The sequence below is a fragment of the Amblyraja radiata genome, chromosome 18 (genome assembly GCF_010909765.2).
Source record: "Amblyraja radiata isolate CabotCenter1 chromosome 18, sAmbRad1.1.pri, whole genome shotgun sequence".
NCBI lineage: Eukaryota > Metazoa > Chordata > Chondrichthyes > Rajiformes > Rajidae > Amblyraja > Amblyraja radiata.
In genome coordinates, this window is record NC_045973.1 from 36,587,921 (window position 1) to 36,641,142 (window position 53,222).

Here is a 53,222-nt window from a genome sequence, read left to right on the forward strand (position 1 = left end):
CCCACCTGCCTTCCTCTGGCCCCAACTCCCACCCCTGCCGGGTGTTCACCATCCCCCCCGACCTCCCCCTCTCCCCCACCCAACGGTCTGTCCTCAGCAGAGGTCTCACCTTTGTCCCCCTCCGTCCCCATCTCAATGAGTTCCGCGCCGACCATGACTTGGAGCGCTTCTACCGTCGTCTCCGCCTCACAGCGCACTTCCATGGGAAGGAGTCCTCGCCCCCTAATGATGACCCCTTTTCCCGTCTCCAACGCACCCCCTCCTCGTGGAACCCCCCTCAGAAAGTCCCGGCTCTGGAACTCTTCATTCAGAACTGCCGCCGCGACGTCAACCGCCTCAACTTCTCCACTCCCCTGTCTCACTCCAATCTTTCCCCCTCTGAACGCACTGCCATCGAATCACTCCGCAAAAACCCAGACTGGGTCATCAAACCAGCCGACAAGGGAGGTGCCGTGGTAGTCTGGCGCGCCGATCTCTACAAAGCTGAGGCCACGCGCCAACTCTCGGACACCTCCTCCTACTTACCCTTGGACCATGACCCCACTGACGAGCACCAGGCCACCATTTCTAGCACCATCACCGACTTCATCAATTCCCACGACCTACCTGACCAAGCCTCCAAACTCATCGTTCCCCAGCCCCGCACGGCCCGTTTTTACCTTCTCCCCAAAATCCACAAACCCGGCTCTCCCGGCAGACCCATTGTCTCTGCGTGTTCGTGCCCCACCGAACTCATCTCCACATACCTTGACTCCATCCTATCCCCCTTGGTCAAATCCCTCCCCACCTATGTTCTAGACACCTCAGACACTCTCCGCCGCCTCCACATTCCACTCTCTGGGCCCTCACCCCCTCATCTTCACCATGGATGTCCGGTCACTCTACACCTCCATCCCCCACCAGGATGGCCTCAGAGCCCTCCGGTTCTTCCTCGACCAGAGGAGCAACCTATACCCAGCCACTGACACTCTCCTCCGCTTAGCGGAGTTGGTCCTCACCCTCAATAACTTTACATTTGACTCCTCCCATTTCCTCCAAACACAAGGCGTAGCTATGGGCACACGCATGGGCCCCAGCTACGCCTGCCTCTTTGTCGGGTACGTTGAACAATCCTTGTTCAAGACGTACCAGGGCCCTATCCCCGACCTCTACCTCCGCTACATTGACGACTGCTTTGGTGCCACCTCCTGCACCCACACACAACTGACTGACTTCATCCACTTCACCACCAACTTCCATCCGGCACTCCAATACACCTGGACGATTTCCGACACTTCCCTACCATTCCTTGACCTCACCATCTCCATCGCAGGGGACAGACTCCTGACCGACATACATTACAAACCCACTGACTCACATGGCTATCTGGACTACACGTCTTCCCACCCTGCCCCCTGTAAAGACTCCATCCCCTACTCCCAATTCCTCCGCCTACGCCGCATCTGCTCCCAGGATGAGACATTTCATACCAGGGCATCGGAAATGTCCTCGTTCTTCAGGGTACGGGGATTCCCTTCCGCCACCATAGATGAGGCTCACACCAGGGTCTCATCCATACCCCGTAACACTGCTCTCTCTCCCCATCCCCGCACATGCAACAAGGGCAGAGTCCCTCTGGTCCTCACCTTTCACCCCACCAGCCGGCAAATACAACACATAATCCTCCGCCATTTCCGCCACCTCCAACGTGACCCCACCACTCGCCACATCTTCCCATCTCCCCCCATGTCTGCCTTCCGCAAAGACCGCTCCCTCCACAACTCCCTCGTCAATTCTTCCCTTCCCTCCCGCACCATCCCCTCCCCGGGCACTTTCCGTTGCAACCGCAAGAAATGCAACACCTGTCCCTTCACCTCCCCCCTCGACTCCATTCAAGGTCCCAAGCAGTCGTTCCAGGTGCGACAAAGGTTCACCTGTATCTCCTCCAACCTCATCTACTGCATCCGCTGCTCTAGATGTCAGCTGATTTACATCGGTAAGACCAAGCGTAGGTTGGGCGATCGTTTCGCCGAACACCTCCGCTCAGTCCGCAATAACCTACCTGACCTCCCGGTGGCTCAGCACTTCAACTCCCCCTCCCATTCCCAATCCGACCTCTCTGTCCTGGGTCTCCTCCATTGCCAGAGTGAGCAACAGCGGAAATTGGAGGAACAGCACCTCATATTCCGTCTGGGGTCCTTGCGTCCTTATGGCATTAACATTGAATTCTCCCAATTTGGCTAGCCCGTGCTGTCTCCTCCCCTTCCTTAACCCTCTAGCTGTCTCCTCCCACCCTCCCATCCGCCCGCCCTCGGGCTCCTCCTCCTCCTCCCTTTTTCCTTCTTTCTTTCCCCACCCCCCATCAGTCTGAAGAAGGGTTTCGGCCCGAAACGTCGCCTATTTCCTTCGCTCCATAGATGCTGCTGCACCCGCTGAGTTTCCCCAGCAATTTTGTGTACCTTCGATATTCCAGCATCTGCAGTTCCCTTTTGAACACCTCTTCTGTCTCGACAGCTTCTAAGTGGGTGAACCTGTTCACAAGAGGTACAACACCCGGGGACGTTGGCATTCCATGCTTCCCTCCCGTTCTCACTGTCTCCCACCTTCTCTCTTCCAGTACCTTAGGTGTAACAATCGTACTGTAGGACTTGTCGAGGAACGACTCCGTTTCTCGGACGAACCGGAGGTCATCCACTTGCTTCTCCAGTTCCCCAACACGGCCCTTCAGGAGCTCTACCTGGATGCACTTCTCGCATTTGTAGCAGCCAGAGGCACTAGCGGTGTCCTTGACCTCCCACATACTGCAAGCATCGCACTGAATCAGCTTGCCTGACATCTCCTTCTTTCATCTCCTCACTTCCCTCACAAGGCCGCTCACTCACTGCCGCTCGCTAAGAGCAGTCTTGCTTAAATTGACTGATAAATTGCCTGATTTACCAATTTACAAACCAAATTCCTCAGTTTTCAACTGTTTTCCCAGCACTGACTCACTTCTCTCCTCCCACTTGGGCTAGAGCCAATCAGTCGTATCTCTTGCTAAGCTCCTGCTGCTGTTGCTCCCAAAGCTACAGCAGTTCTGAGTCAAGTCTGCCTGTCCTTGGCCTCTACTTTAACTGTTTTCACTTCTCTCCTCCCACTTGGGCTAGAGCCAATCAGTCGTATCTCTTGCTAAACTCCTGCTGCTGTTACTCCCAAAACTACAGCAGTTCTGAGTCAACCTGAAGACTGTACTCCCCAAATTCCACCAACATGTCTCCTTCCCCATTAGAGTAGACAAGACACTGGACAAAGTCTACACCAACATGGCTGAAGCTTACAAAGCCATCCCCCTCCCCCACCTTGGTCAGTCTGATCACGTCTCATTGTTCCTGCTCCCTAAGTACTCCCCACTCATCAGACGGGTTAAACCAACTGTGAGGACAGTTAAAGTCTGGTCAGAGGAAGCGGACTTCACACTTCAGCAGTGTTTTGGAAACACTGACTGGAAGGCGTTTGCAGCCCAGGCCACCCTTGACTCCCACACGGACATTGATTCCTACACATCCTCTGTTCTGGACTTTATAAACTCCACCATCAATAGTGTCACCTCCCTCAAACAGGTGACCATATTCCCGAATCAGAAGCCATGGATGAACAGCGAGGTCAGGCTACTGCTGAAAGCACGGGACACCGCTTTCAGGTCAGGCGATGCTCGAGCCTACTGTTCAGCCAGGGCTAACCTGAAGAGGGGCATCAAGAAGGCCAAGCACTGCCATAAGCTCAGGATTGAGGAGCACTTCAACAACAACTCCGACCCCCGACGCATGTGGCAAGGCATCCAGGCCATCACGAACTACAGACCCTCCAACACCACCCCCATATCCAGCGACGCCTCCTTCCTTGAGGAGCTTAATCACTTCTATGGCCGCTTCGACAGGGACAATTTAGAGACAGCCATCAAGGCTGTGCTCCCTGCTGATCACCAACCCCTCACACTCACCCCCTACGACGTATACGTGGCACTGAGTAGGACTAATTCACGTAAGGCTGCTGGCCCTGACGGCATCCCCGGGCGCGTCCTCAGGGCCTGTGCTGCGCAGCTGACAGACGTCTGGACTGACATCTTCAACCTGTCACTTGCCCAAGCATTTGTCCCCACGTGCCTTAAAACCACCTCCATCGTGCCAGTGCCAAAACACTCCACTGCGGCAAGCCTCAACGACTTCCGCCCAGTTGCACTTACCCCCATCATCACCAAGTGCTTCGAGAGGCTGGTCCTGGCACACCTCAAAAGCTGCCTACCCCCCACACTGAATCCCTATCAGTTTGCCTACCGCAAGAACAGGAGTACGGAGGATGCCATCTCAACGGCACTTCACTCCGCCCTCTCCCACCTCGACAACAGAGACACTTACGTAAGAATGGTGTTCATCGATTACAGCTCAGCATTCAACACCATTATACCATCAAAACTGATCACCAAACTCGGTAACCTGGGCATCGACCCCTCCCTCTGCAACTGGATACTGGACTTTCTAACCAACAGACCCCAGTCTGTTAGGTTAGACAAGCACACCTCTTCAACCCTCACCCTGAACACCGGCGTTCCACAGGGCTGTGTGCTGAGCCCCCTCCTCTACTCCCTCTTCACCTATGACTGCACATCTGTACATGGTACTAACACCATCATCAAGTATGCAGATGATACAACGGTGATTGGCCTCATCAGCAACAACGATGAGTCGGCCTACAGGGAGGAGGTCCAGCACTTAGCAGCATGGTGCGCTGACAACAACCTGGCCCTTAACTCCAAGAAGACCAAGAGCTCATTGTAGACTTCAGGAAGTCCAGGGGCGGCACGCACACCCCCATCCACATTAACGGGACGGAGGTGGAACGTGTTTCTAGCTTCAGGTTCCTGGGAGTCAACATCTCCGATGACCTCTCTTGAACCCACAATACCTCAACTCTGATCAAGAAGGCTCACCAGCGTCTCTTCTTCCTGAGGAGACTGAAGAAGGTCCATCTGCCTCCTCAGATTCTGGTGAACTTCTACCGCTGCACCATCGAGAGCATCCTTACCAACTGCATCACAGTATGGTATGGCAACTGCTGTGTCTCCGACCGGAAGGCATTGCAGAGGGTGGTGAAAATTGCCCAACGCATCACCGGTTCCTCGCTCCCCTCCATTGAGTCTGTCCAAAGCAAGCGTTGTCTGCGGAGGGCGCTTAGCATCGCCAAGGACTGCTCTCACCCCAACCATGGACTGTTTACCCTCCTACCATCCGGGAGGCGCTACAGGTCTCTCCGTTGCCGAACCAGCAGGTCCAGGAACAGCTTCTTCCCGGCGGCGACTCTACTCAACAACGTACCTCGGTGACTGTCAATCCCCCCCCCCACCCCCCCCCCCCCCCCCCCCCCCGGACACTTATTATTATTTATTCAAATCATTTGCTATGTCGCTCTTCCAGGGAGATGCTAAATGCATTTCGTTGTCTCTGTACTGTACACTGACAATGACAATTAAAATTGAATCTGAATCTGAATCTGAATCTGCTCCAGAAATCCATTTAATTTGGATTGAAACAAAAATGGGTACCAGAATACATCTGACTAGGAGATGAGAAATAAACATTTACTCCTCAGAAATTAATTTCATAGGAAATGCCCCTGTATAACCAACCAAGCCTGTGCACAAATCGGTTATAGTGCAGAACCCAGTTAATCCATTTTTGTTTCTCTCTCATCTTCCTAATCCTCAGCACTCTCTCAATGTGCTAAAGGTTTGTCTTTCATAAACTATCAACTCTTGATGCTCTCATTCCACTTTACACTTGTTTAGGCATGGTCAGTGAAGAGTTGTTGATTCTATTTTATTTTTTTAACCCATACATCAATAAAAAGCATTTGATGTTTATAAGGTAGACCAAAATGCTGGAGAAAATCAGCGGGTGAGGCAGCAACTATGGAGCCAAGGAACAGGTGACGTTTCGGGTCGAGACTCTTCTTTATAATGTCTCTTTTATATCTACGACTGTTTTTTGTTAACCATTGCGCTCGGATTGCCAATGCATTGTGGTTACCAACCATTTTAACTCGCCTTCCCCTTCCCACACCAACCTTTCTGTCCTTGACCTCCTTGTGCCAGAGTACCACAGGAAAATTGGATGAACAGCACCTTGTGTTCTGCTTGGGTCCCTTGCAACCCACTAGTGTAAACATTGAGTTCTCCAATTTCAAGTAATAACCCCCTCCTCCCCTCCCCCCCCCCCCCCTCCTCTCTCACTCTCCCTCTCTCTCTCTCTCCCTTTTTTGTGCCCCCATCCCAATGAACACCCATTTCCTCCGCTATCCTACCCCTTCTACATATCCCTCCCTTTGGTTTTATCTTCCACTCCTCCTTATCTGAAACGCTTTTGTCCCCTCGATCACAGCCTTTGTCACCTACACCACCCATCTGCCAATTGAGCCCCTTCACCTGTATCCACCTGTCACTCGCCAGCCTTTGTCCTGCCCCTCACTTCTCTTGTTCAGCTTTATTTTCCCACTACAATCTTTCTGAGAAAGGGTCCTGACTTGAAACTGCGTCTGTCCATTCCCTCCACAGATGTTGCCTGACCCACTGAGTTACTCCAGCACTTTGTGCTTTGCTCAATATCTCTCAATGAGTTTTTGTTCTCCATGGTGGAACAGTTGAGCCAAGCTTGTGTGGCAGGAATTAAATGTGCTTTAAAAGGGACTGAAATAGATCCTGTTCCATCAGTCACTCAGTCAAAAAACAAAAATATCTTATCTTGTGACGTGTGATGTGACGTTGTAATGAGACATTTTTGATTTGGGTCAAGTGTCTTGAGTTCCCATTCTGGGAAGAGTTTTGCATAGAGTTCCTGTTGCTGACTAGGGTGATTCACCGTAATGTTCGCTCTGATTAATTGTCTCGTGTATGTGTGTGTGCAGAAGTGACGACTGCTGTCTTTCCTGCCCCCTCCCCCTCTCTCAAAACCACTGAATTAATCTAATGTTAAATAAACCATAAAAGATGCTGCAATCCTCTGTGTTGGAGTTGCTGAGCTGCAATGGCGTGTCTTTGATTTGGAGATGAAGCAGGAACACTGGCCCCGGCCCACAAAGTTCACTGTAGTTCTGTTATCCCACTTTCTCATCCACTCCCTGTACATTGGGGGGGAATTTAGCGGCCAATTAAACTACAAACCTGCACGTCTGTGGGGTATGGGAGGAAACTGGAGCACCTGGAAGGAACCCATGCGGTCATGGGGAGAACGTGCAAACTCTACACAGACAGTACCCGAGGTCAGGATTCAACCCGAGTCTCTGGTGCTGTGAGGCAGCAGCTCTACCTCTGTGCCGCCCTAGTTCACATTCCTCTACCACCAGACTCTACAATCAGCTCTGCAAGTGATCAGCATTCATGGCTTCAATTTGACCATGCAGGATTCAAAGATTTTGTAGATTAATTGTGAATTAAAAAATGAATAAGAAAAAAAAATTGGTTATATACATAAATCCATGCATGTAAGGGAGGGCTGAAAGTAAACCACTTTTTTTTTTATTTACGTGTTATTGCCAAATTCACTCGTTGCCACTCCCTCATTGTGCTTACGTGGGAGTATGGAATAAGAATTCAATAACAGAACTTTGACCCACTTGAGTCATTGATTTTACTGACAGTGAACTTTGGAAAACCGGTCAGAATCTATAACGTAAGCATATGAGAGAGATTTAAAAAACTTGAGGCAGCTTTTAAATATATTGGGATCAACTAAAGTGAGTATTGTATTTTTTTTAATTAGATTTGTCCCTGTAATGGCATGTTGATGCATTCTACTTGAGTCTGGGATATCTCTGTGTTGTAGATCTGTGCAAATTAATTTGTTTTCTCTGGTTCTGTTTAATCATTCTCCATAAATCACTGAAACCCTCCGGTAGTCTCCTGTGTAAGTAATCTGTCTGAATTGACATTTCCCTTTTGTGTGTAGTGTACATCCTTCTTGTAGCCACTGTTTAGTAACCATTTAGGTGTAATCTTGACGTATTATGGCAAAGGATGGTCTTTAAAGTGTAGAAAGGAACTGCAGATCCTGGTTTAAACTGAAAATAGACACAAAAAGCTTGAGTAACTCAGCGGGTCAGGCAGCATCTCTGGAGAGAAGGAATGGGTGACGTTTTGGGTTGAGACCCTTCATGCTTGTGTGGGAGTCTTAAATGTTGTTTGGCAAATCATGTTTCTCATTCTGTCTCAAATGAGACTGACATCCCACAGTGCTGCTACGTGTAAGGAATTGACAATGGGTGCAGTAGGCCATTCGGCCCTTCGAGCCAGCACCCTCATTTAATGTGATCATGGCTGATCATCCACAATCAATACCCCGTTCCTGCCTTCTCCCATATCCCCTGACTCCGCTATCTTTAAGAGCCCTATCTAGCTCTCTCTTGAAAATATCCAGTGAACCAGCCTCCACCGCACTCTGAGGCAGAGAATTCCACAGACTCACAACTCTGTGAAAAAGGGTTTTCTCATTCCCGTTCTAATTGACTTACCCCTTATTCTTAAACTGTGGCCCCTGGTTCTGGACTCCCCCAACATCGGGAACAAGTTTCCTGCCTCTAGCATTTCCAAACCCTTAATAATCTTATATGTTTCAATAAGATCCCCTCTCATCTTTCTAAATTCCAGGGGGGGGGGGTGATCGGTAGTGTGAAGTAAATGCAAGTATGGAAAATCTCATTGCTGTAGCAACATGTCTGTGTTAAACACAGTTTAGTTTAGAGATACAGGCCCTTCGGCACAACGAGTCCGCACCTCCCAGCGATCCCCGCACTTTAACACTATGCTATAGGGACAATTTTACACATACACCAAGCCAATTGACCTAAATACCTGTACAAGGTATCACAGAGTGGAAGCAGTGAGAGAGGGTGTTATGGGGAGAATTTCAGTTGCCACACCTGATGAGATTTAGGAGTAAAATGGACACAAGAAACTGCAGATGCCTGTCCATTCATTCTACAGAACTGCCTGACCTGGTGTTACTCCAACACTTTGTTCTGCTCAGGATTCCAGCATCCACAGTTAATTTTTGCTATACTGTTGTTGACTTTATTATGGGCCTGTCCCACTTACGCGACTTTTTCGGCGACTGCCGGCACCCATCATAGGTCGTTGCAGGTCGCCGAAAATTTTCAACATGTTGAAAATTCAGCGGCGACCAGAAAGGCGCTACGACTATTTGGTGACTGAGGAGACGACTCACGACCATACAGGTGACGCCCTGTCGCGGGGCGAAGCCTGTATGGTCATGAGTAGCCGCCCAAATAGTCATACCTTGTTCTGGTCGGGAAGTAATAAGTGAACACGGGCCAGGGGGTTTATTGACAGGCAGATTGTCGGCCAAAGGCCAGTGATGAAACCTGCATGAGTCCAAAAGATAATAGTTGTGAATTATGAAGCTTGAGGATAGGAAGGTTGTGATTTGTGCAGCTGGAGGAAGGAATGTCGGGGGAGCAGAGAAACTGGTGCAGTATCAGCCACGTTCAGGAAGGGGAATGCGGAGGGAAAATGTTTGGGGGAGCAATGGGAAGGGGGTGTTTGTGGAAGGTATGTAAAATTGGAGAATTCAATGTTCATACAAAGATAGACACAATGCCAGAGTAACTCAGCGGGCCAGGCAGCATTCCTGGAGAGAGGGATGGGTGATGTTTCGGGTCAAGACACTTTTTCCATCAGTCTGAAGAAGGGTCTTGACCCGAAACGTCACCATTCCTTCTTCCTGGAGATGCTGCCTGTCCCGCTGAGTTACTCTGGCATTTTGTGTCTATCTTCGATTTAAACCAGCATCTGCAGTTCCTTCCTACACACTCGCTGTTTGTACTGTTGGGTCGTAAGCTACCCAAGCAGACTGTTCTTCCAGTCTGCATGTGGCCTCAGTCTGGCAATGTAGGAGGCCCAGGATGGAAAGGTCAGTGTGAGAATGGGAAGGGAAGTGAAACTGGTTAGCAACCGCTAGATTGAATTCTCCACTTTTTTAGGCAACTTCTACCAATGGCATGACACCCCATTTCTTTCCCCTTCCCCGAACCCTTGCACCAGTTTCTCCCCTCCACCTACATTCCTTCCTCCACCTTTTGCAACTTTCTAAATCCTCTCTTACTTTATCAACTCTGTTCCTTTTGAGTTTGTGCCTTTTGTTCTCCAGCCTTTGTCCAACAATCTGCCTCTCAAAACCCCTCTTGCCTGTGTCCACCTATTCCTGACCATGCTTTGTCCTGCCCCTCTCTTCCATCTTTCTTTCCTGCCCCCCCCCCCCCCACCACCCCTTTCCCAACCTTGCAATCAACCTGAATCCTGACTCAAAACATCTGCCATTAATGTTCTCCAGAGTTGCTGCCTGATTTCCTGAGTTACTCCAGTACTTTAACAATCTTTAGTAAACCGGCATCTGCAGTTCCTCGTTATTACATGGAGATTTTGAGAAATATCTACCTCTGCAAATTATTATTTTAACAGGTCTACTGGGCACTTGTTAGAGTGAGGAAAATGGAATATGCAAAGAAGTCCATCGGTTTCTTATCTTCCAGTTCCATCTCCAGGTAAAATCTCTATTGATATGATCGTCCTTCAGTGAGCACAGTTCCCTACCTGTGATCACTGGTTACCTGTGACCTAATGCTAAGTGTCCAGAATCTTGTACCATTGGTTCTGTATCGTTTCCTGCTTGCCCCATCTACCTGGTGACCGATGATTATTCTTCCATTGCCACTGCTGGACAAGAGTCACTTGCTCTTCAACATTTCTGTGAATCTGCTGGAAGCTAGCAAGGCTTTAACAAACATGCTTGTTTCTTTTTGTTTGAGAATGGCTGAGGGGAAATTGCAAATAAGCTTGCAATATTTGGCTCAAATCCAAGGAGGACTCAATGTGCTGTACTTGTACACGTACCCACTTCCTCCAAGCCATTGAAGTAAGCTCCAAGGATAGACACAAAATGCTGGAGTAACTCGGCGGGACAGGCAGCATCTCCGGAGAGAAGGAATGGGTGATGTTTAGGGTTGAGACCCTTCGTCAGACATTTCCAGACAAGTCCATGACATTTCTGAAGACAAAAAGAGACAGCAAGTGCTAGAATCTGAAAGGGTGGGGGAGATAACACTGGAAATTGGCATCTAAGGAAGCACAGAGGTGCGTCAATGTTTCTTTTTCATACGCTGCATCAAGACTGGGGGGGGGGGGGAGGGGAGATTGCCAGTATGAAGCAGTCTGAGGGAGTGGAGTGGGATACAGGGGGGTAGGTGGAACCAGTAGGGGGAAGGGAATGGGAAAGGTGAACAAAGGGAGAAGGAAACTTCAGTCTGAAGAAGGGTTTCGGCCCGAAACGTCGCCTATTTCCTTTGCTCCATAGATGCTGCTGCACCTGCTGAGTTTCTCCAGCACTTTTGTCTACCTTCGATTTTCCAGCATCTGCCGTTCCTTCTTAAACAAGGAAACTAGATGGTTGGGTGGTCGTGCTTGAGAGGAGAACGCGGCAGGCGTGAGGGATCTCACGTGTTAATGTTCATTGTCATCCATCTTCTTTGTTTTGAGGCCAAACACAAATTGGAAGAACAATGTCTCGTTTTTAACTGGGAGTAGATAACCCAATGGTATGAGCATTTGAATGATCCAGTTTTGAGTCATCTGCTCTACCCACACACTTGCCTGTCCACTTGACTTTCTCCCTTGGTTCACCCTTCCCTTCCTTTCCCCTCACCAGGTCCCATTTTGCCTTCATCTCCTCCCACTGGTTTCACCTATCACTAATCAGCTTCTACCCAATGCTGCCACTCCAGCCCTGTACTGATATACACTGGCAATCTTTCTTCCCCCTCAGTCTGTTGCAGGGTATTGACCAGAAACATTGACTTGCATCCTTGGCTCCAGAGCTGATCAGCTAAGTTCTTGCAACATTTTTTCTTCCCTCTTGGTCCAGGTGCAGGGCCTTGAAGTGTTGACTTGGATTTTTCTTTGTCTCCATATTGAGTGGCCCAAGTTCTTCCAGCATTCTTTTCTACTAATTTCTCTGTGGCAGTTTCATCAACGCCAACAATATTAGTTCAAGAGTGTTTTATTGTTATATAGAAACATAGAAACATAGAAATTAGGTGCAGGAGTAGGCCATTCGGCCCTTCGAGCCTGCACCGCCATTCAATATGATCATGGCTGATCATCCAACTCAGTATCCCGTACCTGCCTTCTCTCCATACCCTCTGATCCCCTTAGCCACAAGGGCCACATCTAACTCCCTCTTAAATATAGCCAATGAACTGGCCTCGACTACCATCTGTGGCAGGGAGTTCCAGAGATTCACCACTCTCTGTGTGAAAAAAGTCCTTCTCATCTCGGTTTTAAAGGATTTCCCCCTTATCCTTAAGCTGTGACCCCTTGTCCTGGACTTCCCCAACATCGGGAGCAATCTTCCTGCATCTAGCCTGTCCAACCCCTTAAGAATTTTATAAGTTTCTATAAGATCCCCTCTCAATCTCCTAAATTCTAGAGAGTATAAACCAAGTCTATCCAGTCTTTCTTCATAAGACAGTCCTGACATCCCAGGAATCAGTCTGGTGAACTTTCTCTGCACTCCCTCTATGGCAATAATGTCCTTCCTCAGATTTGGAGACCAAAACTGTACGCAATACTCCAGGTGTGGTCTCACCAAGACCCTGTACAACTGCAGTAGAACCTCCCTGCTCCTATACTCAAATCCTTTTGCTATGAAAGCTAACATACCATTCGCTTTCTTCACTGCCTGCTGCACCTGCATGCCCACTTTCAATGACTGGTGTACCATGACACCCAGGTCTCGCTGCATCTCCCCTTTTCCTAGTCAGCCACCATTTAGATAATAGTCTGCTTTCCTGTTTTTGCCACCAAAATGGATAACCTCACATTTATCCACATTATACTGCATCTGCCAAACATTTGCCCACTCACCCAGCCTATCCAAGTCACCTTGCAGTCTCCTAGCATCCTCCTCACAGCTAACACTGCCCCCCAGCTTAGTGTCATCTGCAAACTTGGAGATATTGCCTTCAATTCCCTCATCCAGATCATTAATATATATTGTAAATAGCTGGGGTCCCAGCACTGAGCCTTGCGGTACCCCACTAGTCACTGCCTGCCATTGTGAAAAGGACCCGTTTACTCCTACTCTTTGCTTCCTGTTTGCCAGCCAGTTCTCTATCCACATCAATACTGAACCCCTAATGCCGTGTGCTTTAAGTTTGTAAACTAATCTCTTATGTGGGACCTTGTCGAAAGCCTTCTGGAAGTCCAGATACACCACATCCACTGGTTCTCCCCTATCCACGCTACTAGTTACATCCTCGAAAAATTCTATAAGATTCGTCAGACATGATTTACCTTTTGTAAATCCATGCTGACTTTGTCCAATGATTTCACCACTTTCCAAATGTGCTGCTATCCCATCTTTAATAACGGACTCTAGCAGTTTCCCCACTACCGATGTTAGACTAACTGGTCTGTAATTCCCCGTTTTCTCTCTCCCTCCCTTCTTAAAAAGTGGGGTTACGTTTGCTACCCGCCAATCCTCAGGAACTACTCCAGAATCTAAAGAGTTTTGAAAGATTATTACTAATGCATCCACTATTTCTGGAGCTACTTCCTTAAGTACTCTGGGATGCAGCCTATCTGGCCCTGGGGATTTATCGGCCTTTAATCCATTTAATTTACCCAACACCACTTCCCGGCTAACCTGGATTTCACTCAATTCCTCCAACTCCTTGCGCGTCCCCTGCTATTTCCGGCAGATTATTTATGTCTTCCTTAGTGAAGACGGAACCAAAGTAGTTATTCAATTGGTCCGCCATATCCTTGTTCCCCATGATCAACTCACCCGTTTCTGACTGCAAGGGACCTACATTTGTTTTAACTAATCTCTTTCTTTTCACATATCTTCTTTCTTTTCACATATCTTTTCACATATGTCCCAGATAGAACGATGAAATTCTTATTTGCTGCACTACAATATATAAACATAGTACACTGTAAACAATATGATAAATGAGAGAAAAAAGTTCAGTGAGTGCATGTACAAATATTCACAAGTACACAAGTACACACATACTCAAAAAACAACTCACTAAATTACTGAGATTTGAAACATAGAAAATAGGTGCAGGAGGAGGCCATTCGGCCCTTCGAGCCAGCACCGCCATTCATTGTGATCATGGCTGATTGTCCCCAATCAATAACCCGTGCCTGCCTTCTCCCCATATCCCTTGACTCCACTAGCCCCTAGAGCTCTCTCTTAAATCCATCCAGTGATTTGGCCTCCACAGCCCTCTGTGGCAGGGAATTCCATAAATTCACAATTCTCTGGGCGAAAAAGTTTTTTCTCACCTCAGTCTTAAATGACCTCCCCTTTATTCTAAGACTGTGGCCCCTGGTTCTTGAAGTTGCAAACATTTGATTTAATTGCCAGTAAATTGGAGAGATGAAGAGGGAATGTCAGCTAGAGGGGAGACAGTTGTTCAGTTTGTGGTGTCAACAGTAGAAGATAAAAGGAACATTGGAGCCAAGATGCAGAACACAAGTTGGTGTCGATCTGAAGCAACAGAATGCAAAAGTTACCCACCAGATTATTGAACATCTGTAGAGAGGAGAAACAGAGTCAATGAACAAAGACTGACCCAGCTGGCTGCCCACAACCACACGGGTCAACAGGCCTGGCTCGTCACCATGATGGAGGATCTGGCAGGCTGCTGGCTGCAGGGGGGGAAGGTCGGAAGCCTCCGAGCTCGGCCCTGAAGATCAGAGTGACGAGGAGGAGGGAGCCGGATGTGAGGAGCGGGCCGGTAGGAGCAGGACTGGGATATTACATCCAGCACCTTCAAGGTCGGCTGCAGGAGGTGCCCTGGAGAAACAAAGATAGCCGGGCAAGAAGTGGGATATCTGTTCGTGGGCTGAGCCGGTTGAGGGTGATGGAGACCCTGCAGCAACCTGAGGCTTGCCAGGATCAAGGGCATCCAGCACATGGACAGGTCTTTGGATGTTTTTAATGCAAATGGTGTCAATTCAAATGGTGTCAAAAAAATGCATGTGCGAGCTATGCAAAGAGCATTTCACTGTGCAGTGCATACGTGTCAATAAAGAACACCATTGATTGGTACAGTACAACAATCTTGTCTGGTTCTCACACAAACAAGAGACTTGTTGCTCCTCTGTGGTTTTGTAACAAAGGAACTCTTATTTAGATGTGCTATTGTTTTGATTTGAGTTGCTTCTCTCAACATGTCCAGCCTTGACAGTAATTATCATCCAATCATGCATCTATCAATTCAAGTAAAAGACCTTGCAGGCTCCGATGTCAACATAAGCCTGTTGCAATAACTAGAAAGATGCAAGAAATGTAACCTTTCAGAAATCCCTACGTGCTCTCTTTGAGAGAAGATTAAATAATTGAGGCTGAAGAAGGGTCATGACCAGAAATATCACCTGTCCAATCCCTCCACAAATGCTGCCTGATCTTCTGATTGAATCGCTTTGTGTTTTACTTGAGATTCCTGCATCTGCAGTTTCTTGTCTAGACTTAATGTAAAATTCAGTACATTCTTGATCCATGCTGTGGTGCTTGTTCACTCTATACCAATGAATCCAATAATACTTGCAAGGTGTTGTTTTCTCAGGTGTGTCTCTGCCCGTGCGTCCCACCTGTTGCACAATGCTCCATCCCAAAGACCATTTCGAGTGTGCAATTGGGACCGGAGTTTGAAGAAGGGCATCATGGCTCTGAGTCTTCAGGATCTACTAGACAAGGTGAAAATCATTTTCTGAATGGTTTTTATTGAAGCTCTGATGTGGACTGTATGCATCCAAATGCTTCTGCCTCCAGTATTCAAGAATCTGGATGGGCACTGTTCACTTCACAAACACATGGCTGGTTGTTCCTATAATCTGGAAATTAGATTTTGTGCTTTAGTATTGGGCCAGCACAATTGCGCAGCGGTAGAGATGCTACCTTAAAGCACAAGAGACCTGGGTTTGATCCTGACTGAGTGCTGTCTGCATGGAGTTTGTATGTTCTCCCCGTGACCATGTGGGTTTTCTCTGGGTGCTCTAGTTTCCTCCAACACTCCAATACACAAACGGGTTTGTAGGTTAATTCGGCTTCGGTGTAAATTTTCACCAGTGTGTAGGACAGTGTTGGTGTACGGGGATCACTAGTTGGTGTGGGCTGAAGGGCCTGTTTCTGCGCTGTAATTCAAAAATAAACTATTAAAGTACACTTGTAACATTTGAAATTCGTGATTGTAAAATGTGGATTACTATCTGGTTATGTCGATTAACAAATTGACTGAAAGGGATGCTCTGTTTGTAGTTTTTTTGGAGATGGAGCATGGAAACAAGCCCTTTGGCACATCGACCATTGATCGCCTGTTCACTAGTTCTGTTACGTCACTTTTACATCCACTCCCTACACATGGGGACAATTAATCTTCAAACACGCATGTCTCCGGGATGTGGGAGGAAATCGGACCACCTCATGGTCACAGGGAGTACATGAAAACTCCACACAGACAGCACCCGAGGTCAGGATTGAACCTGGATCTCTGGTGCTGTGAGGCAGCAGTTCTACCAGCTGTGCTGCCACAAGCCTTGTTTGAGTTTAAGTCTTGTTGATGTGGATGAGGCCGGTGAGGTTGCTTTTACTGCAAATTGAGCTTTTGTAAAATACCTTGTACTAATATGTAGTACTGTAACCCACACCATATGAGGATTTTTGGACTGTGACTAAAGTGTGATGAAGCATGACTCGACAAGAGTTTCCATTATATTCTTGGTAGTGAAGTTAGTGCTGAGTTGTCAATATCATGGCACTGAAATAACTTGGTCGGGGGGATGAGGGTGAATCACTGTCTACTGATCTTTGAAATGCAATATATCAATGTTCACACCTCTCTTTTGATGGAAACCTCAAGGGCAAGTAGAATTTTACAATGTTGAAAAAAAAAGCTGCACTGTGGTCTGCTGAAAACATAACTGGTGACCTGTATCAATGTATTAACTTTAATCTCCATGGAAAGGTTTTTGAAAGTGAGCAACATTTAAGTTTGGTTTCTTATTCAACGAGTACCTTACAACCCATCAGTATGAACATTGAATTCACCAATTTAAAGTAATTCCCTTCTTGCCCCCCCCCCCCCCCCCCCCCCCTTCTTCCTCGCCTATTTCCACTGGCCAGGATTTGTCCTACTCCCCCTTTCATTGCCTGCCGCCCCCATTCTCCCCCCCCCCCCCCCCCCCCCCCCCCCATTACAATCGGTCTGTAGGAGGTTCCTGATCTGAAAAGTCACCTGTCCATATTCTCCAGGGATGCTATCTGCCTGACTTGTTACTCCAGTACTTTGTGTTTTGCTCTTGTAAACAATCTTCTGCTTTCAGGTCCAAGAATCATTGCACACAACGTCCAGTGTCTCGTTGCTTTTGGAGGAGGATGGTACTTTCATTGAGAGTGAAGAATTCTTTCAGACTGTAATAGATCACACCCTCTTCATGGTCATTGAGAAGGGGCAAAAATGGACACTACCAGAGGTGTGGACACTGACATTACTTATGAATTCTGTTACTGCAAATACATTTGCTTCTAAATGAGCAGGTCTTTAGATGTTAAAATGGCTCTCTGGCCAGTTTGAAAGACACTAGCAGTGACTAGTGGGATGCCGCAGGCTGCAGGGTGACTTGGATAGGTTGGGTGAGTGGGCAGATGCATGGCAGATGTAATATAATGTGGATAAATGTGAGGTTATCCACTTTGGTGGCAAGAACAGGATTGGTGTCAGATTAGGAAAGGGGGATGTGCAACGAGGCCTGGGTGTGCTTGTACATCAGTCACTGAAAGTAAGCATGCAGGTACAGCAGGCAGTGAAAAAAGCTAATTGCATGTTGGCCTTCATTGCAAGAGGATTTGAGTTTAGGAGCAAGGAAGCCCTACTGCAGTTGTACTGGGCCCTGGTGAGACCACACCTGGACTATTGTGTGCAGCTTTGGTCTCCTAATTTGAGAAGGGACATTTGTGCTATTGAGGGAGTGCAGCGTAGGTTCACAAGGTTAATTCCTGGGATGACGGGACTGATATATATGAGGAAAGAATGGGATGACTGGGCTTGTATTCACTGGAATTTAGAAGGATGAGAGGGTATCTTATAGAAACATTAAAAATTCTTAAGGGATTGGACAGGCGAGATGCAGGAAAAATGTTCCTGATGTTGGGGGAGTCCAAAACCAGGGATCAGTTTAAGAATAAGGGGTAGGCCATTTCGGACTGAGATGAGGAAAAACCTCTTCACCCAGACAGTTATGAATCTGTGGAATTCCCTGCCATAGAAGGCAGTGGAGGCCAACTAAAGATAGACACAAAAAGCTGGAGTTGCTCAGCGGGCCAGGCAGCATCTCTGGAGAGAAGGAATGGGTGATGTTTCAGGTCGAGACCCTGGATGTTTTCGAGAGAGAGTTGGATTTAGCTCTTGAGACTAAAGGAATTGAGGGATATGGTGGTGGTGGGGGGGAAGCAGGAACAGGGTACTAATTTTGAATGAGCAGCCATGATCATATTGAATGGTGGTGCTGGCTCGAAGGGCCAAATGGCCTACTCTTGCTCCTATGTTTCTATGTTAACCTTCCATAATCTGTCTCTTGTTTCAAAGTCCTGAGTTCCAAACAGATATTTCCTAAATTTTTTAATTTTTTTTACAAAAGTGTAACCAACAAAATGGTTCTAGAGAAAAATATACATGGAGGAGTTAACATTTTGTGGAGTAAAATTAAAGTTTCTTTTTAAAACAGAATGGTGGCCGTCACCGGGGCTTCCCTGACAAATTGTGCAGAAGAAGAGATGTTGCCAGAATAACCTTTGACCTCTACAAAGAAAGTCCTCAGGATTTCATTGGCTGCCTGAATGTGAAGGTGACCCTCTACGGCTCCTATTCGCTATCGTGTGATGTGCAATGCACAGGAGCAAAGAAAATAATGAGGTAAGAACAGATTTCTGAGCTGGAAAGCATTGGATCACGGAAATTTGTTACTGTTCAAGAACTGGTTTATTTCTTGAATTATTATTGACAATTATGTCACTATCTTTGGGATGATAAATTTAATTGTCCACTGTCAAACCATTCATTCCAACAAAAAAAACTTTGAGCACCCTTTATGGGCGACTATTTGCATACCTTGGGTAAGCAAGCAAAGAATGCCACTGTGACTTGTCACTTGTGACAATAAAGTATTCATTCAAATTGTGTTCAATCAATGGGCCACGCAAACATTCGAGAAGTACTGACTGTTTATTAACTCTCTGCTGGTGTGATTCATGTTCATGAATGGACATCTTCACGAGAGGTTGCTCAACAGTCTTGGCTTATGCTTTTGGGATGGGACAACTTAGTCCCGATTTGGCTGTAAATACAAACCTCCCCTGATCAATAAAACTATAGTAATCTTAGATACCATTAAGCTTTCTGTTGGCAGTATATTTTCCCCTTTGTTTCACATCCCCTGGCAGTGTGACAGGCCCCAGTACACCACTTCTATCATGCACCCCTAGTACCCAAAAGTATCATTTGCCACTTTTTTAAATTTAACCACCTACTACTTCAATTACCAAGACCTTCTTGCCTGCAACATGCTACCTCTCAAATCAGAGCAAAAATTTCTTGCCTGGCATATCCTAATTTTAGTCGAAGCCGGTTGTGATGCTAGTTGAAGGTGGGTGCCGGAGGTTGCAGGTAGTGGAAAGTCTTACCTTCAACTACCTGCAACCTCCGGCAACCACCTGAAACCTTCGGCAACCACCTTCAACTAGCATCGCAACCGGCTTAGACTAAAAAATTACCGATTTTTAAAACGGCAACCTATTTTTAGTTGCGGCCGGTTTTGAATCTTTTGAAATAATCGCCGGAACATAGAAGAAGCGGAAACCACTTTCGACCATTAGGGAGACTGACAAAAACCTCCGGGAACTGCATGGAAACCTTGGGTGGGGCGCAAAGTCTCTAGAGGTTTCTGTTCAGGTTACCTAAGTGGGACAGGGGCATTACACTCTAATTCAGCAGTCATCCATTTCAATTTCACTTCAACTTTTTGCTTTGTTTTTGTGTGGTTTCCACATCAATCTTGTCCCTGCATCAACATTCAAGCTGACTTTGTACTTTGTCTTTTCTTGTTGTTAAATGCAAGCTTGACCATCCCATTATTTAGGTTCTAGCCATATCTTCCCCGCCCCTCCCATTACTCCGTATCTCTCTACCTCTTATACTTGCAATTTCTCTGTGTACGATCAATAAACATTCTTCATTTCTGTCCCTTTCCAAAGTCAGAAATATAGCATAAAGGCAGACTCTGTGGCTCGCTGTCCAAATCAAACCCTCATTAACAACACCCCGCTCTAATCCCATGTTCCCCACATTCCCATAAAGATTTCCCCTCTATCCCCAGATTCTACCATCCCCTTGCACACCTGGGGCAATATGCAGTGGCTAATTAACCTTAGAAACCACGAGGCTTTTTGAGATGTGGGCAAAGCCCAGAGCATCCACAAGCAACTTGTGCTGTCACAGATCCTGCAAACTCCTTACAAACAGCAACAGTCAGAGTTAAAGTGAGTTGTTGAGCTGAGGGAAATAATTACACCATCGGACAGCCCACGTGGTGGTGATCTCCTTCAATGGACCCTCATCAGCTCTCGTACTTGTATGATTGGGGTATCTCAATCAAACTTCTATTGCAGCCGCAAACATGCTTTTACAGAACTAATCATATCCAACCACCATCTCTTTGCTCCAATGCAAAAAAGCGGCAGAAAAATGGAAATGCAGTGGTGAGAAGTTGTGGTTTCTTCAGCTCAACATTGCAGAAAATTGGTTTAGACAGTGTGATTGTTCTAGTAGAAATTCTCTGTAAAACATTGTTTACTCAATGCTAGATACAAACTGTTGGAGTAACTCGGTAGGCCAGGCAGCATCTCTGGAGAACATGGATCGGTGATGTTTAGGTTGGGACCGTTCTTCAGACTGCCAGCATCTGCTGTTCCTAGTTTCTCTTTATTAACACTGTTTTGTTTCCTGCTAGGGAAGCCTTGCGATTGACAATATGCACAATGCAAGCTACAGGACACATTCTACTTGGAACCTCAAGCTACGTCCAACAGCTGTTGGATGAGGAAGAGCGACAGGGGTCGTCTCGAATGAAGGCAACTAGCCTGAATACTCGTAGATTACTTCAATGACATTTTTCATAAACTTGGTTTTGGCATATTTATGAAACTATTGATGCAGACTCTAATCGACATGTGAAATGGCTTTATGGCTCGACTTTGACATTGATTGTAGAAACATGGTCAACCCTGATCACAACTGTACTGGAACAAATTTGTGCTTGCTTTATGTGGCCAAGTGTTTATAGCGGACTAACCGTGCATGGAATGATCAGACTCTCACATCACTGCACTTAATCGATTTGAAACTTAAGTACTAATCACATTTTTAGACTTTTATTTATCTGCTCTGGCAGTGCACAAATGTAGTATTAGTTTCCTTTAGCATCCACTTGCAGTAGAATTAAATATATCCTTAACCACATGTCTGCAGTTTTGCCTAAAACCCGTCACCCTCCTTTTAGATTATACATTCACAGATTTTCCACCGGAGTCTACAATTGCAATTATTGGTCTAGATCTGTCTATTTATAACAGTAATTTATTTTCAAATGCAAAGGAGATTTCTATTAAAGTCAGGGAATATGTGTTTTGCTGAATTGTAATCCATTGTACTTGCTATGGTTTTAGTTAATTTCTAAGCTATTAAACAATCTTTTACCAGCACAAAATCGGTCGGTGATAATAAAGTAATCTATTCGTGTCCAACTGTGGTCATAGCAAAATTCTTCCACCCACAAAAAAATGAATTGCAATATAATTGAAAGTTTAATACTTTCTAATTTTTCTAACTTTGTAAATACAAAATATTTTTCTGAAATCTAACCTTGGTCTACTTCTCCTTTTTCCAATCTGGCTTCAGCCATATCTGTATTAACTGGTTCAGTACAATAGCAAAATCTATTGTCTAAATGTGGATTACAACACATCCACTTCCATTATCAGTTTAAAAACAACAAGTATGTGATATATTTGGTTTTCCATATTTTGCAAAACTACAATGTAAGACAAAATACAAAATGCTGGATGCATAAGATGGGTGGGGGAGTTTGTAAGTTATAGGAGCAAAATTAAGCCATTCGGACCATCAATCGTGGCTGCTCTATCTTACCCTCTCCCCATAGCCCCTGGCATCTGTACTAATCAAGAATCTGTCAATATCTGCCTTTAAAATATACATTGACAGAGCCTCCACAGCCTTCTGTCAATGAATTCCACAAATTCACCACTGACAAAGTTCTCGTTGTCTCTCTTCTATAGGTATGTCCTTTTATTCTGAGGCTATGGCCTCTGGTCTTAAATGCCATTCGTGGAAACATTCTCTCCACATCCAGGCCTTTCACAATTCAGTAAGTTTCAATGAGTTCATAAGTTCCCCCTCCCGTCCTCATCCTTCTAAACTCCAGTGAATCCAGGCCCAGTGCTGTCAAACATTCATCATAGGTTAACCCACTCATTCCTGGAATCATTCTCGTAAACCTCCTCTAGACCCCCTAAAACATCCTTCCTCAGATATGGTGCCCAAAACTACTGTGAACTACTGTAGTAACTCAGCGGGACAGACAGCATCTCTGGAGAGAAGGAATGGGTGACGTTTCAGGTCGAGACCCTTCAGACCAATTCACTGGATGTTTGCTGTGGAAAGCAGAAAGGGGTGGAAATGGGAAGATGTGGCCTGTAGTGGGATCCTGTTAGAGGTGGTGAAAATGTTGGAGAATTATATGCTGTATGCGATGGCTGATGGGGTGGAAGGTGAGGACAAGGGGGACTCTCCTTGTTGTGAATGGGGGGAAGGGGAGCAAGAGCGGAACCGCGGGATATCGAGGAGACCCTAGTGAGAGCCTTGTCTATAATGAAAGAGGGGAACCCCTGTTTCCTAGAGAATTAGGGCATCTCTGATGATCTAAACCTCATCCTGGGGCAGATGTGGCGCAGACGGAGGAATTGGGAGTAGGTGATAGTCTTTACAGGAAGCATGGTGGGAAGCAGTGTAGTCTAGATTCCTACACAATACTCTAAATGCAGTCTGACCGCTGCCTTTTAAAGCCTCAGCGTTACATCCCTATTTTTGTATTCTATTCCTTGAAATAAATGCTAATTTGCCCCATACTACTGGAGAGCTGACATTTCATGTTTTGTGCCCTTTGGCAAAGCTGAAAGATCCAGGACCTGAAATGTTTACTATTTCTCACTGTAGCTGCTGTTTAATTGGAGTATTTGAACAATTGTTAGATGTCTTTGGCTTACAGTATTTAGGAATTCAATCCATATAAATTGTTCACTCATTTAAAATGAGTTGTCCTTTAACCAATAAACCCATAACTACCAAATGAAGAATTTCAAGATGAAATTGTCATTGATATGTGTATTAGTAGCATGCATTGACTCTAAACAATTGGTCTAAGTCATACAGCACAAAGCAGGCCTTTGACCCAACTTGCCCACACTGACCAAGATGTCCCCTCTATGCTAGTCCCACCTTCCAGTGTTTGGCCCATGTCCCTCTAAACCTTTCATAACAGTTCATTGAACCTCCTGTATATTTTCATATAATTGTATTGTATTGTATTCAAATTTATTGTCATTGTCTCAGTTAGAGACAACAAAATGAATTTCCCTTACAGGCAGTATCATAAAAATAAAAATAAATAAATAATAATAAATAATAAAACATATTAAAAATAAAATAGAATTTAAAAAAAAGCACAAACACTGAAAGTCCACGACACAACATAACACAATGGCACCAAGGTGAGGAAGGCACCATAGTCCAGCCTGCCTCCCCTCCGTTCTTCCCAGATGTTCACTCGTGGTCGAGGCCTTCCTAGCACCCGCAGTCGCCGCCCCGGGTGGCCCGATGTTCAGGCCCTCACGCCGGGCTGGTGGAACGCCGACGCCGAACCCCGACGATGAACATCCTCCTCAGCGGCCCGGACCTCCTGATCAGCCGCCTCCCACAGCCGGAGTCCGCAGCTCCCGAGTCCGCAGCTCCCGAGTCCGCAGCTCCCGAGCCGGGCAGAGTCGCAGGACCCCGCGCTGTCCATCAGCGCCGCCCGCGTTGGGAGCCCGCAAACCGCAGCTCCATGATGTCGGTGCAGCAGGTCCAGCACTCCGGGCTCCAGACGGCGATCCCCGGTAAGGCATCGCCAGCCCCGCGATGTTACAGCGCTGTCCCGCCACTGCTGGAGCTCTGGTCGATCCCGGCAGGAAAGGCCGCGCCAATCCAGTAGGTAGGCCGCTGGGGGGGGCGAGGACGCCACTCGAATAATAGTCGCGTCTTCACCAGGAAGCGGCTGAAGGACGGTATCCCCCGCACCGTACCCTCTTCCCCCACATCAAAATACAAAAAAAACACACAAAAAAACACTTTTACATAACTAAATAAACAAAAAGATACCGGGCTGTAGGTGGAGGCTGCTGGCACCAGCGCCACCGGAAGTACAATGCCTGTAATCTTAACTTGGTATACATCCAGTATTTCATGAAAAATATCTCTCCTGCCTTTTTAAAAACTAGAAGTTCAGCCACACCAAGTAAATAACACTAACCCTTGGTGGTTACAAAACCACTTGGGTGTGCCTGGTGTTGTGGCTTATCTTCTCTAATGCAACATGTTTGACCTCAGTTTGTTCTTTCTGTAGGGTTTGGCTTTTGTGATCTTTTAAATTCCTTTTGGTGATTTTAAGTAGTTTATAAATAATGTCCCCAAATAGAGTGCATGTTTGGGGACATCTACGTGACAGAAATAAATATTGCAGTCGGGTTGCAAACTGCTAGTTGTGTAAAAAGCCAAGCAGATATGAGACTTTAGTGATGAGCTTGATAACTTTTCACCCTTAAATAAATTTGAATTGCAACTTGGCTCCAGTCTGGGTTTAAATCTGATTAAGGATCATTTCCATTTCACAAAGTACTATTGATTTAATAAGGTTAGTGTTACTAAAAGGAACCCTCAGTGGAATTTATATAAATTTGATTGTCCTGGGGAATCTAAAGATACATTTTTTTTAAAGACACCTAATGGGGATAGTAATAATGGCCCTTAGTGAAATTGTACTCAACTACTTTAAACTATTGTAGAAACTATTGTAGAATTCATTAAATTCCAAATCATTTCCCTTTCAATGCCTTTCTCCTGAATGTAACTCTTATTAGAATAGGAATCATAGTAAATAGGTGCAGGAGGAGGCCATTCGGCCCTTCAAGCCAGCACCGCCATCCACTGTGATCAAGGCTGATCATCCACAATCAATCACCTGTGCCTGCCTTCTCCCCATATCCCCCGACTCCACTAGCCCCCAGAGCTCCATCTCTCTTAAATCCATCCAGTGACTTGGCCTCCACTGCCCTCTGTGGCAGGGAATTCCACAAACTCACAACTCTCTGGGTGAAAAAGTTTTTTCTCACCTCAGTCCCAAATGGCTTCCCCTTTATTCTAAGACTGTGGCCCCTGGTTTTGGACTCGCCCAACATTGGGACCATTTTGTTTAAGAAGGAACTGCAGATGCTGGAAAATCGAAGGTAGACAAAAGTGCTGGAGATCAACAGATATTACTATCTTATTCAAATATACAGGTATAAGCTTGGACAAAGGGTATGGATATCACATTAAACTTGATCAAGTCCACATCTCCAACTGCATTATTAGTTGTGGTCAAGGATTAATTAGAAGTGAGAAACTGAAATATAAACGCTGGCAAAACTCCATCCATGGAGAGAGAAACCAGATCTTTATTGTCAATGACTCTTCATCAGAACACAAACCACCTGTGAATGTGGAGAAGAGGACCATACAATGCAGCACTGCCTTGTCTGCTCCCCTACTACCCAACCAGTGCAGCCCAAAGGATCTTGCAGTGTTCAATAAAAACGCAAAGGACTGTGTAAAGGAATGGGAAACTGTCATATAACCAACCAGCTTCAAAGACACGAAAAGAAGAAGAAGTGAACACAAACTTGATTTTTATTTACTTAAATTAACTGGAATGAGGCAGACCCAGATAGTTTTGGATTAAAAAAAATATATCCAATTTCTTATACTTAATTAAATGACAATTGTGATTGTCCTCCAAATTTAAAGATGGCAATGCAGCTGCGTCTGGCTACACTGTCATCAATGTAGAGAATGTCGAGTAGGGGACTAAGCACACAGCCCTAAAGTGCCCCTATGATTAGAATTGTTGGTTGTTTTTTGGGTATGTGTGTATATATACACCACACTGAACTTTTTTTCTCTCAATCATGTACTATGTTTACATATTCTGTTGTGCTGCAGCAAGTAAGAATTTCATTGTCCTATCTGGAACGTATGACAATAAAACACTCTTGAATCTGTCCAATCTCTGCAAGCTGTGATCATCCACTTCCTCATGCTGTGTGTGAGGAATGTTACAAACATATCCACATCTTCTGAATGTTTGGATTTCACTGTGTGACTGCTCAGAAATCTGTCCTTTATCTCAGCTTAGAGATAATGCATGAATAGTTCTTCATTTCTTTGTACCTTTGTCAACAAACTCATTCTTTGTTAAACCCAAGAGTTCAAGATTCCTGCTGAAGTAAGGCAGGGGAGCAGCTGTAATGACCGTCTCTGATTTCTTGGTTCCAAATGGTGGAATTGTAAGTCTTTGCAAGTGAAGGTGAATTGGCATTTTCCACATGTGGTTTTGGTCCATATGTAGCTTCTGCAGCAAGGTCTCATCCAGTACCTAACAAGATAAATACAGATACAGTAAATACAGTGTGGAGATGCTGCCTACCCACTGAGGTACTCTAGCACAGTGTGTCTAGCTTCAGTAATAACCAGAGTCTGCACTTTCTTCCTATGAAGCTTTGTGCAATATCCAATTTGATGTGTACAGTTCAAACAAGGATTAAGTGATGCCTGCCGATATGGGGACAGACAAAAGATAATTCAATACCATGGACTTTCATAAACACTTATTGTCTTGACAATGCAAGTAAAGAGAATTCAATGAGTAGCACAGATGTTAGAGCTGCTGCCTCACGGGACCAGAGACCTGGGTTTGATGCTGACCTCTGGTGCAGTCTGTGTGGAGTTTGCACGTTCTCCCTGTGACAACGTGCGTTTTCCTTTGGGTGCTCCGGTTTCCTCGCAAAGACGTATGGATTTGTAGGTTAATTGATCTCTGCAAATTGCTGCTAGTCTGTAGGGAGTGGATGCAAAAGTGGGATAACATAGAACTAGTGTGAATGGCTGGTGTGGATTCAGTGGGCTGGAGGAACAGTTGCCAGTGCTATATTTTGAGTTAGGTTCTTGATTAAGAGAGACAGCGCGGTTACAGGTCCAGCGATCACCCTGTACATTAGCACTATCCTACACACTAGGGCAATTTACAATTTTTACCAAAGCCAATTAACCTACAAACCTGTGCATCTTTGGAATGTACGAGGAAACAGGAGCACCCAGAGAAAACCGACAGTCACGGGGAGAATGTACACCCTCCGTACAGACAGCCATCGTGGTCATGATCAAACCTGGGTGTCTGGCATTAAGACAGCAACTCTATCGTTGCGCCAACATGCCATAAGGTCATAAGTAATAGGAGCAGAATTAGGCCATTTGACTCATCAAATCCACTCTGCCATTCAATCATGGCTGATCTATCTCTCCCTCCTAACCCCATTCTCTTGCCTTCTCCCCATAACCCTGACACCCGTACTAATCAAGAATCTATCTATCTCGGCCTTAAATATATAATTTGACGGCCTCCAAGGCGTCCGTCCTGTGAACGCTTCTGAACTGAATTTACTAAAATCATTGATTATTTTTGATGTGAGCACTATCGGTGCAGGTCATTTAAAATCAGTAAGAATAAAGGGGTGAATGGGGAGAGATAAGAAAAGCTGTTACAGAAACCGACAAGTACACACATGCAGCACTACCTCAGTCTGCTTTGACTCGGGATCCCGCAGCCATTTCCCTTGTTCGACCAAGAGTCTCCAACCTGAATTCTGACTTCTCTTCCCACTGATGCGGCCTGACCTGCTGAATACTTCCAGCAGTTTGTGTTCTGGATTTCCAGCTACTGCAGTTTTGTTTTGATTTTCATTGTCATTTCCCTGCATCACCTGCCTGGTGTCCCCACGACCACCTACGTTACAAGCAGAACCATACTCTCTTCCCGTCCCATCCTTCCCAACAACATTCTGTCTCTCTTCTGCATCTTTTCCCTTTTGCACTTACCTGAGTTTGAGGAATTACCGATTCCACAGGAAGGCGGAAGGGAACGTCAAGAACCTTGCCCAGGCAGCCAGAATATACATGATCCCCAAGAACTGTGCAGAGTTTGAGAGTGAGATGAACTTCCAACATGCTCTCAAAGGCTGAAAGGAAAAGTATATTTAAAAAAAAAAGAAAAATTGGTAGATGTAACCAGGATATAATAACCACCTGACCTTGACTCATTTCAAAATGAGACACAGTATCATGCTGTCTGATCTGCTGGAGTAACTCAGCATGTCAGACAGCATCTCTGGAGAACACGGATCGTTAATGATTTGGGTGAGAACCCAAAACGTAACCTATGCATGTTCTCCAGAGATGCTGCTTGACCTGCTGAGTTAATCCAGCACTTTGCATCTTTTTCTGCAAACCAGCATCTTGTAATGTAAGGGTTAAACAGATTGTCAGGTAAAATTGAGTTGTCAGCTAAATTAGCAGCACGGCGTATCAAACCCTGCTGAGGGAAACAAATAGACCAGGAAATCATCAAGACAACTGCGAGGTCACTGAGATAAGCTTTGCTTTCACAGAGATATCCGAGACTGGCACAGTTTCTGATAGGACACATAACTCATGCCATCAAAAAGGATAGATCGTTTGACACATGTTCACCTGTTGTTCTTAGAGATAAAAATTACAATATTATACATGCTACAATTAGAACATGGAGAGAGGGAGAGACAGAGGGGGGGGGACGAGGAGGTGGGGGACGAGGGGGGGGGGAGAGGAGGTGGGGGACGAGGGGGGGGGACGAGGGGGGGGGACGAGGGGGGGGGACGAGGGGGGGGAAACGAGGGGGGGGGGACGAGAGGAGGGAGGAGAGAGGGAGGGGACGAGGGGGGGGGGGACGAGGGGGGGGACGAGGGGGGGGGGACGAGAGGGAGGGAGAGAGGGAGGGGACGAGGGGGGGGGGACGAGGGGGGGGGAACGAGGTGGGGACGAGATGGGGGGGAGGAGGGGAGCGGAGGGGGGGGGCGGGGGAGATGGGGGAGATGAGGGGGAGAGGGAGGGGGAGAAGCGCTTGGTAACAGCCAGACAGGAAAATTGAATACACAGAGGGGAGTAACACTAGTTATCGTTTTGTACACTCAGGAGTTTAGAAGGGTGAGAGGGGATCTTATTGAAACATATAAGATTAGTAAGGGTTTGGACACGCTAAAGGCAGGAAACATGTATTGGAGGAGCAGCACCTCATATTTTGTACAACCCCAGCTGCTCCATTCTCTCAGCATATGACAGTCCCGCCATCTTGGGAATTAACCTTTTAAACCTACGCTGCACTCCCTCAATAGCAAGAATGTCCTTCCTCAAATTAGGGGACCAAAACTGCACACAATACTCCAGGTGCGGTCTCACTAGGGCTCTGTACAACTGCAGAGGGACCTCTATGTTCCTATATTCGATTCCTCTTGTTATAAAGGCCAACATGCTACTCGCTTTCTTCACTGCCTGCTGTACCTGCATGCTTATTTTCATTACTTTCAACAAGGACATTCAAGGATCATCCCAGAGGATCTGGGGACAGAGGAATATTAGGAAGGATATTTTCTATATCAGGAAGATTGTTTGTGTCCTCCTTAGTGAAGACAGATCCAAAGTACCTGTTCAACTCATCTGCCATTTCCTTGTTCCCCATAATAAATTCACCTTTTTCGGTCTTCAAGGGTCCAACTTTGGTCTTAACAAATTTTTTCCTCTTCACATACCTAAAGAAGCTTTTACTATCCTGTTTTATAGACCTGTTATTTTGTATTGTTACTTTATTGATAGTGTTTTTGTGTTTTACTTTTGCATGTGCTTTCACCATTCATTGATCTGAATCCTTGAATCCTGCAAATATTTCATCACACTTCTGCAGTTCCTTGAATCACCTTAATTCAAAATGAATCTACTTGGGCAACTTTATTTGCAATCAATATTTCTGTAGTTAAAAACTGCCATCATGGATAAGACAAGGGCTGGCAACAAAAAATTAATGACAAATGTATCATTTTCAACATTTAAACATTTACAAATACCATGAGTAATAGGTTGAATCGTTGAAGCAAAGAAAAGTGAATCAGCTTATAAAACATGTTCCTCAACATTAGTCACGTTTTAGCACGAGAGCCTTATCAGAAACTGCTCTGTTTTTCTTTTTGCCACAAACAGACTAAAAATCATCAGTGGGGTGACCTAAATTAACCAAACAAAAATGACACCAGCAGTCTAGAATACTTTAAACCCCTGAAAATACTGCAACACCTGACACCAAATGCTCATCTTTAAATACTCATGGGCTCATGTCACATTTCAGTAAAGTTAATTTCCATCAATGCTTTTCCCCCTGATAAGTCCAAATATCAAGTGCTGCCTCTTAATCATACCGAGCACTGAACTCAGTCAGAATTAGGTATCCAGAAACAAGCACTTGCCCACACAGCCCCACCCAATTACAGGTTTCCCACTTCTATTTCTGCTTACTCCTGCATTATAATTACAAGGCGACATGGGCTGTGTTCCACATGTTAATGGCCCAGAAACATTTTTACAGCAGATATCTGACACACTTACTCGCAAGAGGCTGAAGTTGCACTAAAGCACAGCCATTTGCAGCATCCAGAACCTTGTACTGGGTAATTGCTTTCTTTGCTTCTTTCCGTCGAAAGTTTCCAGCAGTTGGGTGAAACACAGGAACCACCTATTAGCATCACAAAGCAAGATAACATTATTTCACTAACAGACAGGGGGCAATTCATAGTGGCCAAATGACTTGCCAGTCACCTGTCTTTGGCATGTGGAAGAAAACTAGAACACACTGAGGAAACTTGCGGTGAGAACATGCAAACTCCATAGCACCAGAGATCAGGGTTGAACCCAGGCCACTGGAGCAGTGAGGCAGCCACAAATGTGCTGCCCACAAATGTCATCATTCACGGGTTCTTCTCACGTCTCACAACACCCTGACATGGAAATGTACAGCTGATCGTTCACTGCCAAAATGGTGGAACTTCCTGCCCAACTGCAATGATAATACCTTCACCAGAAGAACTGGAGCAGTTCAAAAAGGAAGCTCATCATCTTGGTTCTTGGTTTCTTGGTCCTCCAAAATATTCCAAATGGAATTTAAACTGGAGGTGGTGAAGGGAGGGCTTAAGCCAGAAAGGGTTATTGGGAAGAAAGAGCTACTTTAAATTTAGTTGCATCTGGTTGGGTAACTATAGTTTGGTGGAGATTATTCCATGCTTTAATTGTGCGGGGGAAGAACGAATTGCTGTACACATGTCTTTGTAGCTGGGATCACAAATTGGATCGAATGCCCTCGTCTGCTCCTAATTGGTTTGGGTTTGGTGTAGGTCTTGTAGTCTATGTCGAGCTGACCATTTAACATTTTGTAAAAACAGGTCAAACGGTGAGCTTCACGTCTGTCTTGGAGAGGGTTCCACCCCAGAGAATTCAGAAGTTTGGTGACACTCGCTTCTCTCTCATAGGTGTTAGTAACAAATCGAGCTGCCTGTCTTTGGACACGTTCGATGGAAGAAATGTTTTTATTTGTGTATGGGTCCCATGCTGCAACTGCGTAGTCCAAATGAGGTCTCACGAGGGTGAAGTACAGCTTCAACGCCTTCACTCGAGTAATTCTGGGTTGGACAATAAACGTTGATGCCAGCAATGTCCATGAAACAAATAGGAAATATGCAAAAGTGGATTGGCAGCTGACTGCATTCAAGTTACTCCAATTAATGAAAGACACAAACTGCTGGAGTAACTCAGCAGGTCAGGCAGCATCTCTGGAGAACATGAATAGGTGACATTTCGGGTCAGGACTCTTCAATTAATCTACGTTACATCACTTTGGAAAAGAAAAAAATGTCGCTCATCTAGAATTGGAATGATAGAGAATCACTTTGGGAAGTCCTTTCATTGCAGAGCATCTATTATTTTTTATTTTTGCTCTCACTATGCATTGGCAAGCAATCCGCTAAGCCAATTATGGAAATCTAGCAAGAAGAAACTTACCATCTTATGCTCGCCAATGCTCTGTTGTTTGAGGGCAATGTTGATCTCACCCGCCTCAGGTTCTGGAACACCCACTGTCACTGCGCTGTGAGGGGACAAAATGCAGTCAGTCCCCAAAAGGAATGGAGACACGAGCAATCAGAACTCCTGAATGATTGGACATTATCTTACCACTGGACTTTATCTTGCACTAAGCATTATTCCATTTATCCTGTGTCTGTACACTGTGGACGGCTAGATTATAATCACGTATACTCCTTCCACTGACTGGATGGCACGCAACAAAAGTGCTTTTCACTGTAGCTCGGTACACGTGACGATAAACAAGACGATAAATAAAACTAAACTATTTACACCACCATGCAGCTATGAATTTCAAATTATACAATTTTACAAGTAAAATAAAATAATCAGGTATATATGTAAAATATGATAATTATATATATATTTTATATTGCCTGTATAACATGCAAAGTGTTCACATTGCGGTACCTCATTGGACTTCATCTCTGGAACTGTTGCGCTATAGAGTTAAGAACTATTTTCTCCACTCTGTATCTTTCCCATCACTCTACCTATTGTACTCACGTTCTACTTGATTGGATTTATGTACAGTATTATCTTATTTGAGAGGGGGGGGGGGTAGAAGAAAGGGGGACCTGACTGTAACTTTGTCTATGTGGCAACTCTTTGCATACCTTGGGCCAGAATTTCACTGTGACTCGTCACATGTGACAATAAAGTATGAATTCATGAAGTATTCATTCCTTCACTTGCATTCATGGCACCAGAGATTTAGGTTCAATCCTGACCTCGGGTGCTTTCTGCGCGGAGTTCGCAAGGTCCCCCTTTGACCGTGTGGGTTTCCTCTGGGTGCTCTGGTCACCCACATCCCAAAGACGTGCAAGTTTGTTGGTTAATTAGCAGCTGCAAATTGTCCCTAGTGTGTTGAATCTGGGGGTAGTTGATTAAAATGTGGGGTGAATAAAAAATGGGATTAACCAATTCAGTGCCACCCCTGAGAATACTCGGGTCATGGGCAACAGCGGAAAAAAAACTTGGCAGTGACCAGGTTAATGTAGGATTAGTGCAATTGGATGTTTAATGAAGAGTGTGGGCTCTGTGGGCCAGAGAGCCTATTTCCATGCTATATCTCTCTGTAATTTTAAAACTATTATAAAAATACTAATGAACCAGGTTATGGCAATCTCAGGGCGTGTTAAAGTCACTATTTGCCTTTCAAATCCTGTTATGTACGTTAAGCAGTTTAAGAATGATAAATAAGATTTGATGTTGAAAGCTATGAAAACAAAGCAAATGTGTTCACTGACTTTCCTTCATGACTCTTCTTACAAAATGATAAGAAAAATTACTCCTGTTTTGCACCCCAGCTACTGACATGTCTGCTCCCACACAGACCCTGTTATTTTTCCAGCAGTATCTCTGATCATTCTTGCACATACAGATCTGAATACATGTGTAGGAAAGAACTGCAGATGCTTGTTTAAATCAAAGATAGACACAAAGTGCTGGAGTAACTCAGCGGGACAGGCAGCATCCCTGGAGAGAAGGAATGGGTGATGTTTCGAGTCAAGACTCTTCTTCAGTCTGAGGGATGCTGCCTGTCCCACTGAGTTAATCCAGCATTTTAGGTCTATCTTCAGTTCTGAATACACTTACTTTCTCCGCATCTCTCAACCACACTCATATCCATATCAGTGCCCTTGCTAACATCCACCAATTCAATCATAACACCACGCTTAGAGACAGAGGTCAAGGCAGTCACATCATTACATGTGAATAGTATTTGAAACTTCAGACTTCAGTCTGAAAAAAGGTTTTGGCCCGAAACGTTGCCCATTTCCTTCGCTCCATAGATGCTGCCGCACCCGCTGAGTTTCTCCAGCATTTTTGGCCACCTTTGATTTTCCAGCATCTGCAGTTCATTCTTGAACAATAGTATTTGAATCCACAGCAAAAATAAACAGGATATATTTTTTTCCAGGAAAACTGTTCCACATCGTCGTAAATACATTTGAAGTAAATTGAAACCAGCCACATTTGCCACGTGTGACTCTCAGGAAAAATATTCATTACTTTGGCAGTAATAGCCTGTCATTTCTGCTGTTCAGTAATATTCAGTTCATGAGAGCCATGCCTCACATTATTCTTATCAATTATAAACCGGTGCCCATTGCTTTGTACCTTGTGCTCAAAAATTTTAAAGCAATTACAACTGACACTTCTGCATTTTTCAATATTCATGTCGGAACAGCTTGCCATTCTCAGATCTCACTGACATGTAAGTAGTATATCCCTGTAACCCTTTGCACTGATTAAAATTCAACTCATAACAGTACTGTTACCCCACTATTTTGTTTTAGAGATACAGCACTGAAACAAGCCCTTCGTCCCTCCGAGTCAGCACCGACCAGCGATCCCCGCACACTTCCCCTACCCTACACACACTAGGAACAATTTGCAATGATACCCAGCCAATTAACCTACAAACCTGTATGTATTTGGAGTGCGAAAGGAAACCAGACATCCCAGAGAAAGCCCATGCAGGTCACAGGGAGAACGTACAAACTCCATACAGACAAGCAAACATCGCCATTATTGAACCCGGTTCCTGGCACTGTAATAATGCCCCTGTCCCACTTAGGAAACCTGAACGGAAACCTCTGGAGACTTTGCGCCTCATCCAAGGTTTCCGTGCGGTTCCCGGAGGTTTTTGTCAGTCTCTCTAATGGTCGAAAATGGTTTCCGCTTCTTCTATGTTCCAGCGATTATTTCAAAAAATTAAAAACCGGCCGCGACTAAAAATAGGCTGCGTTTTAAAAATCGATAATTTTTTGTCAAAGCCAGTTGCGATGCTAGTTGAAGGTGGTTGCCGGAGGTTGCAGGTAGTGGAAGGTCTTACCTTCAACCTCCAGCAACCACCTTCAACTAGCATCGTAACCAGCTTCAACTAAAAAATTACCGCAAAGTCTCCAGAGGTTTCCATTCAGGTTTCCTAAGTGGGACAGGGGCATAAGGCAGCAACTCTACCGCTGCACCACCATGCTGGCCCTTGTTGATGATGTTCTGTTTCGACCAGCATTTTATTGGCACATTATCATTATGTAATGGGTTGTGTGATGTACATATAGCAGAAATTAACAAAAGATTTTATGAATAATACCAATTTCTACAAATCCCTCTGTTCGATGTATATGGTGGATTGGTTGGCTGATGCTACAATTATATTATGATCGCAAGGATTTGCTCCTTTGATCAGTATTTGTGAATAAGAACCCAGGTTCTGATATACAAGATTTTACTTTTTGGGTTATTTAAAATTTGCACAATAATTCAGCCATTACCAGTAACTTGTTATCGCTTCCTTCTTTCTGCGAGCCTGAATGAAGGCGTTCTCAATGTTCTGGGTGGTTTGGTGACAGGTGGAGAGCAGAACCAGACCAGAATGGTCCCTGTGAATTAAAGTCAAGTGCAAATAAGCGTTTAGTGCGGGTTAACAGTATTCAAGTAATCCAGCACACTTTGCACATTAAATGGTACAACACTGGGCGGAAAACTCTGGAGACTGTCCAGACTGTCCACAGTGCCAGAGACCAGGACACGACCCTGACCTCTGGTGCTGTCTGTGCGGATTCTGCACCCCCCCCCTTGATCGTGTAACTTTTATCTGGGTGCTGCAGTTTCCTCCCACATCCCAAGGATGTAGAACGTAGAGAAGTACAGCACAGGATCAGGCCCTTCGGCCCATAAGGTCTGCAGTGAACATGGTGCCAAGCTAGATTAATTGCCTGCATATACATTTGACTATCTAAAATTCTCTTACACACCACTATCGTATCTGCCTCCACCACCACCACCACTGGCAGAGTGTTGCAGGCACCCACCACTCTCTGCTTAAAAAATTGCCCCACACATCTCCGTTAATCTTTGGACCCCTCAACTTAAAGTCTGTTTCCGTGCTATATCTCTTCAGAGAGGGAACAGAGGTGGGGGACACCATGGCTATACTTGGCCAGGCCGACCCTGAAATGTCGTCAGGACAACGGGCCTTCGTGGTCAGGATAAAAACCCTGCACTTACACCAACTGGGACTTGAAAATGGCACCAAACTGGCGACTCTGGATACTGTATTAGTGTACTACTGCTATGCACTTGTACTGTATCAGATATGCTTATCTCAGATGTATCTAAGTGCCTATATATAGTAATACATACTGAACTGTATACAAAAATGAATTTCACTGCACCTTGGTACATGTGATTAATAAGGTACCATGACCATATCTCTCCTATACTATTTGTTACTTGCGTCGACAGTGAGACACCTTGATCTGTGACACTTCTACACTTGGTTGTCAAAATGCCATGCAGTCAATACCTGCATATCACTAAAGGACACAAAATGCTGGAGTAACTCAGCAGGTCAGACAGCATCTCTGAAGGGACTTAACCTGAAATGTCACCTAGCCATGTTCTTCAGGCATACTGCCTGACATGCTGAGTTACTGCAGCACTTTGTGTCCTTTTGTGTATTAATCTGCTTCTGCACGTCCTTGTTTCTACTGCGCATTACTTGTATTTTAGACAGTGGTGTACTATAACGTGCACACTACAGCACTGCTAAAAAAGACACAAAGTGCTGGAGTAACTCAGCACGTCAGGCAGCATCCATGGAAAACATGGACAGGTGATGTTTTAGGTCGGGATCCTTCATCAGACTGAAGGAACCCGACTCAAAGCATCACCTTTCCATGTTCTTCAGGGATGCTGCCTGACCCGCTAAGTTACTCCAGCACTTTGTTTTTTATTTGGTAAACCAGTACTTGCAGTTCCTTGTTTCTACAGCAATATTTAAACACTCTCTTGCATGTAATGCATCATGGGGTTGAATGGTGTTACAGTACAGTAAAAGGACTCTGTCACATACTTCATAACAGTGAATGCATTTTGCTCACACCACATAAGTCATAAGTCATGTGATAGGAGTAGAATTAGGCCATTCAGCCCATCAAATCTACTCCGCCATTCAAACATGGCTGATCTATCTCTCTCTCTCTCTCCTAACCCCATTCTACTGCCTTCTTCCCATAACCTCTGACACCTGTACTAATCAACAATCTATCTATCTCTGCCTTAAAAATATCCACTGATATCCACTGAAGGCCTTAAGGCCCCCACAGCCTTATGTGGCAAAGAATTCCACGGATTCACTATCCTCTGACTAAAGAAATTCCTCTGCATCTCCTTCCCAAAAGAAGTCCTTTAATTCTGATGCTATGACTATAGTCCTAGACATATTCCGAACATTGACTAGCTGTGCAGACAACCTGGTTTTCTATAGATACTCTGCCTTTTTCAACTTACATTTAGTTTTATCTGTATGTCTGGGCATTCTGGACACACTTCGGCCCTGTATGAAATCTTCCCAGCCTGTTTCTGCATTTGTTTCCCAACCTCTTTACTTCATTTCAATTCTGCATGGTCGACCTGTTTAATATCTTGCACAGAAGCTGGTGGGAACATGGAATGAGCTGCCAAAGGAGGTAGTTGAGACAGGTACTATAACAATATAAAAAAGACCTGGATAGGTGAATGAATAGGAACGGTTTGGAGGGTTATAGAAACATAGAAACATAGATTATGGACCTAACATGGGCAAATGGGACTAGCTTAGATAGGGGATCTTGGTGAGCATGGATGAGTTGGCCTGTTTCTGTGCTCTATAACTCAATGGTTCCAAAAGGAGACTGACATATTCCCATAAAGAAGATATCCACCTGTGACTTGCTTTTACCACATGGAGCATTTCAGAAAGCTGAAGTTGGTGCTGAAGATCTGGAAGCAGTGAAATCAAGCAAAGGTCTCTACCTGATGGATATTGGGGGAAGAAAAAAGGCATGCTTTATTTTTTAATGAATATAAATAGGAGCACAAGTAGAACAAGAATCTTTTCATGGCTGATATCATCATTGGCCTCACCTTAAATCATTTCTACCATACCCTATGGTCCAACTCCCCCCCCCCCCCTCTCTCAGCCTTGAGTACATTTATAGCATTAGCAGCCAGAGCTCCCCTGGATAATGAATTATAACCGAGATAAATAATTCTTCCACATCGCAATCTTTGATGGTTGACCCACTTCCCAGAGATTATGTCCATTGTTCTCAGACATTTTTCAGCATCTACTTTGTCAAGCCCGCTCAAGCAGGACTTTAAATGAGATCATCTTCCCTTCTTTAAAACACCAGGCCCACACCGCTCATTCTTTCCTCACAAGAGAGGACTCCCGTTCCAGGAAACATGTTCTGCACCCCCTCAAAGACAAATATATATTTCCTTACTAAGAATGATACAGTACTCCAGATGTGACCTCAGCCATCTGTACCGCTGTAGCAAGACTTCCTTATACTTCATCCCTCTTGTAAAAAAAGCCAATGATCCAATTTCCTCTTTAATTACTCACTGCACTTGTGTTGCTTGGACAAGGATGCCCAGATCTCTCCGATACAATATTTAACTGTAGTCAAGAAAGGCCCAAGGAGTGGCAAATTGTCTTGCTTTAACAGGCAGCAATTAGCTTGTTTGAACACATATGGATTTCCAGCGATTTAATGGAAAGATGTAACACACTTCAGCTCAAAATATACCTGCCTTTACCTGTGATGGAGAGTCCTGCTGGCTTATTAATGCCGATTAGAGGATCTGTTTGAAAACCAAATAGACAGTGATCAGTGGGTCAGTGGAGATTAGTTGCAGATTAGATCAGTGAGACAGCGAATTAGATTATTCACAACAAAACACACAGCAGAAATGGTTGCAGACAATCAAAGTTTGGCCATCTCACTAGCCATATCACCCCCCCCCCCCCCCCCCCCCCCTCATCCATGCAACATTTGGATAACAAGGACATGTATGTCAGACTCCTATTTAGTGACTATAACTGCACTCATTTCCAAGCTCCTGGGTCTGGGACAGAACCACCATCCCACCCCCATCCCCCCTCCCCCTGATCTTCAACCTCCTGAACCATAGATTGCAAACAGAAAGGCTAGGTGACAAAACATCCTCAACAATAATTCTCAACAATGGTGCCCTGCAAGGCTGTGGCCTCAAACCGTCACTAAGCTCCTTGTACACCCGTTGCTGTGCGGCCAAATTCTGCTCTAATTCCGTTTACAAGTTTGCAGATGGCAACACCATAGTGGGCTGGAACTCAAACAATGACAAGACAGAGTACAGGAAGGAGAGAGGGAGCTTAACAGCATGGTGTCATGACAACAATCTCTCCTTCAATGTCAGCCAGAAGTTAGTTGTGAACATCAGGAACGGATGGAATACAATACAACATTGTTTATTGTCATTTGAACCCAAGTTCAAACGAAATTTCGTTTCTGCGGTCATACGAGCAAGAAAAAACCCAAGACACACAATTAACACAGACATCCATCACAGTGAATCTCCAAACACCTCCTCACTGTGATGGAAGGCAAAGACACAGAATGTCTCTCCCCTGTACTTTATTCTTCTCCCGATGTTAAAGCCCACGGCGGGCGATGGTAAGTCCCGCTGCCGATAAGGCCGTGCCGGGCGATGTAATGCCCTGCTCCGGGTCTTGATGTTAAAGCCCCCGCGAGCGATGGTAAGTCACACGGCCGTTAAGGCCGCGCCGGGCGATGGAGCCTCCGAAGCTCCGAAGTCGGTCACAGCCACGCGCCACCACAGCTCTCAATGCCCCCCACCCCCCACCCCCTCCTATACACAGCTAAATACTAAAACCAAAAACATACAACTAACGGGACAAAAAGAAAGAAAAGACGGACGGACTGCAGTCGAGCTGCTGCCCCAAGGCACCGCCACAGACATGCCCCAATCTAGTGGAGATGGAGATGGTCCACTTCAACACCATTGATGCAGATTGGGGAATGCTCGTTACAAGTTCCTAGGTGTAAATGTCATCAACAATTTATCCTAATCCAAACATATCGATGGTTGACTTGAGAAAGCACTCCAATGCCTCTCCTTCCTCAGAAGACGAAGGATATTTGGCATGTCTCCAATAACCCTTAAAGCACCATAAATACCTATGGGAATGCATCACAGCTCTACATGGCAACTGGTCTGCCCAAGACCACAATGAGTTGTGAACACAATCCAGTCTATCACACAAACCAGCCTCCCTCCCCTATAGCCTCCAGCTGCACTTCACTGGGAAGCCTTGGGAAAACTGCCAGTATAATCAAGAACCATTCATATCCCCATCATTTCCTCTTCTCCCCTCTCCCATCAGCAGAAGATACAAAAACTTGAAGACACGCAGCACCAGATTCAAGAACAGCTTCTTCCCCACTGTTTTAGACTTTGTACGGACATCTCATATGGCAGTGATGAATATCTGATCTCCCAGTCTACTCCATTTTGGCCCTTGCTTATTTTTTAGCTACACTTTTCTCTGCGGTTGTAACATCATAATCTGTACTCAGTTCATTTCATCTTTTGCACTACCCTGATGTACTCACGTATGGTGGGATTTGACTGGATAGCAGGCAAAACAATGTTTCTTTACTGTATCTTGGTACACGGGACAAGATTAAACCAATGTCAATATTTTTGTATTTATTCATTCACAGAACCTGAACTATGTTGCCACAATCAATGATGATTCTGTCCCTAAATGCCCATGAAAATGTGGAGATAAAGAGTTCTTGTACCACCACAAACCAGTCAGGAGAAGTTATACCTCGTTACTTTTTATAAAAGAAAGTAGGTACGAAATGACAATTAAAACACTAAGGATATGAAGAAGGATGTGAATAAGGAGGGGTGGTGGAAGATGGAAGCAACAGAGGGAGGGGTGGGTGAAGTGGATGGTAATGTGGGGAATGGGATCCAGTAGGTAGAGTATGTGGGGGGGTTGGACAAATAGGATGGGGGGGGGGGAGAAGAACCAGGGTGCTATGGGGAACATGATATAATCATGAATGGTGTCCTGGCTAATTTCATGCATTCATCACAAGGTCATAAGCGATAGGATAGAATTAGGCAATTTGGCCCATCAAGTCTACTCCGCCATTCAATCATGGCTGATCTATCTCTATTAACCCCAGTCTCCTGAATTCCCATATCATCTGACACCCGTACTATCTAAGTGGAGAATGTTCTGTCACACTCCTGTTTTGTACATTGTAGGTTACAGAACAACATGGGGATTCAAAACATCAAACACTCTCCTCAATAAGACGTATCTGACTTGTTCAAGTGGCTAGTGATTATATGGCTGGTAAGCTAAATTTATCTTACTTCATGATAGCTGTAGCAACATTTGTGAATGGCAAGATTATTGACTGTCAATGAATCAAGTGGATTCACTTTAATCCGAAACAGTCAGCTATCAGCGCAAGCTTGGATATTGTCCAAGTCTAACTGCGTTCACACAGACTGCTTCATTATCTAAAGAGCCTTTGCAACGAGAAAACAAGTCTCAACTCCCCATGTTCCACAAAATGCTTTCTGAAGCAGAAATCTAAATGTTTTTTTGCCAAGGAACAAACAAAGAACCCTTTACATTTTAATTCAGTATTATTCCTATCACGACTCTCACTTATCTTCAGGCGGTGAAGAAATATTAAAAAGCTGGTTTTTAAGATAATTTAACCATGAAATCGTTTTTTTTAGGTAATCAGGAACAAAGGAGGCGAATATTAACAGCACCACAACTTATAATGCGACAATAATTATAACTTATAATGCTACAATATTTTCCTTTGAATAGTTTTTGTTTTCTTGTTCTCATCAATGGAAGCAATCATAACTTGTCTTTCTTTGAATACTAGATATATTTTCTAATTTAAACACAAGAGGTCAACAACTACTTGAAGGATGCAAAGTGCTGGAGTAACTCAGTGGGTCAGGCAGCATCTCAGAATAACGTGGATTGGTGACGTTTTGTGCTGGGACCCTCCCTCAGACTGATTGCAGAAGGGGGAAACAGCTGGAATAGAGAGTGGGGCAAAGCTTGGCAAGCGATACAATCAGTCAGAAGAAGTATCCCGAGCCGAAAGGTTACCTATCCATGTTCTCCAGAGAAGCTCACTCCAGCACTCTGTGTCTTCTTCCTTCAGCAATTTATTTTTTGGTTCGTAGGAAAATCAGTGACTTCTGAGGTAAAATTCAAGCAGGGACTCCCTATATCTGTCTCAATTATTTACATATGACAGTAATCAATGACTACCAAACCATGGCACCAGAGTGGTCATCATCATGTTTGAGATAGGTGCAATTGATATTTACCCAGCATAAGCATAGAAGCCAGTCGCACATTATCTCAGGGTTAAACGCAGCACACAAGGGCACAGATTCGGAGTCAGCAATTGATAAATTGGCCTGCTGGCCTGAGACACAAGCTCAGATTTATGTCTTAAGATACTTGAGTCACCAATCCTAGATATGTACCCGTATGTTCCATCTCAATTAGGTTTCAGCAGTGGTTCAGCTGTCAGCAGCCTCTTTATAGTCAGAGGTTTGCAGATTTAACACAAAATGCGGGGACAGGCAGCATGTCTGGAGAGAAGGAATGTGACGTATCGAGTCGAGACCCTTCTTCAGTCTCAACCCGAAATGTCACTCATTCCTTCTCTCCAGAGATGCTGCCTGTCCCGCTGCGGTACTCCAGCATTTTGTGTCTATCTTCAGTATAAACCAGCACCTGCAGTTCCTTCCCACACATTTTGTTTGCAGATTTAAGTTCTGCTCTCATGACCCGACCGTAACAATCTCAGCTGCCACTCCAGTGCAGTATTCGCGGTGCGGTATTATGGAAGGGACAGCTTTTGAAGGCCCTGTGTACTCTCTCGTCTGCATGCAAAAGATTCTATCACACATTTTGAACAACTACCGGAAACTATCCCAAGACCCAGCCGATATTTAACTCTCATTCAGTATTATTATCCACAGGCTTTAACACAGGAATGTTAAAGGAAACTTTTGCATACTTTAACACCCACTGTGAGTTAATACCTATAATAACAGAGCTAAAAACAGGAGAAACTCACTGAGTCAGGCAGCATCTGTGGAGGGAATGGATAGATGACGTTGTTGGTCAGGACCTTTCTTCCAACTCTACAACAGAACTACTTGTGGGAACTTTTTATGTACAAAAAACTGGTGCAAAAAAGTATACAGATACTTCCTTTGCTGTAAAGGTCCAAAAGGAAGACAAATCAAATAAATGTGAGACTTACTTTTTTCTTTTGCATAGATGGAATATATTGGACTGACCTTCCCAAGCCTAATGCACACCTTTGGGCACACTATTTGTCCTCTTAAATAAATCGCATAATCCCAACTCAAGTATGCTATTCACAAAGATATGGGGCAGAAACCCTCCACTGATGATAAAAAGGGCATCTGTACCCATATAACACCAAAGAAACATAAAAATGTCCGGCAATGTTCAGACACTAATCAACACATTAATACATTTCGATACCTAAAAGAAATTGCATGTTAAGAAATTACTAATATTGAATATATTGATACCAAGAAGCAGCTATGGGTTTTAAAATCACAAGGCACAGTTGTGTAAACAAAGAATGCTCTCCATTAGAACAGTGCACAGCATAGAGCCACTTGACATAAGTGGCCTGGAAACTGATCCCTGTATCTACAGGCAATGAGTGGTTCTCAATATGTCCATGTCTCTAGATTAGATTTGTTCAAAAAAATCTATCTGCAGATCAATGGTTCAATGGTACTTCATTTGACACATGTACCAAGGTACAGTGAAATTCATTTTTGTATGCAGTTCAGTACAAGTATCCCTACACATAAACACTTAGATATAGATAAGCATCTCAGATACAGTACAAGTGTGTAGTAGCAGTACACTGAGACAGTATACAGAGTCACCAGATTTGGTGCCATTTTCAAGTCCCAGTTGTTATAGTTCTAATCCTGGATTATTTTTAAGATTTTTTTTTGAACAAATATATCTATAGACATAGTTATGTCTATAGATATATTAACTATGTATATGTATAACTATGTATAGACATAGTTATGTCTATACACATTGAGGAACTGATCATTGCCTGTGCCGCTACAGTGATCAAAAATACGTGTGCCAAGTGATTCCCTGCTATGCACTGCCCTAATGGAGAACATTCCTTGGTCACACCCTGACATGTTTACCACAAGCATCTTTGACACAACTTCAAATTGTGGAGTTGATTGTATTGAAGTGAACACTTACATTCTTGGTATACCACACTGGATGCGATCAGTTCCACAAGCCCTTGTCTGGTCAGCTTTCTGAGCACTGGGATACCTGGATCCTGGAGGATACTAACACCTTTGCTGCTTTTCACATGCTGCCTTTGTTTGTGCATTTGACCCTTTGGTTTTATATTAGACCTGAAACAGAGGTAGAGGGAATGAAGAGAAAAACAGAGCTGGCCTCAATAGCCTCAATCATCGCTGTCTTTGAACTCCTATTCCAGCACTAGTCATAGCTCTCAAATGGAATCACAATACCTTTGGTCATCCCATTGACAATACCAATTAAATATCTAAAGAAATCTCCCAAATGTATAACCTCCGGCAGGAAAGTGGTGTAATCCAACTCTCTCGCAAGTTTCATGGTACTTCTTGATCTGTCATCCCAGAAATCCTGCCTTTACATGGCTTACGTGACTTCAGAACAAACGGCTATCAATAATAATAGTGAACTAATTGCATTCATCAAACAACAGTGCTGACAATTATTAGTCTGTGCTCTGTCAATGTATAGCCTGAACTCAGTTAAAATCACTATCACGGCATCTAATCATTATACACAGAAAATTAATTTATAATCCATGGACAATGGATTCAGTTATGTGCATTGTAAATATGCATTGCATTATATATGTAAAGGTTTCAGTTACAAACATGTTTAAATTTAATTTTAAGTAGTTCCTACAATTTGGCAGTCCAATTCAATAACTGTTTTCAGTTTAATTGTAGTAATCATGTATAGTCTTTCTGATGATTGGTTAGCACATAACAAAAGCTTTCAACTCTACCTCGGTACACTTGACAATAAACGAGACTAAACAATAAGATTTTAGCTGGAATAATACCAACTCCTGAGAATAATTTGAAAATCAAGGCTGCATCCTGATGACACAATGAGTTTTGTGGGTTTTTAATCTAATGATACAACTGAAACTCTCCTCATTTTATGCGCAAAGACATCTAAATATTGAAATGCGATCAGACATAACAAGGCATCTAAATTTTGGAGAGAAAAATAAACTCACCTGGGCACAGTACTGAGAGGAGATGAAGCTAAGTTGGTTACAAGTCTTCGAACAAACGGACAGGATTGACCCTGCATGGTGCTGGCTAGGGTCACAGTTCCTACATATGTTTGTTTCCACATCTGATTCATCCTAAAATTAATTTAAAACACACTCATCGATGACTGTCAAATTTGAAGTTCATTAAACACTCCTAACAATTCTGCTGGAACTCCTAATGCACAAATCAACTAAACGTTCACCTATTGTCCCCTTAAAAGAACTGAGAGTAACCAGCTTCATGGCTCAGTGTTGACAAATGGCCACCACCTCTGTTATGCTATTCTGCCTGCTGTATTATAAAGTCTTTCGTCTTTAGAGATACAGTGAGGAAACAGGCCATTCGGGCCATCGAGTCCATGCCAACCAGCAATCCCCGTACACTAGTACTGTTATACACACTAGGGACAATTAACAATTTTTACCAAAGCCAATTACAAACCTGTACGTCTTTGGAGTGTGGGAGGACACTGGAGCACCCAGAGAAAACCCACGCGGTCACGGGGAGAACGTACGAACTCCGTACAGACAGCACCCGTAGTCAGGATCGAACCTGGGTCTCTGGCGCTGTTAGGCACCAACTCTACTGCTGTGACACCGTGCCACCCTAAAGAAAAATGAAATGTAAAAACTGGTTCATATTAGTTGTTATATACACCGGGGTGTTACGACAATTCTAGTTCACATAAAGCTTACAGAGTAAATAGCGTACATATAGTACTGCTAAATACAATAAGCGCAAATGGGCAGAGTGGTGCGAGATTATAGTGCAATCCAAAGTAGTGCAAAAAATATAGATACAGCATGGAAACAGGCACTTCGGCCCACTGAGTCCGCACTGACCAGCGATTCCTGCACATTAACACTATCCTACACACACTAGGGACAATTTACACTTATATCAAGCCAATTAACCTATATACCTGTACGCCTTTGGAGTGTGGGAGGAAACTGAAGATCTCGGAGAAAACCCATGGGGAGAACGTACAAATTCAGTACAGATAGTACCCGTAGTCTGGGTCAAACCCGGGTGTCTGTAAGGCAACAACTCTACCTCTACACCACCATGGCCTCATGTCCACAAACACTGTGGCTGGTAGATTGGAGCATGTTTTCAGAACACGTCCAGGTCCACCATCCAGTCAGCCGCTTTCCGAGAATTTACCCTCATGAAAGCAGACCTAACTTCTGCCACCGAGATATATGGGACAGAACCAGCAGGGGATGGGGCATGCACACTTAGGTAGATATTTTCACCCTGGGAAAAAGGTTCCGACTGTCTACCCTATTTATGCCATAATTTTATATTTCTAGTGTGTTTTTGATGCATGACTGATGACAAAAAAATGCCAGATCTTCTAAAACAAATTGCAAATGGAAGTGCCCTGACCAATTTCACGACAATGATCACTTGCAGGATCTACCATGAGTTAATTCATTTTTCTGCATGACTTATGCATGAAACATTGATACCGATGGATCCAATTCCTTGGCCAAGGCCTCTCTTGAGGCACCAATGCAGCTTTTTGAAGTTGGGGCAACCTGTATTCATAGGAATGTGTCAATATTTGCAAAAGGACTCTAGGAATGTATCAGGAACATGAGGGTATTCCTTGGCAGCGAATCACTGCTTTGAAGGAATTCTTGAGATTGGATCAATGTGTGTGGAGACCTTGGAGAATGAGTCAGTGTGTGCAAAGGAAGTGTTCAAATTCGTAATTGGTTTCAGTAGGTATGTTGAGTTATAAGTGAACATTATTTTTTTAATAAGATAACCTGTAGGTCTCTCTGTATTTGAATGGAATCCCCAGAGATGTGACCGTATTTATAGAGGATCCTAGGAATGTATCAGTACTTAGAAGAGATCCCAAGAGTATTACAGTAAGTACGGGGGAATCCCTGGAGTACACCAACATTTACACGCAGCCTGGGAGCATCAGTATCAGAGAGAAACTGAGGAATGTTTTGATATTTACAGGCGACTCCAGGAGCAGGCAATAATTTACAGGGAATTCGGAGTGTCAATACTTGCTAGAGACAATGTCTGAAACGTTACATCTCGAAGATATGAGATTCGTCCGAGCAGGAAAATCAGAACAATTCTTAAAGATATGGTCTCTTTTCATCGATTTATTACAAGTATAATATGTAACAAGTATAATAATATAACTCTGGAAATTAACCGTTTTAGAACAGGGAGAGGGGTGTGGAAAGATATGAAGTAGGTATCTTCCTTTTCTTTTCTGTTCTGTCTTTTTTTTTTCTTTCTTCCCCCTTTTTTTCTATTTCTTTTTTTGCTCTTCCTTTCTGGTCTTCTCTTTTTTTCTATATCTCTATGGGCTCTTTCTCTCTATCTATCCACAAACTACTAATTGTTAACATCTGGGGCCGACAACATCACTACTTTCCTTAATCTACTTTTCTTGCGTCTGTTATTTTTCTATCGTTAAATTTAAAACAAGAAGTTGTACACGAAATGTATTATGTTATATGCCATGGTTTATACGTCATTATTTGCAGAGAATTTCCCGGGGTGCACCAGTTTAAAAGGGTCACCGGTAGAGTTTACCCTGGGAATGTGTCAATATTTGCAATCCCTGGGATTCCATAGAAAGGGTATTCTGGATGCGTTGGTATTTACAGAGGGGGCAAGGAATGTGGTTTATGAGCAGCTGAGACATTTGATATTGATATTCTGTTCTATTTTAAGGGCCTGTCCCACTTTCACGACTAATTCAAAACCTCTGCCGAGTTTAAAGGTCCTAAAAAAAAAATCAAGGTGGTGGTAATCTACGAACTCCCACGACCATGTTCACGAACTCCTACGAGTATGTCTACGAATTCCCATGGCTATTTCAATGAGTAAAAAGTTGCAATTTCTTTCATCCCGACCATTTTTTTTACTCGTGGGCATTTTTTATCAGGCTGGAAAAAACGTCCCGACTTACTTGATGGCACAAGTACCGACGGCTGGCATAACGAGCCGCTACGATATATCTACGAACTCCTGCGACTTCCTACGGACTTGTTATGAACATTCTGTGAGTTTGAATCAAGGGGGAAACTCGGGAGAATTTGTGAATAACTCGTGAAAGTGCGACAGGCTCTTCAAACAGCATTCTACGGGTCATAAATACAGCTCAAAATGTCCATTACTGAAACAAAAAAATAGCACCAAATAACTTATCTCCAAAGTGCCCTGACAAATACTGAAAGTTCCATGTAAAAACTGCTGGCCTTTTGTTACATGAGAGTCAGGAGGCTCGAAACTCCCAGCAGACAAGCACTAAAACCAGATGGCGTTCTCATCGGTGTTAACTGGGCTGTGACTGACTATTATCTGCTGCACCAGTCATGGGAAACGAACTTGCTCATTTTCCTCAACAAAGCACAAAATGCTGGAGGAACTCGGTGGGTCAGGCAACATCAATGGATCTTTCTTCAGGCTGAAGAAGGGTCCTGATCAGAAACATCACCTGTCCATTCCCTCCTCTGATGCTGCCTGACCCGCTGAGTTCCTCCCATGCTTTGTTTTGCTCCAGATTCCAGCATCTGAAGTTCTTTGTGTCTCCATTTTATTGCTCATTTTCCTACGGCATTGACATTTACGATAATGTTTTATAATGTAATCATTGATTTTGTTTTGGCATTGTTTGCATGTTTTTTTTAAATATTTCTGAATATCAGAGACATTCAGTGCTTGCATCATGTTTGACCTACAGCTAAACCTGAGTCTGTCAGATTATTTCAGCATGTTCGTAGTTGGAGTTTGCTCTTCACTTTTTCCACCTCCTCACCGATGGGGATAATTCTCCCAAATGTTCCAGTGTATGAGGAGTGAGCAGGATGGTGAAATGGTAGCTTAGACCTGCTTGGAAATTCTGGACCTTTGGAGCAAGTTAACTGTTTAACATTCACTTTCAGACAGATGACACAAATATCTTTTTGAGGTTTGCAGGCTTGAACTCCTCCTCATGGGGTGGTGGAAGCTGAGTCTTTAAATGTTTCTCAGAGATAGATTCTTGATACTTGAGTGATGGCTGTTTGCTGCAGATGGATAGGAATGTGAGGCTCTGGTCCTTCAGATCTGCCACGGTCTTGATGAATGGCAAAAAAGATTTAATGGTTCAAGTGACATTTTGCTGCCCCTATTTTGTTTGCTTGTATAGACCATGGGTTAGAAGTAAGATCTTGAATGAGTAGGAAGATGGTGACGTTTGGGTTGGGCTTGGGTACCCATCAAGGCTGCCAACAGCAAGATGCAGGAAATGAGGGATGTGGGAAGAGCTGGAAATGGAGTAGTGCAGGTGAGACTGAAGGGTGTGAAACAAGAGTATCGAGAGTCTGGATGGGGTGGAGGATTGAAAGGAGAACGGGAAGTAAGAAAAAATTTGTAAACAAGCAGGGTGTCAGCAAGACTTTGGAACCTCAGTAATGTGTTTGCTTAAGGCTCAAGTGGTAGCTAGAAGATGGACCAAACAGCAGAGCCAGGCAGGAATCATGTTGTGGAACTTTTACTAATAAACCTTAGTTTTAAATGCCTATTGAACGTTGTACGTAATGACGCGTACAGGACACAGGGCTGGCACTTAAATTCACTGGGTTTGTTTGCTTTGCAAGATGAATACTTGCAATACTATGGAATCTGTCAATATTATTAGTGGATTTGGAGCCAATCGAGCTCACTGCCTATTAGCAGCTGGGACGAGAATACTCTGCGTAGCTGACAATCTGTGTTCAATTTGCAAACACTCCCATTGCTTCCCCCAGTCCTCTTCATCTCACTGCTTCCCTCCAGTCCTATGAATCGCTACATCCTCTAATCCTGGCCCCTGATTTTAACCACTCCTACTAGAAACTTTGGCTGCCTAGATCCTTGCCAATGCTCAGCCTTTTCTACTTCTCTCCTTTCCTTTAAGGTGGTCTTTAAAACTTACCTTGATGACCAATTCTAATACTTAGTTATATGCCTCTGATAATTATCCCTACCTTGGGATGTTTTGCTAGATTTGCAGTACTGTATAAATGTGGATTGCTATTGCTGGGTAGACTCAGTCTAGAGGAATGGTCCTGCCCCCATTGCAGTAACAAGAACAAACTGCGGGTGTTGGGACGAGCCAGTAAGGAACATATTTCCCTTCAAGGTCAAACAGAATCAGGAGCAAGGCTGAGTAGGGAACTACTCAAAGAGTCAACAATAAACATTGGGCCAAGTGGGCAGCTTCTGCGTGCTAAGGTCCGATAACTGTGGATTAACAAAAAGACCAGCAAAATTATGAGAGGCATCACAACCTATCTAACCACTTGCACAATATATCAATTCTCCCCCAACTTCCAATGTTCCATAGAAAACAATCCAAGTTTATCCAACCTCTGCTTGTAGCTAAACAACACAGGAGAATAGGCAGCAGATGCAATTCATAATTTTAGAACCGACTTTTTTTTAAGTAGTCTATGTTATAACACAGAAAACACAGCAGCTAATTTATGTACACAAAAAAAAGTTGTTTTAAATGTAAGTAATGTTTCATCACTCTAGGCAACTGAACCATCCTATCAACTAAGGTACACAAAATTGCTGGAGAAACTCAGCGGGTGCAGCAGCATCTATGGAGCGAAGGAAATAGGCGAAGTTTTGGGCCGAAACCCTTCTTCAGACAATTTTGTGTACCTTCGATCTTCCAGCATCTGCAGTTCCTTCTTGAACACAACATCCTATCAACTAGACAGCTGTCTTGAGCCATTCGCTGGAGACCCTTGGCCGATCTTTAGCCAGATTTTGCTGGACTTTATCTTGCACTAAACATTATTCTCTTTATCATGTATCTGTTCACTGTGGACAGCTCTGTTGTAATCATGTATAGTCTTCCCGCTGACTGGTTAGATGCAAAAAAAGCCTTTCACTGTACCTCAGTGCACGTAACAATAAACTAAACTAACTAAGGATAAATCTCCCCAAAACTCCTGCGTCTTCGTGGGAGATCTTATGTTCACCTGAAAGGGTAATTTGGCTTATTTCTTCAGTATTGCTCTTCAGTTTCAACTGAGATTTTGTGCTTAACGCTGTGAAAAGCCACTGTCTTCTGAAGAAACGCTACTGTACTTCCAGCAGAACCTCAAAGAGTTTGGGTGGATAAAAGCAGAACACACAGGAAATACTGGACAGACCTGTCCAGTTAAATATTTTCAGTATATGATGTTCTGTTCTAATGAGGAGCTCACATATCTGAAACATTAACGCTGTTCCTCACTCTGCACACGCTGCCTGATCTGTAGAGTGCTTCATGCATTTTCTGGGCTATTTTAGACTTGCAGCAACTGCAGTTTATGTTTTGGCTTAAGTCTGAAGCAATAAATGTTCAAGGTTTAAAACTGATCACTGTGATTATGTAGACAGCAAGAGACTGCCCCTTAAAAGTGCATTTACAGAAAATGTCACAAAATACATGGGAAATGGGACAATTGCTTGAGGCAGAGAGGGGTTGTCATGTGCTGCGTGGGGAGGATTTAGGAGGTTGCTCCAGCGCTGGTCTGGGTGATGGGGCTGTAAACTGGCCGCCACTGCAGGCGGCTCTCCTCGTTCCCGAGGCTCGGTGCAGTTAGCTGCCGCTTGCCCGACTCCCATTCCCCGCCTTGTCCCCCTCCCCCACCCCGCGGTCCCCAGCGCTTCCACCAGACGGCTCTCACCACCCAACTCACCCTTCAGCGCTTCTTCTCCGATCGAAAACCTCGGTTCCGAACATTGGTTCCACCCCTTCTTCAGCCGGCTTTTTGTCACCCAGCCCAGAGTACATTGAGCCTCGTGTTAAATCACTCTTCGTTTTGCTAGTTTGGGATTTTGTTGCATTGTAGAATTATTATTTTTTTAAGATGTTTTCTTTTATTGGAAATAAACCATCATCATGGGGAAAATGTGTGAGTTTATAGCTAATCAATCAATTGCAATTTTCCAATCTCTAGAAATTCATTCAACAGTTCAAACAAAAGACAAGGGGCCATTTGAATCTTTTTATAAATCAAGTTTAAAATGATCAATCAGTGAAAGTTTGCATTTGACAGAATAATACAATTTATCAACAAAAACTAGACGTTGCAGTTGAGAATTAGGTTTGCAAGCACCTTCTCAGCCTCATCAATTGTATTTAATAATAATAATAATGGATGGGATTTATATAGCGCCTTTCTAATACTCAAGGCGCTTTACATCGCATTATTCATTCACTCCTCAGTCACACTCGGTGGTGGTAAGCTACTTCTGTAACCACAGCTGCCCTGGGGCAGACTGACGGAAGCGTGGCTGCCAATCTGTGCCTACGGCCCCTCCGACCACCACCAATCACTCACACACATTCACACACATTCACACACATTTGGTGCTCTATATGACGTCTCTACATTGGTGAGACCAAGTGTAGAATAAGGGATTGCTTAGCCGATTAAGAA

At 44.4% G+C, this 53,222-nt stretch overlaps 2 protein-coding genes across 4 annotated transcripts; one reads left to right on the forward strand and one right to left on the reverse strand.

Moving 5' to 3' along the window:
* The first annotated feature begins 7,560 nt into the window (after positions 1–7,560).
* cidec (cell death inducing DFFA like effector c) lies at positions 7,561–22,004 on the forward strand. 2 transcript variants are annotated; one of them, XM_033037162.1, is made up of 6 exons: positions 7,561–7,743; positions 10,484–10,566; positions 15,658–15,787; positions 17,414–17,563; positions 18,833–19,002; positions 21,095–22,004. In XM_033037162.1, exons 2-6 carry the CDS (start codon positions 10,514–10,516, stop codon positions 21,249–21,251), a joined length of 660 nt encoding a protein of 219 aa, XP_032893053.1. In that variant the 5' UTR covers positions 7,561–7,743; positions 10,484–10,513; the 3' UTR covers positions 21,252–22,004. The 2 variants fall into 2 exon arrangements, with proteins under 2 accessions (XP_032893053.1, XP_032893052.1); XM_033037161.1 differs by having other exon boundaries at positions 7,566–7,743; positions 18,815–19,002.
* Positions 22,005–26,131: 4,127 nt separating this feature from the next.
* On the reverse strand, positions 26,132–52,547 carry rpusd3 (RNA pseudouridine synthase D3). Of its 2 annotated transcripts, none has more exons than XM_033037163.1 (10): positions 52,479–52,547; positions 45,741–45,872; positions 44,693–44,853; positions 39,103–39,147; positions 38,223–38,313; positions 35,790–35,897; positions 32,425–32,509; positions 30,979–31,105; positions 28,387–28,526; positions 26,132–26,887 (listed from the first exon to the last, which is right to left on the reverse strand). In XM_033037163.1, the coding sequence occupies exons 1-10, from the start codon at positions 52,520–52,522 to the stop codon at positions 26,669–26,671; spliced, it is 1,152 nt and encodes a 383-aa protein (XP_032893054.1). In that variant the 5' UTR covers positions 52,523–52,547; the 3' UTR covers positions 26,132–26,668. The 2 variants fall into 2 exon arrangements, with proteins under 2 accessions (XP_032893054.1, XP_032893055.1); XM_033037164.1 differs by lacking the exon at positions 52,479–52,547 and adding an exon at positions 46,222–46,386.
* Between the last annotated feature and the right edge of the window lie 675 nt (positions 52,548–53,222).

Coding starts and splice junctions, on each gene's coding strand:
- cidec (XM_033037161.1), top strand. CDS start 10,514: ATGGAATATGCAAAGAAGTCCATCGGTTTCTTATCTTCCAGTTCCATC. Junction 15,788..17,413: donor TTCAGGATCTACTAGACAAG/GTGAAAATCATT, acceptor TTCTGCTTTCAG/GTCCAAGAATCATTGCACAC. Junction 19,003..21,094: donor GGAGCAAAGAAAATAATGAG/GTAAGAACAGAT, acceptor GTTTCCTGCTAG/GGAAGCCTTGCGATTGACAA.
- rpusd3 (XM_033037163.1), bottom strand. CDS start 52,522: ATGTTCGGAACCGAGGTTTTCGATCGGAGAAGAAGCGCTGAAGG. Junction 35,898..38,222: donor GTGGTAAAAGCAAGTCACAG/GTGGATATCTTC, acceptor TTTAATTCACAG/GGACCATTCTGGTCTGGTTC. Junction 26,888..28,386: donor CGGTAATTCCTCAAACTCAG/GTAAGTGCAAAA, acceptor TTATCTTGTTAG/GTACTGGATGAGACCTTGCT.